Source organism: Camellia sinensis, chromosome 2, assembly GCF_055761805.1.
Source record: "Camellia sinensis isolate YWXY chromosome 2, ASM5576180v1, whole genome shotgun sequence".
Classification (NCBI taxonomy): Eukaryota; Viridiplantae; Streptophyta; class Magnoliopsida; order Ericales; family Theaceae; genus Camellia; species Camellia sinensis.
Window position 1 is genome coordinate 73085820 of NC_138962.1, and position 69798 is coordinate 73155617.

Sequence of the window (69798 nt, forward strand, 5' to 3'; positions counted from 1 at the left end):
AGTATGTACTTTGGAAACAAAGCTCCGATCTCTCACCAATTTCTCCTCTGCAACCTTGGCAGCATGACAAATGTTAATGTAAAAATCAATGGTGGCTGCTGCCTGAGATAAATAACTTGAGACAGCCATGCCGGATTGCTCAACAACCTTGCAATACTAGAGGAAGCCATTTTTTATTATAGGCCTTTGTAAGGTTTCAAAAGGAATCCTCGGAAAAGATGCCAGCAGCTCCAGACAGCTGTTCAAGTCTATCGAAGGCAAAGAAGTCTTACCACTAGAGGAAGAGCTCTAAAAAAATTTTAGCAGAGAATCAACTAGAACTAATGGCTCAGTCTCATTGCTAGTCATTGTAGAAGTGGAAGGTATGTCAAAAAGACTAGCTAGTCTAGCCTAAAAAATATCCACCTCATCCATTGACATGGAAGGTGCAGAAAAAGCTCTGGTAGAAAGAAGAAATGACTGCATAGGAATAGGAGAAGAAGGTGTAATATCCTTAGCAGTCTCTATAGTTTTTGCTACCAGCTGGTCAAGAGAAGAAGAACTGGAGCTAGACAGAGATAATGGATAATAGATTGGAGAGCTGCCAGTACCCTCTCTATAGGAATCAGCTACTATCAAAGATGAAGTAACAACTGGAATTTCCTTAGGAGGTGGAGGAGAAGCAATGCTCGAAAGAGAATCAAATTGAGTAAAATCGAAAGACAGGTGAGGGAGGTATAGAGTTAAGCCAAAGGAAAGAGATGCAGGAATACTTGACCTCAAGAAGGGTATGAAGAACATAGGACCAAGAGGTGGAAGAATTGCTTGAATTGGCTTTATAATTTGAGGACTTTCAACTTCAAGAGAGATTGAGGGAGTCCTTGAAAAGGAATGAGGCAGAGTAGTCGTTCCTGCAAAAGAAGAAATACAAAGTAATGTCAAGTCTCAATACCAAGAATTTGACAAGAGAATAAAGGCAGGAAAGAAGTTACTTGTTTCAAAAGTGGTAGCAATGATGAGAGAGCTACGAAGGGAATAATGCTCAACAATGTGCTGCCTTCTCGCAGTTTCCCTTTGGATTGTATCAACAGCAGCAGTTTCATCTCTTAATAGTTGTTGCTGCCGCCTTTTTTCAGCTCTCTGGAAAACAATTATTTCCTTAGAATGTTCCTGTGCCACTGTTCTGGCAGCTGCCTTATGAACAGGGTCTTCGACCAAATCAGAAGGAGAGACAGTTATCTTCTTTATCTTTTTTCTTTGCAATGGCATTTCTTGCTCTTTCTCAATCTCTCTCTCTTCAATCTGAGACTCAGATTCCTCAGAAGTAAGTATTAGTTTTCTTTTCTTTTTCTACTGATGTTTGTCTTTGAGAATGGACAGAGCTTTAGCTCTCTTGGGAGATTCTTCTTGTGGAGATCCTACAGCAGGAAGTATGAATGTAAAGAAAACAAGTAAAAAAGTCTAAAAAAAAAGAAACCTCAAGATACATATCCTTTTTCGAAGCAGCTCTGATAACTCTGGAAGGAGGGGGTGAGACTGCAGGAACAGTCTTGGCAGCTATAAAAAAAGAGGGGATGTTCCCGGCTTCTTTTGGTTTAGCCTTAGAAGGCACTCCTAGCCCTATCATCAAATCATGAGGATGTATTGCTAGACACACTTCCATATTGGCTATCCACTAGTTTTGAAATCTTTTCAAAGCCAAGCTAGAGAGAAGGAAGGGGACAAATTTGAACTCACTCAAATCTTTCAACAGTTTAAATGTTGCCTTTTCTAGTTTTGATTTGGGTACTCTCAGGTCTCTGGCTGTAAGATGAACATTCGAGAGGCTGTAGAGTGGAATGGGAATCCCTTGAGTAAACCCAAATTGCCTGGCAAACTGAGAAGGGCAGTATACCTTGGATATGCACTTATAAGCCCGAGGGTTTAAAGTGCCAATAAAAAGTTTCCTTTTCAACAAAATAGAAGCCCACATGTCTTTGTGTGATGAAATGGAACACTACATATCAGCCAAGAATGTCTTCAGCCAAATTGGTCCTTTATTGGCATCAAAGGGAGAAAAAAAGGTAGCAGTTGGGGAAACATGGAGCTGGTGGAAAAAAGTAAGAAGTAGGCAAAAGAAGTGGGATAAAGGGCAATTCTAGTATACTTTTCCCCATAAGTGCTAGGATCCTGAACTAGAAATTTTAAGCATTTGGGATGCAAATCAGTAAAGTAAGCAAAGGGCCAGAGTTGAAGCACCCAGAGGGGACCTCCTTGGTTGATATCAAAAAGTTTCTCACAAAATTGGGAGCAGACTCTATAAACATGGCCTAAGAGATAAGGGGCCAAGGCTATGCGTTTCTTCAAAACAAGGGCCTTTGCAAGTGGAACAAATTCAGGCATAATTCGTTGAGATGATGTGCAAAAAATAAATTTACACAGCTAATATAAAATAAAGGAGAAGAGTTCTCGATCGCCTACAGGACCCACCTTCTTGTTTTCAGCCTTTACAAAATCACTAAAAGAAGAATTCAAAGGTGGAAGAGAAAATTTAACCGAAAGGTTTGGGTAACTGGGTGTGAAAGGGGTTCCAAGGGGCGAAAGCCCTAAGAGATGGCAGATATCAAGAACGGTGGGAGCCATCATACCACAACGAAACTGGAAAAAGTTAAAAGCCATGTTCCAGAAACAAAGAGCGGCAGGAATTCGAAAAGGGCCTTCAGGAATAATAAACCTGGACAGACGAAGGACATCGAGGATGCAGAGTTCTTGTAAGTCCCATTCTCTTGTAGGCACAACCCTGTCGTACCACTCCTCACATTCAGCCCTCAATGTTGGCTAGCAACAGTGAGGTCGGTTCATTCTCCAATTTTCTCAGTCGAGCCCCCCTTCATAGAGAAGAAAGTGGTCCTCCAAACGAGGGTATAAAGCTGGAAGTTGAGCGGGAGCTTCTCGAAAGATGGGACCTAGGACATATTCTTGTTTGTCGCTATGGCGAGGAACAAAGAGGCGTCCGTCTATGGTACTTGACCCATCAGCTTTAAATTTGGTGATCTCTTCCTCAATACATCTTTTCAAAACCATGGTTGGGTTTATACATTCGCCAATCGGTACTTTCAATGAAGAAGAATCCATTGGTGACGAGCAGCAAGGAGGAGAGGATTAGTAGAAGGGAAAGGTTTGTGTATTCAACAAACAAGTGAATTCAGAGCACGAAATAAAAAGGGTTTTAAAACCTTTGTGTTTGGAAAATATATTGTGGAATTTGTAAAGAAGTACTAAAAGTACAGATACGAAGAGTTTTCCTCAATATTGATAACTTTGGAGGGAAACACATCTCAAATACTGATGTCAGTTTCGAAATAAAATATTTGGTTTTGAAACCAAATTTTGTCGCAAAAGTCAAATAACAAACGGCTTCGAAACTAGGAAGTTGGCTTCGAAGCACATTCCATGCCTAAGGATGCAAGAATGCTCAAGTATTTATTTACTACAAAAGGATTGAGAACCTGTGTTAGGGTTTCCTAGTGAGAATAAATCCTTCGAAGCAGAACTTGAAATCCCTCAAGGTTAGGAATGGTTTGTTCTAAGTTCCAAACCAATAATTGGTTTGATAATATCCAGAATAGATTGCTCTTTTAGAATAAAACAATGTAGTCCTTAAAGGAGGCCTCCATATTTTTGAAAGTATGGACTGTTGTTCGAAGCAAAAATGGTCAATTTAAAAATGATTGATCATGCTAACCATATGGTGAATATGATTAAAACAAGCTTTAAGGAGCAAGATTGTTAAATTCGAGGCTCTAATTCTAAAAAGGGACCTCCATATATTGGAAGAAGTCAAATTGGTTTCCAAATATTTCTTTGAGTGTCAAGTTTCGAAGATAAAATTAATGAATTCGAAGCCATAATTTTGATTGGTTCCAGATAAGTGGAGTAAAATTAGACCAGACCAAATAAAAGAAATCTTTCCGCTTTATTAAGATAAGTATGATTACATCAGAAGCCTTGCCTAGGCACATATTCAAGTTCATAAAAGTAAGGAATAAAATAAATAACAAGATCATGGAACTTGTTCTAGCTATGGTCAATAAGCTTCTGTTCTTTCTTTATTCTATCTTCTATCTTCTCCAGGCTAGGCTGCTGAAGTTGATATGCTCTTACTTGGTAAAAAAGTTTTTCAGCTTTTATTTCAAACTCTGTCTCTTTCAACCCTTGTTCTGTCTCGTCCATATCCAGGTTATCCCAATATGCAGAATCTTTATTCTTGAAATCATCGTATTCATCAATGAGGTTCTCTGCTTCATACTGGGTATGAACTCGATTGGCTGAGATTTGGTCCAAGGATTCAGTAGTGGCAATAGAATTGTGATGCCAATGAAGGAATAGTGGGAGTTGGTCCAAGAACATTTGAAGTTCTGCTTGGGCGATGGGGTTGAGAATATGACCCCGGGTCATAATGTCACAAGCCCATCGAAAGTTCTTGAAAGGAACAACGTTCTCAAGAACATTGAAAGGCAAACGGGAAAAGGCCGCAAGCAGAAGTTGGGCTTGCTTTCGCTGATCTTTAGTAGGAGGAGATAGAGGGTGATAGGAAGGGAGAAACTAGTCCTCAGAGAGAGTATGCCTCAATTCCTCCATCCAATGAGGGTCTTGTGGAAGAGGAGGTGCAGGAGTTTCTATCTCGAAAATAGGGGAAATCAGGGCTATTGACGATGTCAAGCCAGTTAGAAAAGCAAAGTTTAGCCTTCTGAGCTAAGAATGAAGGGTTACACCCTTGTGCCTCTTCCGGGCGAGAAGTGGCATGTACTATTTTCGTAGGCGTGGAAGATGTGTACCACGCTACGAGTAAGTTGTCTTCCAAACAACGTCGACGGTCGATGGGCACGTAGGGATAAACCACCGAACTCCAAGCATCGGAAGGGAATTCTAGAGGGTCAATGAACTCGACAAAATGATGGTTGACTCGCTCTCTTAATTCCGAACAGCTTCTCCAACCAGAAGCCCCAGAAGAGGAAGAAGTTGCAGCTTCATCCCACCCAGAAGGCTTTGGGTTAGAAGAAGAATTTCCAATGTCCATATTTGCAAATTTCTGAATCAAAGGATTGTGGACAGTATGTTCGTAATCCAGAGGTTGATAATTTGCAAAAGCTTCCATGACTTGAATATAGGAAGGTGGGTAAAAGTGGCTAATCAATGCATGAAGATTCTTTCGAGGACGAACGGTATTATCAAACAACGCTTCATATGCTTGATCGAGATAAGAAAAGGTCTGTTTAGCCATGAGAATTGAATTGGTCTTTTCTAATACTGAGATAGTGAGCATGTTTAAGGGATCGAAGAGGAGTTAATGCAAATGTTCATCAATGAATGACGGTTCTGTTTCTAAAAATGCAAAGCCCATGCACGTTCTAAGGCATGGGAAAATACCTTAATCCACTAATATCACCAAGTATTGGTTATATTAGTGCGGGGGGTAATGTTGGCTATATATTTTGTATGGGCCGATCACAGTTTGACGCGTGGCGAAGTAAGGGCAATACGGGAAGACAATTAAAATCTTCGATCGTGATCGTACACATGGCAGTTAGTATTGGTTTTTATAAGATCTGTGTAGCATTGGATCAGCAAAGAAATGCAAAGTGACGTGGCCTTAACGGTTATTCATATATTTAAATTCAAAATTATGAGAGAAGCCTAATTGCATATGACATAGTGGAGCTAATTGCAAGGAAGCATGATCAGTGATCATGGAGGGATTGTTCGACGGTTAGAAGTCCATTTCGACGGTTGTCATTAAGAAGTATAAAGAGCAGAGAAGGCCTCAGAAAGCACCCCCAGACTCAGATAAAAAAAAAACCAGTTTTATCTATTTTATTTCCTTTCTAGTTTTTACATTTCTTGTTCTTTATATTTCTGTACTTTAAAATTCCTGCACTGCACTTCGGTCATAAGAGTAGTTTCAAGTAGATTGTTGTTATAAACCTCCACGAGGCTAATCTGGATCTTTGTAAGTCTTTCATTTTACCTAATGAAATGTTATAATTGTTCTTCGTTTAATTATTGTTTACTTAATTCTCCTAAACAAAGCCACCAGTAAAAGTCCTTTCCATTGAGGCTGAAAGAATTAAAACATAATCGTCTAATAATTGGTTGGCAATTAACATTCCGTAAGGACTGATTGATCCTTGCTGACACGCTCATAATTACAAAAATAACCTTCGAAAGCCAAAAAGCCAACAGATAGTATTATATTGGAGATTTAAAATAAATTATGTATTTTTAAGTATTGATGTGATGGTATTAATTAGTTAAGATTAAATCAATAAAATTAACTAAAAATTCTCATTATATAATAGTTACTTTATTGTTTTTGTAAAATAGAGACTTAGGTTTTTTTTCACCCCCAATCCCATGATATTTAACAATTCTACATATGGAAATGCTAATTGCACTATGAAGAGTATTATCTATTTTTGCCAACTAAACATTATTTAAGTATTGTTTACTACATTAATAATTTGGGAGAAGCTTATCTCCGGTCTGCTTATGAATTGGAGGGTACTGTTGGCCCATGATGGGTTCTGATTTGAGCTCATTTTGATGATTTAAATCTGAGTAGGGCTTGTCGAGTTCAACATTCTTGCAAAAAATACATTGTTCAGATCAAACGGCTATCAATATCCGATCAACATAATGTTTTGCAAGAATGATGAACTTGACGAGCATTATATATTACACGATTTGAATTATTAAAATAGACCTAAATCAGGGCCTATCATGGGTTAACAATACCTTCTAGTTTGTAAGCTGATGGAGAGAAGTTTTTCCTTAAACAAACATGGCTTAACCCTTCACTAATTTTTCCATCCAATTTGGTTTTAAATTTGAATAAAAAGTTTAACTTATGAATTATTTCAATTTTTATTAAAATCTTTTAAAAAATTCCATTCTTATTCTACATTTTTATTTTCATCCAATTTGATATATATATTTTTTATCTCCAATAATTTATATTTTTAAATTTTTATTAAATTAAAATTTGATGAAGAAAATGTTTCTTCCCTGATTTGATAAAAATTAAAGGATTGAAGATGATTTTTGAGTATTTTTTTTATTAAATTTAAATTTAATTAAAAAAAAATAAGGTTAAGGATTAGAAATGTTCTTATAGATTTTAGTTAAAAAGATATAAAACAACAATGTGAAAATTGCATTTTAGTTGCATAGTAGAAAAATAATCTCATTTTCATGATAATGCAAGTCTTTTTTTGTATTTACTACGGTACCGTTTGATAACACTTACGTTTTCAGTTTATATTTACAAAAATTTAAAAAACTCAAATAAAAACTTGTTTGGTAAATTTTTGATTTATAAATCAATGGTCTCAGTTTATAAATTTGACAAAAAAATGTAAACTAAAAAAATGTGTCTACGTTTTGAGTTTTTTTTTTTTTTACCACCCAACACTAGCTACCACCCGCCACCATTTTCCACCATCGTCTTCTGCCACCACCACCACCCACCAGCCACCACCACCCACCCCTCGCCACCACCACCACCACCCACCCGCCACTACCATCCACCGCCCTCCACCACTACCCGCCACCTACCCACCACCACCACTCACCACCCCCACTCACCACCCACCTGCCACCACCATCCACCCCCAACCACCCTGCCACCCACCCACCAGCCACCCACCTGCCACCACTACCAGCCACCCGCCACCAATACGCACCACCCGCCGCCCACTCGCTACCACCCGCCACCATCTACCACCGTCACCCACCCATCCACTACTACCACCCGCCACCACCCACTACCACCTGCCATCCGCCACCCACCTGCCACCACCACCCACCACCCGCCGCCACCACCACTACCACCCACTCGCTACCACTTACCACCCGCCACCGTCACCCACCGTCACCCACCCACCCACCACCGTCACCCACCCCCCACCACTACCACCACCCATTCGTTACCACCCACCACCCGCCACCGTCACCCACTCACCTACCACTACCCGCCACCACCACCTACCACTACCCGCCATCCGCCATCCACCCGCCACCACCACTACCACCCACTCGCTACCACCCACCACCAATCACCGTCACCCATCCACCCACTCACCACTGTCGCCCATCCCCCACCACCACCACCACCCACTCGCTACCACCCACCGCCTGCCACCGTCACCCACCTATCTACCACCACCACCCGCCACCTACCCGTCATCACCCACCACTACTACCCACTTACTACCACCTGTCACCGTCACCCAGCCCCCGCCACCACTACCACCACCACCCGTCATCCGTTACCCACCCACCTGCCACCACCACCATCACCACCCACTCGCTACCACCCGCTACCGTTACCTACCCACCCACCTACCACCACCACCCACTCGCTACCATTTTCCACCACCGTCTTTCGCCACCACCACCCGCTATCATTTTCCACCACTGTCTTTCGCCGCCGCCACCACTCGTCTCTACCCACCACCCGTCACTACTTGTCATTTCTAACTCTTTTTTATATTTTTAAATTTTTTTAAACATTTTGTCTAAACCAAACACGTTTGTAGTTTATGTTTTTTAAAAATAAATAAAAATCAGTTTATAAAATTTTTGTAAATATAAACTGAAAACGTAAACGTTGGCAAACAGGCCCTACAAATCTCCTGTGTGTGTTCAAGCTTAAAAAAAAAAAGGGGCTCTATAATTTCAATATAATTATATTGACTTTCATTTTAGTAAGACTAAAATTACTAAAATTAATTCAAATTGTGTAAATATTATATAAAATATACATTCAATATAAAATATATCACAATATATATATATATATATATATATTTATGCATATGACTAACAAATTTTTAATTAAAAAAATAAATATTATATAAATTAATTTTTTTTAAAAAAAAACTCAATCACCTTGTTTGTTTTCACTTTTTAAAAAATATTTTTCAGAAAATTTTACTTTCTTATTTTCTGTATTTTTTTATTTTTACTGAATTTTTTAATATTTTAAGCAATTTTTTTACTTTTTAGACACACCTAACATAAATATACCTAAAAAGTTAAAAAAATATAAAAAAAATCTTTTAAAAATTCACTAAATACCAAAAATATAAAAAAATACAAAAATTCAATATAATTTTTGTATTTTTATGTATTTATTAATTTTTTAAAATATTTTTTCACAAATTTTTTACTTTTTAAACACATCTAAAATCCATCTAAAAAAGTAAAAAATATGTTTAAAATTTAAAAAATATTCATTAAAAACAAAAAAAAATACGAAAATTAAAAAAATTAATTTTTAAAAAATTTAATTTAGAAAACTCAAACCAAATACAGTCAATATAATTACGTTATTATTTTTTTTATTTTTTATTTTTTATTTTTTATTTTTTTAGGGTTGGTTCTTTCTTGGATTCTTCTCGTAACTTTCCTGTCTGTTTTCCTCTCCTTTTCCTGGAAAATGGTTGCTTTTTGCTTTGATTGCCATTGATTACTACCCCTCTCTCTCTCTCTCTCTTAACATCATTCTTCACTACACATAGTCCATCCATCCCTTGGTCTTTTTTTTTTTTCCCTCTCTGATTACCATCACTCTCTTCAGTTGTCTTTGATCTGTGAAGATGCCAACTCGTGAGAAACCAATCGACATCGTCCTAATTCTCCTCAAACACTTAACCCAAAGCAACCCAGATCCCACTCCCCAAAGCAACCCAGATCTTCTTGATACCTTGAACAAAATCAAAGACTTGCTTGAAGAAATCAAAGATGACTTGATCCCTCAATTCAATCACTGCAATGAAGCTCTTATTAAAAAACTCACTCAATTAGAGTCCTACATCGGTGACGAAGACAAGATTGAAGAGAACATCAGTGGAATCGAACAAAACCTTCGAGAAATTCGGAATTTAAAAGCCCAGATTCGACTACCAGAATTTGGAAAAAAGCCACAACAGGAAGATCAATCGGTAGATGAAGCCAAGAAAGATTCGAGGGATTGGTTGCAATTAAGGGTTGAGGAGAACATTCTAAATTCGCCTGCCATGGCTCATCTTCAGCGGAGCTATGATGTTTTGGATATTAAGCTGAAGCTCTGTTTGCTCTGTTTGGCAATTTTTCCTCAGGAAAAAGTTAAGAAAAAGTCATTGATCTATTGGTGGATTGGGGAAGGTTTGATAAGCAAATCTAGAGTTAAGTCCGCGGAGGAGGTAGGGGAAGGAGTGTTTCTGAAGCTCATTGAGAAGGGATTGATACAACCATACTCCAAAAACCAGAAAAAACCTATTGTGGATGGTTGTACAACGCATCCTTGGGTTCGTCGAATGTTGATTGCAGCCGCTAAAAAAGCCAACTTCTTTGATTTTGATGATGCCGGTAAGATTAATGTGGATAATAATAATGCCTTGAACTCGCAGCGTGTTTGCTTAGTTGTGGGTAGTGGAAGTCTTAGAGAGGAGGAATTGTTCACAATATTCAATGTAAATGTGGATTACTTGAGTTTGAAGGCTAAATTGTTTTCAAAATTTAGGAAGCTTGTGGTTGTTCAATTGGGTAGGTGGCAGAACTCAACTGAACATCATATTGAGGTGGATGGTGAAGAGTTCTTGAAGGAATTAGGGGCACAAAAGCACTTGAGGTATCTTAGTCTTCATGGGATTTCGAGAATTACAGCATTACCTCCTTCAATTGTTAAGTGCATCAATCTTGAAATTCTTGACCTTAGGGCTTGTCACAATTTAGAAAGATTGCCTTCTGATATCGGGGCATTGAGGAAGCTCACACACTTGGATGTATCCCAATGTTACTTACTCGAAAGCATGCCAAAGGGGATCGAAAAGATTGCTTCGCTCCAAGTGCTTAAGGGTTTTGTTATAGGACATTCGAGGAAAAATCCTTGCAAGTTGGGTGATCTTGGTCAGTTGAAGAAACTGAGAAAGCTGAGTATACACATAGGGAGTAATGCAGTTACTGAGGAAGGAGAGCTCAATAAGTTGAAGGAAATTACGAGTCTTCGAATCCTAACAATTTCATGGGGGCAAGTAGGCATGAAGACGACACCGAATGGACAAGCTCCACAGTTGACTAAAACTGCTTCCTTCACAATGAGGTCTTTCTCATTTCCACCAAAGTTAGTGAAACTGGATCTTAGGTGCCTCCCTCAAGAAAAAGCCCCGGAGTGGTTAAAACCTAGCAACATGGAGGAGTTAAAGAGGCTGTACATTAGGGGAGGAAAACTCGTTTGCTTGGATCCAGAGGAGAATAAGAAGTGGAAAGTGGAGATTTTACGGTTGAAATATCTGAAGAACCTGAAACTAGAGGGAAAAATTTTGCAGAAAGATTTTCCTGATCTAGTTTACTTTGAGAATATTGGTCCCTATCTTGATGACGACACCCAATATGAAATGAATGTTGAGTGGAATAATGCTGAGGGATGGGAAGAACTCAGAAGGAAGCTCGAATCAACTTCTACGATTAGAAGAGAAAATCAAGACAAAGATGAAAGAGCTGGGACTCTATCTGCCTATGAATAAAGACTGGAAAGTTAACAAAGTAGACCTTGGCAAGGATGGCTTCAGCATCTGATTGTTATACACCAATTCCTTTGGAGGTTTGGCTGTGCTTTCGTAGTTTCTTTCTGTGTTCTTCATTTTGTGTTGCTAGGCTCAATCTGTGTTAATGCAAATGCATATTATATGTGTGGATACATTTTCTTATTTTTCTTACAGTTGGAAAGCTACGATCACATCCACTGTTCTTTCTTCCAAACTTCAGTTCTTGTATGGTAAAATTTTCTATCAAAGTAATCCACACCATACTGCAAGCTATTGTTTGATGGTTGGCAAGAACAAGCGATTGCTGTTGTACTTTGTATAACTAAAAGCTACTGTTTAGTCTATAAAAGTATGTTGTTCCTACCATATAGATCATATCTTGTACACCATTTTAATTGCTGCAGTGAATGCATGATGTTTTACTGTCCAACATCTCCATTTTTCTCTCCTGCCAATTGAAACTCTCATCTTTCTCATCGTACTTTTCTTCATATGGTTGGACACGGAATAAATTCTTTGAAATAGATCTTAATTGGCATGTCAAATACTTCCTGCATTCGGGCATCACCAAATTAGTAGGCAATTTTTAAGACTGGAGGTAATGCCTCCTGAACTGCATCCTTTGAGAGCAAATGGTATCCGTATATAATAAGAGCAGATTGCAGCCATTATTCATTTTTTTGATTCCAACTTTGCACATTTTAAAAGGGGTATGTACCAACCAAACCCCTCTAGCCCCACCCCTCATTTGCAACCAACGACATTTCCTCTCCCTCCCCAAACCCCCCCATCCCCACTCCTCCACTGTGGTCACCTGTACATCAACCACTTCAAATGTTTTAAAAAATCCAAATACATGAAAAGAGGGATTGAGTGTATAAGACATATATAGAGTGGGACCAAGAGGAGAAGGGAGGACACTTACCGTTAATGATGGAGAAGAAGTTGGTAGCCGCCACTCCAAATATGTGGAGGTGGAGGAGATTCGTGGTTGCTCTCTTAGAGATGAGAGAGAGGAAGGACGGGAAGCACGATACTAATGCTAGTGGTTGTGGGAGCTACTAGTTGTCCAAATCTTTTGGGTGTAGGTTAAGGAGAAATTAGAACCATGATGTTGCTTCAACAAAAAAAGTTAATTTTTTTAGTAATTTTAAAATTTTTCAACAATATTTTTACAATAGAGAATGATTATCATCGCTAATAATAATTTTTTCAATATTTGTTTTTGAGACAATAGGCATACCATCACAAGTTTGTAGTCTATTAAAACAAATTTTTGGAAATTAATTTAATGCAAAATATAATAACAGAAATAAAATCATAATGCAGAAATACTTACAGAGATTTATGTTACTTCGACAAATTTTGATTGAGGCCAGTGTTTAAAAACTATGTCTTTAAGGCAGAAATTCATTTGTGCCTCTGGTACTTGCGCCATTTTAGTACGACGGACATTTTGTCTCCAGAACACAATGATCAACACAACACATAATTGCACAATTTTTGTATTGTATAGCGAACAGGAATATAATGTGCACTCCCACAATTTTGACACCCCAGACTGTATACGGGTTATTTTGAGAAGATAGTTATAATCAGTTTTTCAAAAAACTGCTTATAAGTAGGTTTTTTGTAAGAGAGGAAGTGACTTATAATCTAAGAAGTGGATTATAATCCACTTTCCAAAATAGGCCATAGAGTAATAGAGGAGGAAGATTACTCAGAGTTGAATTGAATGATAAAACTAAATTGGGGGACTGCCATTAATAATGGTGGTGGACTCAGAAATCTTGGTAAGAAGGGACCAAAATCAATATAATAAAAAATTAACAACGAAATTTCTTTTATCACATTCTTACAAAATTTGTGTACGTAGATTATACTAAAAAATTGATTTTCATAAGCATAAAAATTAAAAATTATCATTAAAATTACAAATAAATTTTTTAGTAGACATTTACAAAACAAAAAATATAATACAAGATTATAATATTCTTTTACACATTGTACAAAATACAAAATCATAAAATAAGAATGTACAAATACTTTTCATATTGATCATAGTTGCATTGGATTGTAAATAACACCAATTAAAATCATTCGAATGCCATTTTTCATTGTAACCAAAGTCATTATAATAAGTTGTAACGAATACCAATTTGAGACATAACCAAAATCATAACAGGACATAAATAATTCTGATTTAATAATTTTCCAATCTCACCACCATCATAACTAAACACTAACATTAATTTAGATTATAACTTACATACACCATGATCCTAATTAAATGCTTCAAATAAATGGAGAGGGGAGGAAATATTGAGATTTGGAGGGGCCAATTCTTTAATAGTAGGATTGCAACAACACAGATGTAGTATATTAGTTAAGATTTTGGGAATGGATGCAGGGGCAGTGGCCCCCCTAGCCACCCCCTGCGTCCGCCACTGTTTAACAAGCATGGTGGTTGCTGTTTGGAACCTCAGAAAAGTGACGAAAAATGGATGTGGTCGGAGAGTACAGAGGCAATTGCCAAAATGTCAAAGAGTTGCATTCTTTCTATTTGAATTTTGAATTTGAAATTTGAATCTGCAATTTTATTTTAGTTTTTTTGGTGAAAAATTTATACAATTTTGGCACAAAAAGATAAATATTAGGGTGGCCGAACCCAACCCATCTCACACTCGCGCCTAACGTGTATGATTTTTTGGGTTTAATCCACCACGGCACATAACTCCTCTTCTTACAAAATTTGAGTGCCCTTTGGACCCAAACTGAAATGTCCAACTTGAAGCTTACAAACACTCCTAACATTCTCTTATGTTTCTTATGTGGGACATGAGTAAACAACATAATGTAAAGAATCTAACCAACATATTTCATGATCCATGAACGCTTATTTTGGCATCAATTTTCTATTCATTGCTAAATGTGTTTTGGCCAACTAAATATATATTTTTATTCATCACATAACAAGGAACACGTCACTCCCACATGCCCACTAAAAATAATGTGTGGGTCTTATAGTTCAAAGTAGCTGAAAATAAATTTATTATCAACAGAAAAATTTCTAAGTTGGGTAGAAGATGTTTCCATATTTTAAAAGTGAAAAAAGTTTTTAGAACTTCACATGACGGACTAGAGACTTACAAACATCGCAACCACTTGTTGGACAATCTAGTGAATATTAGTGTGTGAAACTGTAATATAAACTAGAAACAGAAATTGTTATTAGAACAAAGATTGAAACTGAAATACAAAACTAAAATCGGAAATTAAAAATAAAATTAAACTCACAAATAGGATGTTAAAATTATGAATAACTAATACAAGAGGTGATCAAGGTTTATGTTTGATGCAATGATCTTAAGACAAAATTTGCCCCTCTCTATATTGCTTACAAGTTTGAATAAACGTTTGTCTCTTAAAATACAATGATAAAAAACAACGCATATATAACACTCCAGTCTATGCGTATTTGTAGATTAGGGAAATGCTAGAGAACTCTAAATCTAGAGCCCTAATTTGAGCTCTAATAATGTGTCAAAGCAAAAAAAAAAAAAACAAAACAAGGCACAAACATCACATCAGGGTGGGTCCCACATTCCCATTAAAGCTATTAGAGCTCTTATATTAGAGCTCTAAAGCATTTTTGTTGTAGATTAATATATGCCCATAGGTGAATGTGTAGAAGGCTTTTGAACCATGAACTAATGCATGATTCCATGGGAAGAGGTGTTCCAATTGGACATGACTAAATTTTATCCAAAAAGCAATATATCACATGAATTTAGATCCTCACCTTTCAAAATTTGAGTCTCCTTTGGAGACCAAAAGTTTAAGATTAGATTTTCTCTGTATGGTAATACTAGTAAGTCAATTTATTTAATTTATTATTTTAAAAAAAGTTAATTAATGGTGTTTGATTGCTATTTTAAATTGTAATTTTTTTTGTAAAGCTTATTTGGCTAAAAAAGCTAGTTTTTTTCAGCTATAATTTGTAGCTAACTTTTGAAGACATTCTAGATATTTGCACAAGAAAAAAAGTTATGCAACAACTTATGCTAATAATATATGGATAAATTACTCGGAAGTCCTATTTGAAATAGGGGAGCTCTATTTAGTCCCACAACCTTTTGAATACTCTCAAAAGTCTATTATGTATTTTATTTTTTTCGTTCTTCTCTACGCATTTGTTCTTCTCTGCCTCTCTCTTCTTGATTTTCGGCGATCGGTGACCACACCTTATTTCTTCTCTTTCTCTTTTTGATATTAGTAACTGGCGACCGACAACCACCGTTGATTGGGGTTCACCGGCAACTATCGACCACCAACCACCGACTCTTTACTTCACCTCCACCGGCGGTGAAGGAGATGAGTTTCCGGCAAACAAGATGAGTAGATCTACTCAAATCTGATGTAAATCTATTTAGATTTACATCAAATCTGAGATTTACATCAGAATTGAGTAGATATACATTAGATCCGACTAGATCTAAATCAAAAATAGTTATCGGAATACAATCTTCTCTCTATATTTGTTTCTCTCCTTCAATCTCTCAATTTTTCTTCCTTTTCTAAACAAGTTGTTTTCTAGTTTTAGTTATAGACAGTGAAAATTGTAAAATGTTATAGTTTCAATTTTTTTGGTGCTAAAAGGAATCATGCTTTGAAATTGTAAAATTTTATAGTTTTATAACATTCTTTAGAACTGTAAAATTTTGCAATTTCATAACATATTTTCAAGTTTGATTAATAAGGATAAATGCTTAATAGAATCATACTTTGAAACTGTAACATTTTACGGTTTCAAAGCTTTCTTTTCAGTTTGATCAATGTTTGAGATTATTTTGCTTAAATTCTACAAAAATTGAAAAATAATATATATATTTTTTCCATTGTTTCTGTTTGTTGTTGTTATGTTTTTTTTTCCTTTCAGTTTATCAATATTTAGTACATTTTGCTATTTTTTTTCACTATTTGTCCATTTATATCCCATTTTTTTTCCACCAATATTCTAAACATTCCGGTGAATCTCAAATGATATTTTTGATATCCAGGGAACGTTATAGACATTCCGATGACTTCCAGTGACATTCAGAACACTGTGGTGATACTCCGGTGAACTTCCGATGATACTCTGACTACTTCTCGGTGATATTGAACATTTCAGCGAGTCTCCAGTGACCGTTTGATAGAAGTTCGATGGTGGTGGGATATAGCAGCGTTTTTAAATTTATAAAAAAAAAAATATTTTTTTTGCAACAATTAAAAATATATAGGATTAATTGGTATAAGTATTTTGTTTTGGGATTAGATATGTTTTGAATTTTGCATATAAAACTTACTGGTCAGTACCCCATAATCTAAAAGAATATATAAAAGTTAACATGTGAGTGTTATCAAACAGCCCAATACATTGCCTAATCAAACAGCCCAATATCATCATTGCCCAAGAAATTATCCATACTCTTAGATCTAAGAAAGGAACTAAAGGTGAGATGATTTTTAAAATTGACTTGGAGAAAGCCTACGGTAATGTGTCTTGGACTTTCCTTCGGGATACATTATTGGAGCTAAATCTAAATTGAGTTGGGTAGAGTTGATTATGAATTGTGTTACAACTGTGAATTCCACCATTCTTTGGAAATGGGGAATAGGTCCGGGATTTTCATCCTAGAAAAGGCCTTCGCCAGGGAGATCCCTTGTCCTCCTATCTCTTTGTGTTATGTATGGAGAGGCTCTCTAACTTGATTCTTGACAGAGTTAATTGTGGCCAGTGGAAGGGTATCAAAGCTTCTTTAAGAGACCCTGAAATCTCTCACTTATTTTTCGTTGATGATCTATTATTATTTGTGAAAGCAGATACTAAAAATTGTGAGACCATTATGAAGGTTCTTAACTATTTTAGTAATCACTCTGGTTTGAAAGTGAACTTGGCTAAGTCTAAGTTATTTGTCTCCCCAAATGTGTGTAATTCTAGGGCCAGGAACTTGAGTGCTTTATGTGGTATCCCTATCACCCAAGATTTGGGAAAGTATCTTGGGATACCTATGCTTCATAAGAAAGTTAACAGAGCTCATTTTTCTTCTATTTTTGATAAGCTTCAAGGGAAGCTATCGAGTTGGAAAGCTAATATGCTGTCTTTGGCAGGTAGAGCCACCCTTATAAAATCTATGACTACTGCTCTACCTGCATATACCGTGCAAACTATGAAGCTATCTGTTAATGTGTGCAATGACTTGGACAGAGTTAACCGAAACTTTCTTTGGGGAGAGGTGGGTAATTCTAAAAAAATTCACTTGGTCAAGTGGAACACTGTGTGTAAAAGCATGAAAATGGGAGGTCTGGGTATTAGAAAGGTTAAGCATAACAACACTGCTTTACATTCTAAGTTGGGTTGAAAGTTACTCAAAGGTGAGAACTGTCTGTAGACTGAAGTGATTAAGGCTAAATACCTCCAAGAGGGGTCTCTTCTTGACTATTCCAACAAGAGAAGAGCTTCTCACACTTGGAAAGGTATCCTTAGTACAAGAGAGACTCTTGTGAAAGGTAGTAAGTGGTGTGTTGGGGATGGAACTCAAATTTCCATCTGGTTTGATTGGTGGTGTGGAGAGAGTAATTTAGCATCACTCTTTCCACATTCACCTCTCATTAATTCTGAAACTGTCAATCTTCTTTTAGATGAGGAAGGTGGTTGGGATATCTTTAAGTTGAATTCTAAGCTTCCTAGAGAGGCTGTTGACCTTGCTCTAAAAGTTCATTTACCACATTTTGTTACGTATCCAAATACACCTCATTGGCATGGTTCTGGTTCTGGTGACTTTTCAACAGCTTCAGCTTATGAGATAGTGGCCATTCATGAGGCCGAAAATTGTAACTGGCTTTGGTTGTGGAAGTTGAAACTACCCCAAAAAATCAAGGGCTTTGTGTGGCTTGTCTTACATGGCAAGTTACTCTCGAACAGCCTAAGATGTGGTTGTCAATGGGAAGATATTGATCATATTTTCAGGGACTGCCCTAAAGCAGTCATTATCTGGAGTAGTATGGGTTGTTTAGAGTGGTTGTCTAGGGATCGACATATTCCGTTGACAACTTGGTTGGAATCAAATCTCAAAAACAAACTTTCTTCTATTTTAGATCCTACTCTTTTTGCTGTTATTCTTTGAAAAATTTGGAAAGACCGCAACAAAAAAGTTTTTGATAATGTTGAACTCCATTAGTATCAAAGTATTTTACTTTCATGTAAATATTCTTTTGCGATCAAGGAAGCATTTAGATCTTTTGCTTTACATCCTAGTCATTATGATGTGGTTATTAATTGGTGCCCTCCTTTTGTAGGTAAACTGAAGATGAACACTGATGGTAGTACAAAAGGAGACCCAGGGAAAGGAGGCTTTGGTGGTCTTATTCGTGATGAAAGAGGCATCTGGCTAATTAGCTACTATGGAAAGCTTGATGTTTGTAGAAGTTTAGAGGCGGAGTTTTGGGCTATTTACCGAGGCTTAACTATAGCCTTTGAGAAGGGATATAAAGATCTCACTATTGAAACAGATTCATTATTTGCAATTAAGTTATTGAAAGAAGGCTCCGTGGTCTCTTCTTCGATTAGAAGCTTGGTGGAGGACTCCAAATTCCTTATACAAAGGTATGGTTATACCATTCAACATGTTTTGCGTGAAGGAAATAATAGTGCGGATGGTCTGGCAAAGTTGGGTGCTACTCAAGCTGAGCCTCTTGTAGTTATGGATGAGGCCCCTGTAGAAATTAGAGGGTTAGTGATAGCTGATATGATTGGAAGGGGCTACCTTAGGCCCTAATTTGTGCTTCCCTTCTGCTGGTGTTTCTTTTTGCTTTTCTTTCTTTTGTTTTCTGTATGTTCTTTCCGTTTTCGATGTACCAAAAAAAAAAAAAAACAGCCCAATACATGTGTTACAAAAGTTCCCTATTCACTTTATGTGGGACAAGGTTTGTTACCATATTTCTATCATTCTCAAATGGTATATTTTAGAGTCAATTTCTCATTCAGCCATTAACCATTTTGGTTAAGTAAGTACATATAGTTAATCACCACACAAAGGTGAACCCATCACCACTTGAACTTATATTAAAAGGTGCGTGGGTCCTACTTAATTTTTAGCTCAAATTATCACAAAAATTAATGATTGAAACCACTATTGTTGCCATACGATCACATCCGAAAATCACTGTCACTCCATTACTACCACTCTACCATTGTAGCCATTATCATTATCATTGTCATTGTCACCAACACAACCACAACCATACGAGGAGCATTTATTTGCACACCATAATTTATTTCACTATTCATCATTTCTCAGTTCACATCTCCACACTATTTTCATATTTTATTATTTTCCCAATTCACACCACTTTATACCTGAAATACCCTAACCTTAACCCTAACCTCACCTTTCCTACCCAACCACCACAAGTTTCGCCGACCTACATCTGCCTTCACTCATCCTTCCATGGCCCATCTCGGTTGCCATTGTTCTTGTCTAGACTCCTTTAGCCCTTACAAAAATCTACCATCTCCATAACCCCTTTCTTGTCATCACCGAAGCCCTAGCAACCACACCCCCAATCCTCGCGACTACCGTCCCAACCCTCACAATTGATCGCTGGATTGAGGGAAAGGGAGGGGGAGAGAGAGAGAGAGAGAGAGAGAGAGCAGGCAAAGAAGAATAGAAGAAGATGGAGGTCGCGATGCCGTGAAGGAAGATAGGGGAGTCGTTGGAGAGTTGTCACAGAGAGGAGATGGTGCCGGGAGGTGGGGGCAGCAAGAGGCAGCATGAGTAAGTTTCGGAGGTGTGGGTGTCGAAATATCACTTTACTCCTTATAATTTCAATTTAAATATTTAAACCCTACATTTTCAATTTTGTTACAATGTGGTCCCTTTATCACTCATTCTTATGATTTAAAAAAGACCACATCCAAAACTAAAGAGGCTAAAATAAAATTCAAATCAAACTATAGGAACCATCGGTATAGTGAATAAATTACACCATTAGTCTCTAAAGTTTTCTTTGAATTTCAATTTGGTTCTACTAGTTTTGCATGCAATTTTTTTTTTCGGTTCAAAATTTAATAATATATGATAAAGATATCACATTATAACAAAATTGAAAATGTGCAGTTCAAATTTTTTTAAATTGAAATACGAGAACTAAAGTGAATTTCCGTTAAAACTAAAGTGGTGTAATTTACCCTACAATATCCTTAGAGTCAATTAAAGTATTTATGCCTTTATTTGGAAATTTTATAAAATACTATACCTTTAAAAGCCTTCCCTTTTTTTTCTTCTTTCCAAATTTCCTTTTTTTTTTTGTTTTTTTGTTTTAAGAGAACGACTTCTCTCTAGCAGACTAATTTGAGCTTCAATTGTGCATTACGCCGATATTTTTTGTAAATTAATAATTTAAATTTTGTCCATCCATTAAATATTGGGTTTTTTTTTTTTTTTTTGTTTGTTTGTTTGTTCGAATCTACTATTGAGTTTAGGTGAATAAAATCTACACCATTGATTTTTAAAAAAAAAATGTTAACCTGCCATACATTTGAAATCCGAACTAGACGCGCAATTCAATTGCTCAAACTGGAAGAGAAGCCGAACTCTTTTTATTTATATATATATATATATATATATATATATATATATCCCTAGCCGCATTGTAGCTTGTGAGCAAAGCTTACGTCTCGTTTGAGAATATATTTTTTTTAGTAATTTTTTAATTTTTTAGTTAAAATAAGATATAAAAAAAATTAATATATTTGGAATGAGTTTTTGATCTTTTATGAAAAGATATGCAAAAAATAAAGAGAAAATAAATTTTTTAATTTTTTGATATAGATTGTTGACTTTTTAACTTTTTTAATATTTTTTTTTTAACTAAAATCACCACTTATCAAATGAGGCCTTAATAGGAACATTGTACAGCCTATCTTTTACCATTAGATCAAAACAACTCATTCACAGCCATTGATCCTAGGGTACTAGCTAGTCTCTGTCCTATAAATACCTTAGTACAACCTTTGGAACTAAAAGAGGCCTGTTTGAGATTAGGAAGAGAGACAACAAGGAAGTTTTAAAGGATCAAGAGCTTTGTGTAACTATGGACTGAAGCCAAGCATACCTAATCAATATTCAAGCTTTTGATCAATCAATCCAGAAGTTTGTGACTTGAGAGAAGAAGATCTAAAGGAATTGGTCAAGAAAGGTTGAGGGTTTTTGCTTGAGGTAACTTTTGTTTTGCTTAATTTAAATTCATATATATTTTCTTCATATTCTCTTTTAAAAAGTAAACAATAAAAATAATTTTAAAAACAAATTGTTTACTTTTTGTTGAAAACAAATGTAACCAAATAATATGATTATAACTATTAGATCCATTATGATTTTTTTATGACTTATAAAAATTGAATAGATCGTACTATCAAAAGGGGGAATTACTTGACAATGGGGTACAGAAGAAAAATTACAAAAACATAAGGATGCAAATGAATCTGTAGTGGGGTACAAGTGAAAAGTTACCCCTTCCTATTTATGTATTTTCTTTTTTTTTCTTTTTTTTTCTGTCCAACTGTTAAGTAATTCCCCTTATCAAAATGGGCTTATGATAGACCCCACAAATTCAACTAGACAATCCAGTGTGAAGTAAAACTCTCCTCCCTATATTAGATAGATTAGATTAATGTGAGAAACACATCGGCCATGTTTGGTTTATATTTGTGAAACAATTTTGAAAAATAATTTTTTGGAAAGAGTCTATAAAATTTAAAAATTTATTTGATTGTATGTTTTGAAAATAATTTTGAAATTTTGGAGTTTGGGATGATTTATTTATTTATTTATTTTTGTAGTTAAATAGATAGGTGTAAGAGAAAAAGTGATTAGTTTATATGTAAGATGTGAGAAAGGAGAGAGGATATAGAAAAAGTGATTGATGTGTATTAGAGATAAAAGTGATTTTGAAATTTTTTTTCAAAAATTTTCAATCAAACAAAATTTTGAAATTTTTTAGACAAACCAAACAAATCCATCATTTTTTAAAGTTTAGCACACAATAAATGTTTTCTTTGAAAGAATAAAGTAGAGGTTTAGCTTTGTAAAATAATTGATTGTATATAAACAATTATAATTTAAGGGTAAATTACACTTATCTATTTGTTTGTTTGTTTGTTTTTTTTTTTTTTTTGTCATTCCATGGGAGAGTGCTAGGAGTGTAAAAATGGTCCGTGGGTTGCCCGAAGCCCACCCACGGTTCGGGGTGTGCTTGGCTCGGTTAGGCCCAGGCCTGAGCCCAGCCCGAGACCTTGGGCTTGGGCCTGGGTCGTCATTTTGAAGCCTGGTCCAGTTCGTAGGCGTGGCTGCCTGGCCCACTCAAAGCCCGGGCCAGGCCGATCGGCCCGACCCAGCTCACTTAAGGCCCGAATATCCCCTGGGCCTGGGTTGAATTTTAGTGGGATCCCACGAGGCCCGACATGGGCTGAATCGGGCCAAATTTACACTCCTAGAGAGTATTTATAAATATGAGAAATATTATATCAAAAACAATCAAAATCCAGTATAGTCACCAAGTCCGACAACAACCACTAACTCACAAAGAACTCTATACAACCCCATATTAGAAGAGAATTAACTACCACAAAAAATATTAAACTTCTATAAGAGTTGAATCTGCATTCTCATACCATAAAAGGTGCTAATACAACTATTAAGCCTGAAGACCCGAATTAATTACACTTATCTCACTCAAGTAATGAAGAAATTATAATTATTTTCGTAGTTTTAATGAAATTATATTAGCCTCTTCTATAATATACAACTTTGATGATATTAATAGAGCTGGTAAAATTATTATATTATTCTTAGATATTTTGTATTTTTTTTCACCAAAATTATGTCATTTTGGTGTACTACCAAATGCACTATATATGATACGAACTCCTATATATGGTACAACCCTTTTGAACGTGTGTATCATACACTACCCTTTGTTGTGATAGGTATTGGTAAAGTTATGATTTGCAACCACAATTCAATGTGTTATGGTTTCAATGTGAAAAGTTATAATTTGTTGTGATTAGTATTAGTAAAGTAATGATATCTAGCCATAATTCAAAATGTTAAGATTTCAATGAGAAAAATTATGATTTATATGGATAAAAGTTATGATTTGTTATAATAAATCACAATCCAAAATGTTATAATTATAATATTATGTTAATTTGTTGTATAAATTACATATGTTATGAGTGATTATAATATATGTACCATTGCTAGTGATTTTTGTTATGACACGGTGGTATATGTTATGACAATGTTATAACTCTTTATGTTTAATTGGATGGATTGAATATTGGGGATTATAATCTATCAGACTTGAATTCTGAGATGAGATTGTGAATCTTTCGGACTATTTGGTTGGATTGGAGATGTATCCCGTATTTATTTTCTTATGGGATTAGATGTGTAGAAATGACTATTTTTAGTCTATCCAATGTTTGGATAGACGGATTGGATAATGATAAATGTGCAAACGACTATTTTATCATTTTTCAATTGTTTACTAAGTAATATCAATATTAAACATATCTTTAATATTTTAATAATTTTTAGCTAAATTAAATAAAATCTATTTTATTTTATTTTTTACACAATTAAATAAATTTATTTTTTTAAAATAAAATAAATAAAATATCAATAAAAATATATGTTATTTTTTTAATTAAAATTTTAAATAAATTTATTTTAAATAATAATAATAATTAAATAATGAAATTAAATAAAATATAAACAAAATTTTAAAATAAAACATCAATAAAATATCTATAAAAAATTATTTTAAAAAAATTAAATAAATAAAATGTTAAATAAAATCATTTTATTTTTAAATTGAGTTATTTAAATTTTATTGAATTTTATTAAATATAATACATAATTAAATAATAGATGGTCAAAACGGTCATTTCACCACCTAATTCCCTGGGATTGTTATCCCACAAAAATTGTCCCACACCCCCCCGGGATAATGTAATCCCACATATGGGGGATGAGGAGTCCGGCGAACTAAAAAAAAAAACAAACGCTGGATAAAGGGCTTCCAATGGATTACAATCCAAATAGTGTTTAGTCCCTTCCTAATCCCTTGAATCAAACGCACCCTTTGGATGTGTTTGTTTGGACGGACTGAATAAGGGGGGATTGCAATCTACTAGACTATTAGTCTTGATATACATTGTCCTTGGGCTATTGGTTTGACTGAATTTATATCCTATGTTTGTTTAGTCATGAGATTAGGCGTCTGGATTGGACTATTCTGGTATATATTGTCCAAAATTTTTGCTCTCCTTTCGATCAAATTATTTGAATTAAAATCATATAGAAGGAATATTAAATATTTGATTTCATCTTCCAAAATTAAAATTAATAATATTTTAAAATATATTATTATATTTTTCAGTAAAAAAAATATTAAGACAAATATTTAAGATAATTTAATATTTTTAATTTATAATTTTATTACTTGTATTTTTAATTAAATATAATTTTAATATATTTATAACGTCACGGTTCGATTCCGGTTCAACCCGACGGTTGAACCAGTAATCCGTCCACCCAATTCTTTTTCTGATTCACTCACCAATCCGATTTTTAAAACATTGGGTTAGATGCCATGTTCACCCCTCCCCTCCCCTCCCCAAGAAAACAAAAAAAAAAAAGAAAAAAGAAAAGAAAAAAGGTTAGATGTGGTGACTGGTAATTAGGGGTGTGCGCGGTGCGGTTTGAGAGAAAAATGAAAACCGTATGGCGGGTGGCGGATTGATAAAAGTGTCACTAGAATTTGCCATTTTCCTTATCAAAAACCGGCGGTTCGGTTGGCAAATAATGGTGGATTTGCCTTAGCGGTTCGGGCGGATTGGCGGTTTATAAAAAATATAATTCAAATTACAAAACTTAAATCAAAGAGTAAAAAAAAGGCGAGAGATACCGTAATGTTAAGCATCTTGCGAAGCTTTCTTCTGATGTAGCAAGTGTAGCAACAACATGATAATATCAACGACTATGTCATTAGTTCATTACAAGCATCTGTGGAAGCTACAATGATCAAATACAATACATAAAATTAATATTATTCAGGGTTTACAATATATTGAAAATGTTTACTGTTGAAAAGTATTTAGATTGAAAAGTGAGCTGATGCAAGTTTGCAACATGGCCAGAAAAAAAAAAAAAAAGATTGAAAAGTGAATTGGAATCCAACTTTATTTTGGATTACTGACATCTTGAATTCCCTTCGAGCAATAATGTAATACTATATTCTAAGGTATAGAATAACAAGCAAACTTAAGTAAAAAAGAATTTTTAGAATATTATAAAACATGATTTAATAGCGGTGCGGGTCGGTGCGGTTTGGAAGAAAAATAGAAACCGGCGGATTGATAAAAGTGTCACTAGAATTTGCCATTTTTCTTACCAAAAACCGGCGGTTCGATTGGAAAATAATAACGAATTTGCCTTGGCGGTGCGGCTCGGTGCGGTTTTGGCGGTTTCGGCGGTATTATGCACACCCCTACTGGTAATGATAATGAATGGGGGTGGTGGTCAATAGGATTGGAAAAGAATTGAAAAAATTTTGGCTTTTATTTTAAAGAAGTGAAATTATTTTTTTTTTTTGTATTTGAACCAATAAGTTTTAAAAATGAAATTCTAAACAAGTTTTAGTTTATAAAACTTTGGGTGAATTACACTAATAATTTCTATAGTTTGGGACTTGTGTTACTTTTCAATTGTGATATATTTGACCATAAATTTTAAATCTTGTTCCAAATAAGGACAATTAAAGATATCATTAGATTTTTCAAGAGTAAAATCGTCAACTTGATAAAATATAAACTAATTTGACAAAAATAAATGTCAAATAAATATTTTTGAATTTTTAAAAATTATTTCTATCTATTAAAAATAAAATTATGTAAAATTAATAAATTTTTTAGATATTTATTTATTTATTTTACCAAATTATTTTTTATTATGTGTTTGGATGATGATCATGTAAAATTAATTTTAAAAAATTAATTATGTAATTTTCATTAATTTTTATCAATTTTATATAATTTTATCATTGGTGGATAAAAATAATTTTAAAAAAATTAAAAATATTTTTTTGATATTTAAATTTTGTCAAATTAGTTTATATTTTATTAAATTAACGATTTTATCCTTGAAATTAGACAATGATATCTTCAATTGTCCTTATTTGAAATAATGGAAAAATCAGAGATTAGAGTGACACGAGTTTCAAACTATGGAGATTATTTGTATAATTTGCCCTAAAATTTTTATAAGTAAAAAAAACTATGTAAACATAAACTTTAAAAGTATTATCGTTATTATTATTATTATTATCATTAGAAAAATGTTTGAATTTTTTTTTTAAAAAAAATCTTAATTTAACTCAAAATCATATGATAGGATAGGTTTTTATACAACAATGATAGAGGGTTCTAATTTCTGTGGCTCAAATGGCTCGAATTTGTCAAAACGACGTCGTTTTGAATACAAAACAACATCAAAATTACCAAAACGACGTCATTTTGACAAATTTGAACCATTTGAGCCACAGAAATTAGGGCTCTCAAACATTTTCCGTTTTTATATTTTAATATTTGTAAAATATAAAAATTATATTATAAAAAAAAATTGAATCGTCCATAAGAGATTATTATGAGACGGAAGGGTTGTGAAAAAAACACTTTTCACTTTTCGGCTGAACTCAAAAGTCTGTGAAGATGTCTCTCTAAACCCTATGGATCTGCCGTGGATTCCTGTAAACAAACACATACTACAACATATCATCATCATGTATGTATCTCCCGCCATTGTTTTGTAGCTCAATCAATAACCTAAAAACCTCCAATTTGTTGCAGAATCAACAATGGCGGACCTGACCCAGCACTTCCACAAAGGATCGGAGGTCGAGATCAGCAGCAACGACGACGGTTTCCGCGGCGCCTGGTACGCCGGAACAGTAATTCGACCCGCATCAACCAAAACCAAGACCACCAACACCACCACCAACAACAAGAAGCTATTGGTCGAGTACAAAACCCTAATGGCGGACGAGGGGGGAAAGAAGCCGCTGAGGGAAGCGCTGGATGTGGTGCAGCTGAGGCCGCCTCCGCCGCGAGAGAGCCGCCGGAGCTTCAAGTTCAGCGAGGAGGTGGATGCGTATCATAATGATGGGTGGTGGGAGGGAGTGATTACTGAAGTGCTTGAGAATGAGAGGTACTCTGTTTTCTTCAGGGGAACGAGAGAGCAGCTTGATTTTGGGAGCGAGGAGCTTCGGCTTCATAGAGAATGGGTCAAGGGTAAATGGGTTCCGCCGTTGGAAGGAGAAGAGGTATGGTGAATGGTTTTTTGAATTAATTGCTTGTTTGTTTGTTTGGTTTTGCATTTTGTTGGATTATGTAGGATACTATCTATCTTCTTAATTAAATTTAAATTTGCTGAAAATTTTGGTGAAAATGTGATTCGATTCATTCATCGAAGTTGTATCAAATCAAGTTTTTAGCAAAGGTTTCATCAAATGAGAAATGAATCAAATCTTTTATCAGATTTGCAACAACTAATTTTTTTTTTTTTGGTCACTTAAATTTGATGAAATTGTTAAAAGATAAAGCATTGGAGATCAATATTTTTGACCTGAATTGGTTAGAAAGGGATTTTTGGCATAGGTTACATTTTTTTTTTAAATTTGATGAAAAGTTTGATTAGTGAGTTAAATCAAATCAAGCTTTCGATCTAAATTGTTGAACAAATTTGATAGGAAAAAAAATGATGAAGTTTGGTAGTGTATATATATATATATGTATTTAAAATGAATTCCTAATAAATACACAACTAATTATCTAGCTTGCGAATGAACACATCAAAATTCAAATTTAAGGATAACCAAATGGGTCCTAAGCTTATGATTGCATTTTGTCCCTACGATATTATTCTCTCCAAATTTCTAATTTTGTATTAATTTTTTCGTTAGTTTTATCTACTATAATTCCTTCCCTAATTTCACCCACTAGAATAATATCATCTGTGAACTATGAAGTGAAGTCCCACTTTGCCTGAGTACTAAAGTAATGTTAAGCATATAAGCATGAGGACACCCTCACCTCAATAGCTAGCTTTTGGGGTTGAGTTCTACCCAATTCCGTGTAACACAAGCAACATACCCTATGCCCTATGTGGGTATGAGAAGTTAGAGTTGGTTAGTTGTAGACCTCTAGGAAGATGACAGGCACTTAAATGGCTCGAGGTCATCGGAGGTGAAGATTAAGGCAGGCTTAGAGATAGAGAGGGTGGCAGTGAGAGAGCTTGAGCACTTAGGATTTGTGTTGTGATAAATGTATTGTTGTGTGATGATGTTGGCTGCTGCATATATGATATGTTATATAGACTCTCTTAATATTGGAGCCAAGGGTGTGCATGGTGCGGTTCAGTGCGGTTTGAGGATAAAATTGAAACCAAACGATGGTTGGTGGATTGGTAAATTTGATATCCGTAACCAAACCGTGGTTTGGGCAGTTAACCTATTAGTTGATTGAAAAATAATCTTAAACAATTGTCAAGTTTTTGTATAATATATAACACTAATTTGTATAACATTTTTCATATGTAATACTAATTGATTTTATATAATATTTTTCATATATATAATACTAATTTGTACTAAATTCCACATCTCAGATCCCTCACATTGATTTTTACTTTGATATTTCATTGAAAGTAAAAAAAAAAAAAAATGTATTAACTGTGGTGAGGCTGGGTGTTGAAAACGGATTATAAAATTTCAAATTGCGGATCAAACCAACCTGCGGTTAGTGAGCGGATCGGTGTTGGGTTGGGCAGCATTTGCACTACCCTAATTGGACCCAAGCAACCTGTTGGTTAGGTGGCGAGCTCTTCTCAACTCAACAAGAAGTTAAATATTAGCCTACTGTTGTTTGTGATTTAGGCTGGTGAGTATGATATCTTTGGGCTACAAATCATGCATGCAAAGTGTCACGGACAGAGAAATCCTAATGTTGCCCTCACCAGAAAGCGTTGGAAACCAAAGGAGATTGCTAGAACTCTCTAGAGAATGGCTAGAAGAAGGGAGGTCCTAATGGAAGAATCTAGAATTCTCTAGAGCAGTCAAGAGGATAGTGGAACAAGAGAGCCCTGGGAGTTTGTAGAGCATCCTGGAAGCTTCTGGAACTCCCTGGAGCATTGTGGAAACTTGTACATAGTTAGAGATAGTTGTAGACTCTTCTAGACATGTACATACTAGAATAGTCCTAGAATACTCTAGCTAGGGGAAGTGTCTAGAACACTCTCCATTAGTATGGTTCTAGAATAATCCTTGTAAGGCTATATAAAGGGGAGGCCCTCATTTGGCCAAACAACCCAAGCATTGTAAAGCTCTCAAGTGTAATACAACATAAGCATTCTCCAAGTGTTCTCTCTAAGTCTCTCTTGTGTGTGCATTCCCTTAGCTCCCTTCCACTAAAGGCTTACTTAGGTGCAAGCAACGCGTGCTACAAGCATCTAAGGCCGCACGGTTGGCTTGGAAAGACTGAGGGTTGGTTCAGCAAATCCAAGGCCGTGACAGTTGGTATCAGAGCGGGTTGCGAAGGCGTCGTGACTTGAGGAAGGAAGGGCACTATGTCGGGAGTAACTCACATGGAGGAGCACCGCGGAAGGGAGATTGCTGCTAATTTGGGCAAATGGGCAAAGTGGGCTAAGGATATGAAGCCCAGACATAACTGCTTCCTTTGCGATGAGCTACATTGGGCAAGGGATTGTCCTAAGAGGAGGAGTCTCATTGCAAAGCTGGAGGAGCAAGAAAGGGAAGAGCAGTCTTGCACGGGATCTCTGCAGCTGCTTGAAGTAAAGCCTACTGCATCAACCCAAGGGGATAAGGGTTCGATGTACGTAGAGGACAAGGTCGATGGGGAGGCCCTCATTTGGCCAAACCATCCCAAGAGTTGTAAGCTTTCTCCAAGTGCAATACAAAGCTAACATTCTCCAAGTGTTCTCTCTAAGTCTCTCTTGTGTGTGTGCAATCCCTTGGCTCCCTTCCACTAAAGGCTTACTTAGGTGCGAGCAAGGCGTGCTACAAGCATCTAAGGCCGCACGGTTGGCTTGGAAAGACTGAGGGTTGGTTCAGAAATTCCAAGGCCGTGACAAAAGGCATGAGTGTAAGGTCAACATTGCCTTTCTCTAAACCTGGTCAAGGTGGAGCTCTCTTGGCAGGAAAACAACCAAGAAAAACCTTGGTGATCTCATGGTCTTAGCCTCCAATTCACAATCCTCCAATGATCTTGAGCGCGGGGTGCCTAGGCCCTGCTCCCAGCCTAAGCATCCAAGGGGTTGAGCAAAATGGACGAGCATAAGGGTGAGTCAAGGGCTAGGAAGCATGGAGATGATACGACAAAACTTAAAAAAATAGGATACAGGTACAGCTATGATATGTTTGTGAAAAATATATTTTTTAAAATTATTAGTAATGAGTTACATATAAGCTAAAAATGTTGAGAAATCACAAAGTAATTTATAATGTAAAATACTAACATTTAAGAATTATGTATTAATTTAAACTAGTAGCTTGTTTATCTTTTAAATTTTCAATAGGTCATGCAAATATTTCGTTCATGTTTATATTACAATAATAGAAAAATCCACAACTTGTCTATGTACTTTTCCGTTCGACACTAGTAAAAAATATTGTAATCAAGTCTACTTGCTTATTTGTTTATTGATATTTAATTTTACTATTGTTATATTTTTTTATTAATCCTTACTTTCTATGTAGTTATTGGAGACATGCATGAAACAATTAGGATATATCAATTTGACAAATTCTATTATTTAATTCACTATGTTCTTCTCATCAGAGAACTAAACAAAGTATTAGAAAAATATTATTATATTTGTCCTTGAACCTATATTATATTATAATATTATACAAGAAATGTTACAATTCTAATTTCGTAAAACAAGTAATACATGACTTAGAGTATCTGATACTTCAAAATTAAGTATCTGATACTCCAAAATTAATAAAAAAATTAATTAAGAAGTATCTGATACTTCTAATAAGTATCCAATTTACGTATCTGCGAGTATCCAACGAGTATTGATATCCGATATGGATACGATATGGATGTCACCCTATTTGAAGTGTCTGTGCTTCATAGGTCAAAGGCTTAGCCTTATGTTGCCAAGTGAGCATAGGCAACCCAAGGGCCCAAGCTGGCAAATAGGTGAGCCAAGTGAGCATATGTGATAATGCGAGCCAATCCATCCTTGGTGGTGTGAATTCCCCTGCTTAGGCTAGGCATATTATCCCAATTGATTATGGTGCCTTGGAGGTCTACCACGTGGGGGAGTGATGGCAATGGTGTGGCCCCCGAAGGGCTCACCTGTGTTGGGCTTGGTACTAGTACCCACACCTATAAGGCATGATCTTGAATGTGTTTATTTAATTCATCCAAGATCAAGGCAAATAGTTAAGGATTCAAAGTTGCAATCCTACCATGTTGAATGTGTTTTTTCCATTGCATGGTTAATGCTCATTGGCGGGTGAATCAGATAGGGCGGAGTTGTCCTCTGAAGAGGAGGTAAAGGCGGGGATTGCTGGTTTTTACTAGAAGCTTTTTAGGAGGGTGGGGGAAGGGTGGTGGCCGGGGTTAGATGGGTCGGAATTTGAGTGATCTTTGAGGTGGATGGTGCGGTTTTGGAATGGCTGTTTTCTGAAGAAGAGTTGGGGGGTTGGCTTTAAAGGGGATGAATGGCGACAAGGTGCCGACTCTAGATGGTTTTTCTTTGGCATTCTTTTAGCATTGTTGGGATGTTGTGAATGTTGATGTGATGGATGCGATGGAGCAGTTTTATCAGACAAGTCAGTTTGAGAAGATTATTAATGCAACCTTTATTACTTTATTCGTTAGTTTTGGCCTAGTAGTCTATTGGGGTGTGTATATAGGCTTTTGGCTAAGGTGTTTGCTAATAGGCTTCGACGGTGTTGGGGACTGTGGTGTCAGAGTCTCAGAATGCTTTTGTGGTTGCCAGATTTTGGATGTGGTTCTGGTGGTAAATAAGTGTGTTGATTCCTGTATTCGGCGAGGTCGGCTAGGTATGATTTGTAAGTTGGATATCGAGAAGGCTTTTGACAATGTTAATTGGGATTTTTTTACTAACTGTTATGGATTGGATGGGTTTTTGGGTGATATTGAGGCAATGGATTCATTTCTGTATTTCGACTGCACAGATGTCAGTGCTAGTGAATGGGATCCCATTGGATTTTTTCCAGACTTCTCGATGGTTGCGGCAGGGTGATTTGTTGTCTTCTTTGCTCTTTATTTGGTTATGGAGGCACTGAGCAAGTTGTTGTCTCGGGCTGTGCAGGGCAGTCTGTTGGAAGGTTTTTAGGTGAGGCTTGAGGGGGTGGATCCTTTTATTGTTTCTCATCTTTATGTTGATAATGCCTTGATTTTTTGTGGGGCAGAGCCAGAGCAGTTGGGTCATTGGCAGTGTGTGTTGTTATGTTTTAAGGCAATTTCAGGTTGAAAGATTAACTTGTCGAAGTCAGAATTGATTCTGGTAGGGAGGGTGGATCGGCTTTTGACTTTACCGATTATTATGGGGTGCAAAGTGTCTGCTTAGCCAATGTCTTATCTAGGTTTTTCAGTAGGGGCCTCTTTCAAGGCAAAAGAGTTGTGAGATGGTGTGTTGGAGAGGGTTTAGCGTCGGCTTGCGGGCTGGAAGAGGCAGTATTTGTCAAAGGGGGGTGATTAACTTTGGTTAAAAGTGTGTTGGGTAATATTTCTGTAAGTTTTCTGAATAAAACTGTATATTAGTCTTGAATTAATTTGAACAAAGAATACATACATCATTTATATAGAGTACCACTAATTCCTAACCCTATATGAATACATTACTCAGATATATAGAAGTCTAATAGACATAGGACACTTATTCCTAATCCGAGGAGAACACATATTCTCACACCCCCGCTTAAACTCAAGGTGTTTTAGCAGAAAACACTGAGAGTTTGTCAAGAAAAAACCGAAACCGAGCAGTGGTGTGAGTCTTAGTGAAGAAGTCAGCAAGTTGCAGAGCCGAAGAGACAAAAGGAAGCGAGATAAAGCCAGACTGCAGATGCTGACGGACGAAGTGACAATCAATCTCAATATGTTTTGTCCGTTCATGGAAGACAGTGTTATGAGCAATTTGAATAGCACTTCGGTTGTCACAATAGAGAGAGGTTGGGGAAGATTGAGGGACGCCCAACTCAGATAAGAGCTGACGAAGCCAGACAATTTCAGCAGTAGCATGAGCTATAGCACGATACTCAGTTTCGGCAGTAGAACGGGCAACAACAGTCTGTTTCTTGCTTTTCCAAGAAATTAGGGAATCGCCAAGAAACATACGGAAACCAAAAGTAGATTTACGATCATTAACATCACCAGCCCAATTAGCATCAGCATAAGCCACCAAGTCTAAGGAAGAAGTAGAAGAGAACAGCAAGCCCTGAAAGATAGTACTGCGAAGATAACGAAGAATCCGAAGCAAAGCAGCCCAATGTGTAGAGCGAGGGGCAGAAACAAACTGACTAATCACATGGACAGTATAGGCAAGACCAGGGCGAGTAACTGTCAGATAGACTAAGCAACCCACAAGCTCGCGATACAACGTAGGATCATCTAGAGGAACCCCATCAGTAGTGTTGAGCTTTACATTAAGTTCAATGGGGGTATCAGACATCTTAGTGTCAGTAAGTCTGGCACGATGGATAACCTCGTTAGCATACTTAGCCTGGGACAGAAAGTAACCCTTGGGAGAAGAAGCCACCTCAATGCCAAGAAAATACCGCAATGGTCCCAAATCCTTCATTTCGAAGGTGCGAAAGAGATGCTGCTTGACCTCAGAGATAGCAGAAGAGTCAGAGCCAGTGATGATCATATCATCTACATATAGTAAGAGAGCAACAAAACCAGCCGAGGTATGTCTTAGAAATAAAGCAGAGTCGGAAGCAGAAGGATGAAACCCAAGCACGGTAACAGCAGTCTGAAAGCGATTATACCAAGCACGAGGAGACTGCTTCAGACCATATAGAGCACGCCGAAGACGACAGACTTGGCCAGAGGAATGGTGAAGACCAGGGGGAGGACGCATGTAAACCTTTTCAGTGAGAGTGCCATTAAGAAAAGCATTCTTAACATCCATCTGATAAAGGGGCCAAGAATGAACAGCAGCGACAGAAATCAAAGTGCGGACAGTAGTCATCTTGGCAACATGAGCAAATGTCTCCTCATAATCAATACCATACTCCTGGGAGAAACCTTTGGCCACCAGACGAGCTTTGTAGCGCTCAAGAGAACCATCAGAATGAGTCTTGACTTTGTAGACCCATTTGCAACCAACTAGATTCTTACCAACCGGTAAAGGAACCAACTCCCAAGTACTCGTTTTCTGTAGAGCAAACAACTCATCCTCCATAGCTTGAATACAATGAGGATCCTGACAGGCCTCCTTGTAAGACTGAGGTTCTGCAAAAGAGTGAATAGCAGACAAAAAGGTACGATAGGAAGCAGAAAAACAAGAATTAGACCAACCCAACCTTTTTGGAGGATGATGCGCTCGAGGAGGATATCGGTGTGCAGCAGGATTAGAGTCGTCAGAAGCAGGAGGATCAGCAGCAGGGGTAGAGGCAACTAGTAGAGGAGGAGCCTTGCGACGAGAATAAACTAACAACGGAGGAGAAGAAGAAACAGAAGGAGGCGAAGGAGGAGAAGTAGTCAGAGGTGAAGCAGAAGGAGAAGATGGAATAAGCTCAGGAGGAACTGTGGAGATGTACTCATCAGATGGGACCTCAGAAGGAAATGGATCAATATGAACCAAATCCTCTTTGGAAACTGGGGCGGTGAGAAGAGGAAGCTGAAGGTAAGATAGACGTTCGAGAAAGGCAACATGGTGGGAGACATAAAGGCGACGAGAAACAGGGTCATAACAGCGATAACCTTTCTGAGTGAGACTATATCCCAAAAAAACACATAGGACAGATCGGGCACTAAGTTTAGTCCTATCTTTACGGGGTAAAAGGACAAAACACGCAGACCCAAATACACGAAGGAGGGAGTAATTAGGAGGTTGAGAAAAGAGAGCCTCATAAGGAGACCGACCCAAAAGAAGGGGGGTAGGCATACGATTGAGAAGAAAAGCAACAGTAAGAACTGCCTCACCCCAAAACGGAGTTGGAACGGAGGCAGAGAGAAGAAGAGATCTAGCTGTCTCAAGAAGATGACGGTGTTTACGCTCAGCTCGGCCATTTTGGGCAGGTGTATCAGTACAAGAAGTTTGGTGAATGGTACCCAAGTTGGCCAAATATTTACAGAATTTAGTTTTAAAGTATTCCCCACCCAAGTCAGACCGCAACAATTTAATGGTAGATCCAAACTGTGTAGTGACCATAGACTGGAAAGTACGATATATTTGGTAGAAGTCAGACTTATGAGTCATAAGATAAACTCACGTGTAACGGGTGCAATCATCTACAAAAGACATAATATACTGAACCCCCTTTAGTAAGAATCGGAGAGGGTCTCCAGACATCAGTATGCACAAGAGAGAAAGGAGAAACAGAAATAGACGTACTTTTATTAAAAGGTAAAGCTGACATTATAGCAAGTTTACACCCCCGACATTCATCAATTTGACTAGGAGAAACTTTACCCAACAATCTTGACTGAGCTAAAGACCGTAAGCGGTCAACAGACAAATGACCAAGACGAGAATGCCATAAGTAAAACTGACTCGACTGAGAATCTAATTGAAACGAGGAAAGTGCAGTTGGAGAGGTGGATAAGGGGAGATGCAAGCTTTCAACCACATAGAGATCTCCAATTCTACGTCCGGTCCCAATCTGCTTCTTGGACACCTGATCCTGCACACAACAGACAGAAGAGGAAAAGATAACATCAAAACCAGACGCATCAAGTTGACTGATAGATAACAAACTGACAGATAACTGAGGAACATAAAAGACAGAAGGAATAGTAACAGCAGACATGGCAGAGGGTAAGACAGACCCAACAGATAAAACAAACATACTAGATCCATTAGCAGTATTAATAGTAATAGGAACGGGTGGGGGAATACAATTTTGAAGTAAGGAAAGGTGAGGAGTCATATGATGTGAGGCACCAGAATCAAAAATCCAAACAGAAGAAGGGATACCTGAAGAGGACCCAAGCAAACTTGAATAAAGAGAGGTAAGAGCGGAGGCAGATGGGGATGATTGAGAGGTGGACAAGATATGCTGAAGTTGTGCAACCTGAGCACTCAGGGAAGCCAAGTCAGGATCGGGAGCCGGAGTAGATGCAGTGTAAGCAGCAGGAGGTCGGAAAGTACTTGAAGTAGTACCGCGGAACTGTGTCTGAGAAGACGGAGCAGGCTGACGTCCCTTTTTAGGACAATTGTTCTTCCAATGACCCCTCTGATGGCAGAAAGCACACTCATCTAGCCCTAATGGTCCTCTCTTGGGTTTCGCAGTGGCCTGAAGTTGATGAAAAGGAGGGGTCGATAACAAGGGCGGCTTGGCAGGAGCCAAGAACACAGAAGGAGGCAAAGTCTGACTGGCCGTCTTAAGACGGGTTTCCTCGGAGAGGAGTTCACGAACAATAGCATCCACAGAGGGAAGAGGAGATCGGTGAAGGATGCCACCTCGAATAGCCTCATACTGAGGGGAGAGAGTTGTTAAGAACTGGACTAAACGACCCTGTTCCCGAAACTCAATATAAGCGTCTAGTATCTTGAGACTAGGTGGTTCCATAAGAGCCAACTGATCCCAGAGACCTGTCATCTCAATATAAAAGTCTTGAATAGTTTGATCCCGCTGACGAGCACCCTGAATAGTTGTTTCCAACTCATACCGCTTGGCAAAATTGGATTGCTGATAAACACCGAGTAAATAATCCCACACTTCCTTGGCAGTACTGTACTTGGAAAACATCATTCCAATGCGGTCATCCACAGAGTTATGAAACCAGGTAAGAACTTGGGCATTATCACAATCAAGTGTCACAGGAAGACAGATACCCTTCTACCTTTGGGTCCGATGGACGAGGAGCAGAACCAGAAACATAGCCCCATTTTTTTTGACCGAGAAGAAAATTCTTCATAACACTGGCCCAATAGGCATAATTGCCACCATTGAGTTTACATTTAATGGCTTGAATTTTAGGGTCCATTATTGTAATAAACTAAAGATTAATGGGTCAAACAGGAATAAGGGTTTTAATACTATTGATAACAAATCACCGAGACAGAGATAGAGAGATGAGAACCAGAGTCGCGAGAGAGAGTCGCAATGATGAACCGAGATGAAGCTACAGAGAGAGAGAGAGAACCAAAATCAGAAAATCGCGAGAGGGAGTTGCGATGATGAACCGAGATGAAGCTGACGAGGACTGAGAGAGATACGATGATGCAAGGGCGATAATTGATCGCAATTTACAGCCGATGGGTTGCGACTGAACAGAGAGGCTACGGCTGTTAGGGTTTCGACTCTTCAAGAAGGCACGAAAGAGGCAAAAACAGACAACCAGCAGGTTGTGACGATGGGTCTTGACCTGAACCCAGATGGATCGCGACGGACAGATGAATCACGATGGATGGGTTGATTTCGAACCAAACGAAAACGAACAGAGATGGTTGCTAGGGTTTCGAATCCTTCAGATTAGGGTTTCGAACCAAGCTCTGATACCATGTAAGTTTTCTGAATAAAACTGTATATTAGTCTTGAATTAATTTGAACAAAGAATACATACATCATTTATATAGAGTACCACTAATTCCTAACCCTACATGAATACATTACTGAGATATATAGAAGTCTAATAGACATAGGACACTTATTCCTAATCCGAGAACACATATTCTCACAATTTCGACCTATTTTATGTCGGTGCATGTCATTCTTGTATCGGTGGATGGTTGGAGAAGTTGCAATGTGACTTTCTATGGGATGTAGGTGAGGGAGGTTTGGGATCGGATTTGTCAATCGAAGGAGGTGGGGGATTTGGGGGTGTGGAGGCTGTCTTTTTAATTTAACTTTGTTGGGGAAGTGGTTGTGGCATTTTGCATAGGAAGGGGATCGGTTGTGGCATTGGTGGGTGGCGATTAAAAATGGGTTAGGTCGAGGGGAGTGGAGTATAGGGAATGTGGGTTGAATGCATGGTTGTGGTTTGTGGGAAGGTATCTAGCTTGGTAGGGGGAGTTTTGGGCTCAGGTTCGGTTTTAGGTGGGTGTGGAAGATAAGGTGCGTTTTTGGAAGGGTTAGTGGTGTGCTGAGGTTACTTTGCAGTTTCGGTTCCTGCTGATTTTTCGTCTTGCTGTGGATTTAGAGGTGGTGGTGGTGGCGTCTTATTTGAAGGGGACTAATGGTGTAGTAGTTTGGGATGTTGTGTTGGGTCAGCAGATTCAAGATTGGGAGGTTGGGTAGCTGGAGGATTTATTGAGCGTTCTTTATGGGGTGAAGGTTGGGGTGGAGGGGGAGTATGCTTTGGTGTGTGGGGGTTTGGGTTTAAAAGCGGGTTTTTTTTGGTATCATCTTATTATCGGGTTTGTGTGGGGATGGGGATGAGGAGTTACCTTGGTGAGGCGTTTAGGTGCCAGGTGCTCCATCAAATGTGGCTTTTTTTGCATGGAGGACAGCTTTTGAGAGGATTCTTACTATTGATAATTTAGTTCGGCGTCATCATATTCTGGTGAATTTGTGTTGCATGTGCTATGTTGACGTGGAGTCAGTAGATCATTTGATTATATTGCCCAGTGGCGGCTAGTTTGTGGCCGTATATTTTCTCGACCTTTGGAGTGGTATGGGTCCAAGGGGGTAGGGATGGCAACTTGAAACCGACCCGACGGGGATCCCCGACCCCGATTTGAGCAGTTTTTTCCCAAAAAATGCCCCCTATGGGGAGAAGACGATTTTTGAAAATCAATTCCTGATCTGTTTCGGGCCGGGGACGGTGATCAGTGTTCAAGCCCCGGCCCCAGCCCCGTCCTCGTCCTCATCCCCGAATTTTCCCAAAGTAAAATTACTTTTATACCCCTTATATATATATATATATAATAAACCAAACCCTACCTCACACACAAATACAAACAACCCGTGTATTATATTTATATATCTCTCACTCTCTAACTCAGTTATATCTATCTCTCTTTGATCTCAACTCTCTCTCTCTCTCTCACTCTCTTGTTCTTCTCTCTCTATCAACTCTCTCACTCTCGCAGTCACCGACGGCGACATCACCCCCGACCCCGACCCCGACCCCCTCTCTCTCTCTCCACTTCATCTCTCTCTATTCCTCATGGCCACTGCCACCACCACCGCCGCAGAAGGTCTGTCTCTCTGTCACCACCACCACCGAACCCACCGCCACAGCCAGCCACTATCGATCTTGCGCCTGGTCACTGGCGTCGCTCAGATCTGTGCCAGACGATGGAGGTGTACTCAGATCTGTTATCTCTCTATCTCCCTCTGTGTGTGTGATCTAATCTATGTGTAGGGATGGCAATATCTGTGTGTGTGTGATCTGATCTCTGTGGTGTACTCACACTGTGATTAAATTTTATTTATTTATTTATTTATTTTTTAAATTTAAATCTGTATTTGTTGATGATGATGAAACATAGTGATATATATTGATTTGTTGTTCTTGTGTTGAAGCTCGGGGATTTTTCGGGGTCGGGGAAACCTGATCCTCATTAGGGGACGGGGACCGGGGGGTGATGGGTTCTCCCGCCGGGGATCAGGGGTGGGGACGGGTATTTTTTAGCCTTCGGGGATCGGGGACGGGGAGTGTAGTCCCCGGCCCGGCCCGGTCCGGTCCAGTCTAGCCCCGCCTCGCCTCGCCTCGCCTCGTTGCCATTTCTACAAAAGGGGTCCGGGTTGGGAAGAGAAGAGGTGTCAGAAGGCTTGGATGTTGGCTCCTTTGTGTTTGATGTGGCTGATCTGGTTAGAGTGGAATCATCAAACTTTTCAAGGGGGCTGCTTGTTCGTTGTCTTCATTACAGAATAGGTTTTTTACAGTTTGTGTAGTTGGGTTTTGGAGGGGATGGATCCAGATTTGTCATTTTGTAGAAGATTTGATTGGTTAGGTGGCTACCCTCTCGTGGGGGTTTGGTTTTGTATTCTTTGGCATCTTCTTGGTGTTTTGGCAATAAATTTTATTTATCAAAAAAAAAAAAAAATACGATACCAACAATCTATTAGTGAATGGGCACCAACACTATCCTTTAAGGTGCCCCAAAGGAAAATTTTATTTACCCATATCCATGCTAAACCAACCCAATTCCTTTGCAAAACATTACTCCTCTATCACATGAATGATCAATAATAGTACTTATCAGCCATCCTACCTTGATGACATAGGTGATTGATTTGATGGCTCACATTGTGTCTATAAGAGACCCCCACATCCTAGTATACCCAAATTTCTTTGGGGTATCCCAAAAGCAGTAACATTTTCATGAAGCTATTTTTTGCGGATGATGTTGCCACCTGCTGGGAAATCTTGAACTTTGTTAATAGATAAGTGTTATTCAAGGCGTGCACCTAGGCCCAAGGCTCATCAAGGCGTGGTCAGTGCGCTTCGGAACATCTCAAGCTAGGTGATATAAAACAAGCCCCATCAAGGAGCATAAAGCATGCGCTTTAGGCTTAGGTTCAAGGAGTACAACTTGTGCACTTCTGAAATATTTGTTTATTACAATTACAACCCTTGAACTCACTAATCTTTTTTTTTTTTTTAGCATGCGGCTAGAGGGGATTAAACCCTTAAACATAAATTGCAACCAAACTCTTTTTGAGCCCTAATTATACAAAGGTGTTGGCTAGATAGAGCTTTCTCTTCAACTAGACTAAGAGTTGCATTTTTCTTCTTCTTCTTCATATCCTCTATCTTCTTCTCCTTCTAGTGCTTTTGTTCAACACTTCAACTTCGTTGTTGTTTTCAATTGTTTATTATTTAAGAGTTAGATGTTTGTGTGTATGCAAACCTTGCATTATTTGTGTATGATAAAATATTAGTATTTGTTGGTATTTATGTTTTAAAATAGTTAATATTTCATTTTACTTATGTTCAATGGTAAAATCTTGGCCTAATAACCTTGACGTTATGGGTTCAAGTCTCGGGGCTACCACTTTGTGCATTATGCCAAAGGTTAGGTGTGTACCCAATCTTTCCCCTCCCAAACACACATTAATGTGTACTATTTGGGCGTTGTCTTTTTTATTTATTATTATTTTTTTTTACACATGAGCCTCGTTTCAATGAAGCTTGTGCCTCACCTTGTGCCTAGGCCTTAGGAAATTTTTGAGCTTTAGTGTGCCTATTGCCTTTAATAATACCGCTTGAAACATATCTTTTTTGTATTTCTCTCTGAAATATGTTGAAGAAATTCTTGCAGCTTTAGAAGATGCGAACCATAAAAACCATTATTCTGGGTTTCCTTAGATGTATGTTTTAATTTTCTGACATTGGTTGCATATGTAGAGAGAATAAACAGGCAATAAACAAGAGCAAAGGACTTATTTATTTAAAAGTATTATAGGATATTTTGAGTCTCTTGCTGAAGGATTATCAACTTTCTATTCCTTCATGTTCTTAACCACTAGTTCATTCTTCTTTTGTTTTAATATGCAACAAAGAAGATTGTATTAGATAACTTGTTGAGGGGGCACAAGGAAAATATCTTCAGATTTTCATATCTACTTGCTTGAATAACAAGCAACCATTATCCTCAAAATCAAATGAAACCTCAAAATGAGAACCTTAGAGACAAGACCCTCCCCAGGGCTAGATCCCATATCACAGATTTGCCCTAAATTCATCTTGGGCAAATTTCACTTCCCCCCTTATGGTTTGGCCCATGTGTGGATACCCCCTTGTCATTTAAAAATAATCACATGACCCCCATAGTTTTTGGACCAAAGTGCACTACTAACTTCCATGACCGCACCCATAAATTTACCTAAGGCCTCGTTTGGGAACAGGCTAATTTAGTAACTTTTTGGCTAAAAAGGTAGGTAAAAAAACTTGTATGTTTGAGATGACTTTTTGGCTAATTACGAAAAGATGTGCAAAAAGTAGAGAGAAAAGAGAATCTTTGACTTTTTGGTATGAGTTGTTGGCTTTTTGGCTAATTTAGTAACTTTTTGGCTAATTGACTAAAAAGGTAAGTCCCCAAACGGGGCCTAAATACCCATATCTTCTTCCTCTAAACCTATATATATACACATGTATATAAACATGTGCATACACTGTAAATTTATAAACTTACATCCCCAGCCACCATAGCTTTCCTGCCCCAGCTTGCTGTGTCCAACAACAAATAAATGGTTAAATAAGCTAGCAATGCACATTAACCATCAAAGAACAACAAATAGCAGGCACCCATCAAAGACACACGTTCACCATTCATTAAAATTTTGTTCTCGTTTCTTCAATTTAATTTCCAATCCAATAGTACCATGTGGTGTGCCTGTGTGATGTAGTTTTATATTTTGGGAGGGATTATAAATGTCATAGGCTGGTTGCGGCCATATGTGAAATATTGTTTGGCGCAGGGCTGGGTTTTTGGACTAAGGCTTGTTGTGAGATGGGAACGGGGCTGTCACTATGTGTGGACAAATAAACTCATGGTGGGTGACTGGGTGTGAGGCCTACAGGGTTGTCATGGTAGTTGAGGGTAGCTGGGTGTGAGGCCAGAGAGATGGTGGCCATTAGGGATGGCAATGGGGGGCAATGGGACGGATATTAATTCCCCATCCCCCATTCTCCTATTATAATTTTTCCCCATTCCCCATCCCCCATGGGGGCTACCCTCTCTATTCCCCAATGGGTGTAACGTCGCCCGGGGGTACCGGTGCACACTAAACAGTTCGGATCTTAGATTTATTTGATTTAGTCTCACGAGTGCAATGTGAAACATAGATGAGAGTCCATATCCAACAACTTTGTAGAAAATTCATTTTTATTGCAAAACCTTTGCCAGAAATAGATTACATCACCAGATCTCAGAGTCGTCACTTAATATTTTGAAAAAATTAGGAAACCCGTGACTCGTGCCAAGGCCACTGTTTGTCATAACCTAAGATGTCTTGGTTCGGAACCTGAAAGGTCATTAATTGAGCACCCCTGCTCACTTGATCAAAAGATCGGTCTCTACTAAACCATGATATGAGTTTTATTAACTTTATATATTCATGTTCAGACTATTTAATAAATCCTAAAGTTTATTATGTGAAGTAAACAAGTATCGACCATATCATTCATTTTGAAAAAACTTGTGTCCATGTATTTTTGAAAGAGTTTTGAAAATGTGCAACTCAAAAGAAATCGAGCTCACAAGCATGAATTATTCCAAATTAAATTACACAATCTCCATCCACTGGCATTCATAGAGATATATCACATAAACAAGTAGCCACATGGTAGAATGTTTGACATAATAAGAAAAACACATACAAACGGGATGCTATAGTATAAAAACTCACATTTACTGACATCCTGCGAGCAATTGCAAAACAAAGTTAGCAATATATGCGTGATCCTATATTCAAGATTCTAATGCAATACATACACAAAAATGCAACTAAAAATTCGGCTACTAATATGTGGCATGTGAGTCATCTCAAAAGCATGAGGTAGCACACATAATCACATAATAATTGATTAAATCCACAAATGCAAATGAGCTGAATTTTAATGCATGAAATATGGATGCAAAAACATGAATATGATTAAAAAGAAAATATGATGCTATTTATAGATATGGAATGCGAGTAAATGAAAGGGATAGAAAGAAGCGGGGGCGGAAATTATTACAATACTAAATAATTACAAAACCAAAAAAAGATGTGGGGGAGGAAGAGATTATTACAACACAAATAAATCTCACAAATTATGAGAATATACACACACAAAAAAAAAAAAATTAAAAAAATTAATTAATTAATTAACAGGAAACTACAATCATCCGTCGAAAATTGTCTTGTTTATTGCTTTGGAACTACTCTGTTTTGCTCATCTAGGAATTCTTGTCTTTCATGTATCACAACCAAAACAAAGTTAACAAAACTTTTCCAAGAGATACTATATCATATGTACAAATAAATTATCAAATGAAAAATCTAGCAAGTATGGGAACTAAAGTTAGAAAACACCAAACCAAAGAAATAGATGGAAACCTACATTCATCTCTTTGTGAATAAAAGTAAATTAATACCCAAATCCATGTTGTTATTTGGATAGAGTAGATTGCCACCATTTCAAAGGTGAAGTCTTACAAAGTTTGTGAAAACTCTATAGGACCTCTACGAAAATAGGGAAGAAAGGGGAAATACATATAACTCATCAAAAGTATTTAAAGACTCAACTTCTTACTCATTGAATATGGATGTGAAATTCATATTTATGTTCAAAATTGGTCGAGAAGAGAGTTTTTAACACTTTTTAATAAGGAAGCCTTTATAGCTTCAAAGGGGAAAAAAAAGACAAAAGAAAATATAAGAAAATAAAGAATATATATCATCTAAGGGTAGGTGGCTCAACTAACAATGTCTATAAGTTAAATTCTATATTTAAGCATAAGAAAATTTCGGAAAATATAATTAAGAAAATGAAAGAACAAGAAATAAAATACAAAAAATTAAAGAAAATACATCATCTAAGGATTGGTGGTTGAACTAACTATTTCTACAAATTAAATCACATATATAAGCATAAGAAAATTCTAAAAATATAATTTAAGAAGATGAGAAAACAAGAAGTAAAATACAAGAAATTAAAGAAACTACATTATCTAAGGATATGTGGTTCAACTAACCATTTCTACAAGTTAAACCACATATTTAAAGACAAGAAAAATAGAAAGGAAATAAATGATAAAATTACGAAAATTCACTTTTGGAGGAAATGATGGACTGTTTTGATTTCCAAACTCTCTTTCTAACTCCCTCAAGGTTCTAAAGTATGCTTTGAATTCTCAAACAAAAACGTTAAGTCTTAGCTTCAATGGAGTTTTGATAGTATCTCTTCCCTAAAATTGTTTTTTGTTTCAATGGAGGTTTTTTTTATTATTATTTATAAATACAACTTTCCTTTCTCAAGAAAATTCTCTCTTTTCTCCACCAAAAAAAAAAAAAAAAAAAAAAAAAACTAACTCTTCTCAAAACCTGACCAACTTCCTCTTCAAGAGAATGAAGAGATTTTATTGGAAAAATGAAGATTCTCTTCCAATGTTTTTGTCTTCCATTTTTTTCAAAGAAAAATGAAACATACTCTTCCAATGTTTTTTTCTTCTCTTTTCTTCTTTTAAAAATCCGAAGGAAAAATCAAAGATCCCTTCCAATGTTTTTTGTCTCCCATTTGTTTCTTGTGAAAACAAAAATCAAAGAGCCGCTTCCAATATTTTTTGTCTCCCATTTTCTTCTTTTGAAAACAAATCCAAGATAAATCAAAATATCTCCATCTTTGAAAAATCAAGATTCCTTCAAAAATGAAATAATGTTTTCATTTTTTTTTTAAAATAAAAAATAATGTTTCCACTTTTGAGAATCAAAGATCCTCTCAACAATGAAGTGGAAGCTGATATTTGATGGATTTTTGGATAAAAAAATATCTGAAAAATAGATAAGTAGACATAGTATATTTTCGAACAGGTGTAAAACAATTTGACCAAAACGGGTATCAGGTTGGAATAAAGCTCGACTCTGACTTTTCTGTTGAGAAATTCGTAATATAGCACATTCCAATTTTCATCATCGAATGTTCGGAAGAAAGCGCCCAAGTCTAAGGTCGTTCAAAATGGGGTGCCTACAATGGATTTGGGTTTTCCCCAACCAAACTTGACCCAGTTTTTTTTTTTTTTTTTTTTTTTTTTTTTTTTTTTTTTTTTTTCGAGGTTCATAGCCAAAGAGCTAAATATGCATTCACTTTTATTTATTTTTTTATTCAACAACAAAATCAAATACACATTAGTTAATTAATTAAAAAGCTTATTTGAGACAATCAAACATAAATGTGTATATTAAATTGACCCAAAAATAGCACAAGTTTTGTAAACCACAATGAACCCAAAGGACAAAAGTTTCAGAAAATTTATAACGTAACTAACAAAAGAGTAAAAAAGGAGGGGAGGGTAAGCAAACTAAACAAAGGAAACCAATTTAAGAACTCATGTGAAGAGTTCATTATATGTCTGATTTGTGCAGCATGAACAAGATAGCTTGAAAAAACATGTGGACTTTTTCATGAAAATTGAGAAACACCAGAGTACTATCTTGGACAAATCACCCCTCCACAGAGGACAAATCACCCCGTCTTGTACAAAAATGGTGGGCAATCCCTTCCCCCCATTATCTTGCACAGAGTCAGAGATATAGATTCATATATATATATATATATATAGAGAGAGAGAGAGAGAGAGTCAGTGTAAGAGAGAGAAGTCATAAAAACAACAATACATGAATCATATCCAAACCTTGTATTGTTTTGAAAAACTTCCAAAACAGATTTGCCAACAAGTTATAAAAAAATCCAGAAATCCCTTTTCAATCTGCTTGTTTATATTTCTGTTTTTGTTTTCTTTGAACATTGCTAGCTATCTACTTTCCTTTCCTCTCAGATGTCACTGAGACTTCAGAATATTGGAGAGAGAGAGAGAGAGAGGAGAGAGACTCAACAACCGTGGTAAGCACTGATGGAGATCGCCGCACTAGATTGTCTCCATCACAAATTGCCAATGCTAGAGTGAGAGACACTGAGAAAGACAGCCTAACTGCAAACAGGGTAGTCAAAAAACATATGGGGAAATGGGAGGGTATCCATCCCTGACCCAACCCCGTTGGAGATTTAAAGCATACCACCGACCCAGCCCAATGGATATAAAAAGTGGGAAAAATCCATGTAATCAGGTCAGATCTCCATGGGTAACCACTAGATAAGATATCGATTGCCATCCCTAGTGGCCATGGTTTTGGTGGTGGTGATGGAGGACTAGAAAGAGGGAGAGAAGCGAGAGAGAAACAATAGAGAAAAGAGGAAGAAGAATGACATTGTTTTGTAAATTTGAAAGGGTATGAAGGGTATGTTTGTCTTAAAAAATATCATACTCTACATCTTGGCACGTCACTGCCACAGTCTGTTAGTTTGGATGGAAAAGCTAACTGTATACTTTGGTTTACAAAATTGACTATAAGGGGATTATGTGGTCATTTTTTAATGATAAAGGAGTCATCCACATATGGGTTAAATCACAAGGGAGTAAAGTAAAATTTGCCCATTCATCTTCTTCAACAAAGAAAGATCCGATTGCTCGACTTTACCCAAAGCAAGTACCCCCAATAGAAAGCACCACCAAATGTCGAAGCCTGATCTCCTATCTCTTTTCACTATTAAAAGCCAGCTTCCCTTCTTCGTTGTTAACCTCTTTGTCTTTCTCATGATTATCATTGAACAATAATTTCCCTGTTTTATTTTAAATGATGCCAAGGGATGACAAGTTACTATTGACAAACCACCTTCTCTTCATACCTATCGGGAATAAATCTGTCCAAAGCCACTAACTCCATTCCAATCAAAGGATTGAGCTGATCAGAAGTCCCTTTGATCCTCGCGATACTCCAAATCATCTAAAGTCACACGTCTTTTACTTTGTATGCTTGCCACCCCACCATTATCTCCCATGCTAGTAATATCATCCAGGAACATGGAAGACTCCCCATGAACAGAAGTCCCTTTGATTATCGCCATCCTCCGAACATCACCAAGCCCATCCTTAGACACTCCAATAATATGCTTCCCTTCTTAGACTTCCCAAAGAAGTGCTCTCTCGATTTCTTTAGACACCTCCTTGTCTCCTTCATAAACTGGTAGTCCAAAACCCAACGAAGAGAGAAACCTCCGAACTCCTCCTCTTTTCCACCTCCACCACTTGAAGCCCCTCTTTCTCACCCACGAAGCCAATACTCTTCCATCCAAGTTGAATGAACCTCATCATCCTTAAGCCATATAACTAGAGAATTCCTCTATTGAAGTTGTCATTTGAAGATTGAAGCAGAAAAGACTAAATTGCAAAGAAAAAACACAAAGATTGAAGAATCTTCAGAAGATAGTTTCTCACAAGAAAGTGGAAGCAAACAACACTGTATAACAAAGCCCTAAATAGAGAGAGGGAAACGAAGCAGCCAAGAGGAACCCTAACCCCGACAATGGAATAGCCTAATGAAACCCTAAACCCACCCCCACAAAAAAAAGTAAAAAAAAAAGAAGAAAGAAAATTGAAGCAAAGCAAGAAGGAAAAACAAAAGTAAATGATCCTTACAGAAATTACGCAGAGAGAGAATGCAAAATCGATCATGTCATACAAATGATATTAATTAAGGGAACTAATAAGGGTTCGGGCTAAATAAGTAAACCAAATATGAGAATAAATGGCATATGAATGAGATATTTATTGAGATGACTGATGTTTTGTTTTTTTCTCATGTTATGTTGATATTTTTGTTATTGTAAATTTTTTAGATGTCTGTGTATTGTTGATGAGGAAAAAATTTCTTTAAGTTGATAATATTATATTATTGCAAGCTTAAGGGCAGGGGCGGAGCTATGCTTTGAATAGTGGTGTCAATTGACACTACTGAACTTTAAATTTTTGATCGAGTATATGTAAAAAATTATGAGTATTTACAAATTGAACCTAGTGGACCTAAACCAAACCAAACCAAATCAAACAAAACCAAGCCTTAAGTCCCATCAAATGGGGTCGGCCACATGAATCATTCTTCTCCACGCGACTCTGTCAAAGGTCATTTCGTTAGTCAAATTAAGTAGTTTCATATTTCTATTTACAACGCTAGACAACATTAATCTAGGTCTATCTGGTCTCCTAACACTACCATCTACTGTTACTACATCGCATCTTTTCACTATTGCCTCTGTTAGTCTCCGTTGAATATGACTAAATCATCTCAATCAATTATCTCTCAACTTATCTTCTATCAGTACTACTCTTACCCATTTTCGAATATACTCATTTTTAATTTTGTCTTGTCTAGTCTTGCCACACATCCATCTTAGCATCCTCATCTCAGCAACACTCATCTTATCTACATATTGTTTTTTGGTTGCCTAACACTCCGTTCCATATAACATTGCTGGTCTAATAGCCATTCTATAGAACTTACCTTTTAGGCCAAGTTTGAGAAGACTAAAAAAGTGCACTTTTTGTCTTTTTGGACTAAAAAATTGAGGTTGAAAATATGGATGTTTGGGTTAACTTTTTGACTTTTTATTGAAAAATGTGTAATAAAAAATTGTAAAAATTGATTTGTAGGGAAAAATTTGAATTGGGAGTTGTGCAGCCGTAATTGTTGACTTTTGGTGAATAGTGTTAACTTTTTAGCTTTTTGAGTAACTTTTTAACTTTTTGACTTTTTTGGATCTTCCCAAACTTGCCCTTAGTCTAGTGGGTATTCGTTTATCGCACAGCACTCCAGATGCACTTTTCTAGTTAAGCCATCCCTCCTTAATCTTATAGGCCACATCCGCATCAATCTCCCCCATCTGCATCAATCTCCTTCGCTATTGTGATAATCAACCCTAAATACCGAAAATATTCACTCTTAGGCAGTTATTGGTTCTCAATCTTCACTTCTCCTTTGCTTTCTTTGTTACTGTTACTAAATTTACACTCCATATATTCTGTCTTAGTCCTGCTTATCCGGAATCCTTTAGATTCGAGTGCTTTTCTCCAAATCTCCATCTCTGTGTTAACTCCTCTAGTCTCATCCATTAACACGATATCATCTGCAAAAAGCATATACCTAAGAAGCACGGACACTTCTAAAAAGGTAACGTATCCGTGTCGTGTCCGTGTCGGACACCGACACTCTTTGGACACTTTCCCGACACGTGTCCGACACTCTTTATAACGTGTCCTGTCTTTTAAAGACCCGGACACTCTATGGACACTTGGAGGACACACGTGTCTATCTCTTAAACACACATGTCTATCAATTAGACACATGTGAAACTAATTATAAGTTTGAACAAAACAACTTAAGATACAATAATAAAACAAAAATCATATAAATTTATAGGGATTAATGTCATATTGCATTTTTTATTATTTTTGAATGATATATTCATATATATAACATATAATAAATATATAAAATTATATATTTCATGCGTGTCCCCCGCGTGTCGTGTCCTACATTTTTTGAAAATTATCGTGTCGGCGTGTCCGTGTCGTATCCGTGTCGTGTCACGTGTCCGTGTCCATGCTTCTTAGGCATATACCATGACACGCCATCCTGAATATTTCTTGTTAATTCATCCATAACTAAATCAAAAAGATAAAGACTTAAGGTAGATCCTTGGTGTAACCCTACAGTGATAGGAAATTCATTTATTTCTCCAACCGGCATTCTAATAAATAAAATAATTTAATTTGTAATTTTTTACAAATCGACCCTAGTAGGTAAAAACAAAAACAAAATCAAACTTTATGCAGCGATTTCAGAAAATAAAAAGTCGTCGCAGACAATTGTAATAATGTAGATATTTACTTATTTTTGTTGAAGTAAGGGTGTTAATATCCCAATATTTTGTTTTTACATGTAATTTCACTAGTTTGGGCTACTTTTGTCAATGTGATTTGGGAATATATGAAATTTACAGAGTATTATGTGAATGTTAATGTTGACAGATTGTGTAGAACTAAAAATATGATATATTACATTGATGATGCTTTGTTAAATGACCCCGCTAAAGGAAATTCTTGGCTACGCCACTGCTTAAGAGGCCATTTGGGAACAAAGATCATGAAACTTGTCTATTTTCTTTCCTGTGCTTTTGGTGAATGAGAAAATTTTGGTACAAGAGATGGCATCCCAAAAAGAAACAGGAAAAGGAAAATGAATAAAAAGGGACAAAATATTTATCCAAAAAAAAAAAAAAACAAAAAGGGACAAAATTTACCCCGAGTCAGTGTCTTGTAAAATTAGTAACTGAACTAGTACCTCAATTCAATAGAATAGTGGCTTAAATTCGAGCAAACCTCAGGGACTAAGAGGATAAGTTGTATTAACTCATAAGATAGGTCTCAAATTAATTCAAGGAATTATGCTTGTGATTAAAAACTAAAATTAAAATTAAATTAAGTGTAATCAAAAGTAATTGTGTTTCAAAAGTTGAGGAGGACTTGGGGTTTTGATTCTACCATTTGCCTCACAATAAAGATTTATTGTGTTGATTATATGATTTGGTAATTGATGATCACAACTCACTATGACTACAAGTCTGTTGACATCTTCAAGAAGATTCGTGTACTAAAGTTCTTGGCAGGAATCAGTTAGCACGAATCGTTTATGCTAAAACTACAGTCATAGAAAGATTTGTCTTCCTTGGAATACTCCGTCTTACTACTCAAATCTGTCGACAAAGAAAACCATTGTATAAACCATGTATTCAAGATCAAAAAAGTCAAGCACAATCTTGGAATTTAACAATAAAACCGTTTATATTATTAATAAACCTCTTGTTCATAAAGTCATCGTACATAAAAACTAATCTCAAAATGAAAATACTTTAAATCCTATACTCAACTAGGGTATCATCTGAACCCTAAGAAGAAGAGTCTAGCTGCTCATTGCAGGAACAGAATCCACGTTTATTGATGAAACTCCATTGAAGACCTTGGGGAATCACCTCTCTTGCTTTTTAGTCTCTTTCTCAAAGAATGAACGACCCTATTTTTGTGTCCAAGAGCTGCGGTTTTATACCACCAAGCAAATTAAGGTTAGGGTTGAAACAGGTCAAAATCGTGCAATTCTGAACTACACGCTGACCGCCACTCGAGTGGAGCGTGGTGAGCAATCACTTTTGAGCTGTGTGAAATTCTTCATTCATGGTATCCCACTGTCTGTGTGGGGATGGGTGGAGGACTGAGCAGTGGGAAGCTGAGAGCTTCCTATCATTCCATTTTCTCTTTGATTCCTATGAAGTGCATACAGATCACTTCTTTGAGCTTCTTAACTTTCCATTTATGGTCAAGTTCCATGTGAACAGCCCCTGTGGTCTGCAATCATGCTAACTGAAACACATCAAGTAACAATGGTCATGGACTTAACAACTGTATATTAGTGGGCCTTAATATTTACATTTCGGCACCAATCAGTGTCTAAAAAGTTTTTGAATCAAGGCCCTAGTTATTTGAATTAAATGGTTCTTTGTAATTGTCTTAATTGCATTGTTTCGTTTTAAAAGACATGCTAATGTCACAGAAATTTGGACTGCAGATGTTGCCAATTGTAGATGAAGTGATGCCTAGCAAAGAAACGGTGGAGAATGAGTTTAGCAAAGGGATGCTAGTTGAAGTTAGCAGCGATGAAGATGGTTTCCAAGGTGCTTGGTTTGCTGCAACTATTGTTGAACGATTACAGGAGGGCAGATTTCTGATTGAGTACAAGAGCCTAAGAAATGATGATGATACAGATTTTTTGAGAGAAGAAGCTGGTACTCTGCATATAAGGCCCTATCCACCTGACACATTAGTGGTTGACCGTTTCAATATGCTTGAAGAAGTTGATGCTCTGTACAATGATGGGTGGTGGGTAGGTGTGATTTCGAAAGTTCTTGATGGCCAACGGTATGTAGTCTACTTTAGGAGCACCAATGAAGAAATTGAGTTCGAACACTCTGATTTAAGGCTACATCAAGACTGGATTGATGGCAAATGGGTTATGGCTTCACAGGTATGACATCTTGTTGCTTCTAACAAATTATCATAATGTGGATTTGATTTTGTGCTCCTATCTACGAGTCCTTTTATGGAAGTTGGAACTGAAATATTTGTTCTTTTGATCACATAGAGGAAACACATGTGCCCAAAGAAGCGCAGATACTTTTAAGAAGTTGGCATATCGTGCGCAGACACTTTTAAGAAGTTGGCATATCGTGGCATGAGTCGCATGACACTCATCAGACATTCTCCACACCTGTCAGACACAATGTCCAAACATGTCCTACCATTTTTTAAAATATTATAGACTTGGACATGCTTTAGACACTTGGTAAACACGTCTATTTCTTAGACCCACATGGAGCACGTCATAAGTTTGAATAAAAATATAAATTTATACCTATTCTCCTTCTTTGGATATTAAAAAAGTCACCATTACATTGCATTTTGTTATTATCTTTGATATGCATGACATATAATAATTGCTTATCCCTATATATGGCATATTTTGCTCATCATTCATATGTTTTGTTCAAGATTTTTTTTAAAAATTATGTAATATGTATTAGTATGTTGGTGTCGTGTTAGTGTCGCATGTTTGTCTCTGTGCTTCATAGACGCATGGATTGAAGGGCCTACAACTCCAAAGTCACACTAGGCTAACTCTTGGACAAGTGATGCAGACCTATAAAACTCACTTAGGTGGTGTACACATTTGATGTGAGATACAAATTTTCATTTTTTTTTTTTTTTTGGGTTTTTGTTTTACTTAGCTGAAACACACACACAGTAGAAACACAATACTCTTTTTATATATATACATATATATATATATATATATAAATTTTAACATGATACTTAATTCAGTTAAATTCTTATTCAGATAGGATTCTCAAGCTGAATTAAGGATGAACTGAAAAAGAAGGAATCTGCTGGTTGTCTTAATGCAATAAAATATGAGAATTTGTCATTTTTTTTGTTTTTTTTTTTGCAGAAAGTTTTGAACATATACAATTTTTTGAAAAAAGAAAAAAAATCGAAGTGTTGAAAATTGTCTCCTTATATTTTTGCTACAAGTTAATCATGTGGGCACAAACAGGTGAACTAGCATCGAGCAGTGTCTTATATGTTGCAATTTATTTATTTATTTACTCTTTTTACCTTCTTTTTGATGTGGAGTTTCAATTGCTGACCTCAACATGACAGTCATTGGTGAATTTACATTTTTCTCCCAAGTTATATTGTTGATATTTAGCTATCAGTTTTATTTTACTTCTTTTTTTCTTTTTCTTTTTTTCAGGCTTTGAAGTTGTAATTAGCAAGGAAAGTGCAAGAGAGAACTGTGCTATGAGAACTAGAATTATTACAATATGTATAATTGGTGTGTATTCTTCTGTCCCTATGTTGATATTTAACTGTGTTGTCCTTAAACATATGGTGGCAGTGTAATATCCTAACTTGAATTGGGAATTTGAATATCCCTGCATAAATTTATATCGAGTGGATTTTTTTTTTTTAAACCTTTATTTATTATTATTATTTTTTTTTTTTTTGAGAACATTAAAAGTCTTTTAATCCAACAAATAGGTTATCTTGCAATGAGTTACAGATTTTAAATTGAAATTTCTTTGTAGCTATGTCAAACTTGAGAAATTTCAAGATGTGCCACAATTGAACCTTTTATGGTAAGCAGAGAACATATCTATGTTCTTCGTATGCCTAAGCGTGGTTGCTTTGGTGGTAATCTTGAGACTGTTAGGCATGGTTGCTTTGGTGGTAATCTTGAGACTCAGGTATTACTTTCGTTAGACTTATTTTTGATAGGTTTTGTATTGAGGTTCTTAGGAAATTATTTTGAAGGTTGTGTTTAGATTATAAATTTGTATATGAATTTGTTGAGAGATAAGAAAGACATAGGGAATGTGAATGACTTTCTATCCACAATTTTTTACTTAAATTTGTGATTCAAATACATTCTGAGGATATTATGATCAAGGATAAATTATAAATATATTTCTTGAAATTTGTTTAAAATACTTTGTGGTTTAAAAAATTACATCACTCTTTCAAATTTCCAATCGTATAAAAAATGACTTCTTTTATTAAGTTTGCATAAAATATTAATTGTCTCTGTCATTTTGAAATTCTATCTTGCTTATTGAAGTAATTAATAATTTTAATAATGTCAAAAATATATTTTAATTAATAGTTTTGTTAACTTTATTGTTGTATAGAAAGATAGTTAGAAATTTTATTATTTCTGTTAACTTTGTTAAATGATAATTTTTTTAAATTAAAGGTATTTGTAATTTTTAAAATTACAAGAAATAATTTGTATTTTAATCAAAATATAATTTACCCTAAGATTAATTTAGAATATGGAAGTGACATGCTTGTAATCCACAAAGATGATTTAATTGTAGCCGTTTGGGTATACCTACAAAGTTTGTTCCAAAACAAGAATGAAAAAGTATAGGTAAATTATATTGACTTTCTTGAGATTTAAAGAAAAATATAATAAAATTTAAAATTTTAATATAATTATGTTAAATTTTTTATTAGTGATAGTAAAAGGGGGACAAATTTAATGCAAATTGTGTGTAAATACAAGGATAAACAAGAAAAATATATATTTCATTATAAAAATGATAGCATCTTGATTTATTCATATAACTAATAAATTTTCAATAAAAATATGGTTAAATGTTATGTGAATTAAAATTTTAAGAAATTATAAAAACTTATTATATTTTTTAAAATTTTAGGGGAGATTAATGGTAAAAGTAATAAGAAGGTTTTGTGTAAGAAGCATGAAGAAATTTCAAATGAATTAAAGGGAGGTGACATATAGAAAAAGGTAAACTACACTTTCTTGAGGTCTGAAAATATAACAATTCTGGTTTAGATTCGACCCATTTTGTATTCTGGACTCGGGTTTTATAGTTTCATTTTGTTGTTCATGTCTTACTTCCTTTTTACTTTCTTGAGTTTGACCATTGGATTGTATTGGTTGTGTTTGGAATAAGTTGGTTGTTTGGTTTTCAAACTTTTGTTACCTAGAATTTTACTCCTTCGCTTGAGCATCATTTTTTGTGCTTGAGCGGATTTTGTGAATTCTCAATATTTTTGCAGGTTTACAAAACTATTGAGAGAGTTTATTCTATGCTCGAGTGGTGTTTCTTACACTTGAGTGGTCTTGGCTCGAGCGACCTTTCTTGCGCTCGAGCGTTGGTCTGCTGTTTGCAAAACTACTGAAACTGTGTATTCTACGCTCTGGCGTCACTTCTTGCGGTCGAGCGGAACAACTTATTGTGTCTGGACGCTCGAGCGTCACTTCTTGCACTCGAGCGAACTGTGCATATATCAGTTTATAAAAGTCACTTTTTCATTTCTTTCTCTCTCTAAATATTTCAAAACCCTAAAGTTGAGACCTTTTCTTTCTAGGACCTACTCTTTCTCTACAAATACACCAAGATCCACCCATTTCTCCACCTTACTCCCTTTGTTAAAAAGGTAGAGTGCATCTAGAGCTTTGTTTTCATCCGAATAAAGTTGGATTTCAGCTTCCTTGAAGTTTCTCCACTCTCTCCTTGGTCTCCTAGCTTCGAGGTAGAGATTTTCTATACTCTTTTATGATTTTTAACTTAGTTATTTGTTTTTTATAAACAATATTGTGATTTTGGAGGATTTTGAACAAACCTAGGATTTTGGTTTAAAATTAAAAGAGGAGTTTTCAAATGGTTGTATGGAAAATGGTTGTGCGAGTGGAATTGAGGTTGAGTTAAGAATAAATTATTGATTTTGACCATTGGGTTGGATTTTGGAAGAAAAGAGGATTTTGCCCTAAATGTCTCAAATATTTATTTTGTATAAATAAACGAAATTGATGATGGAAATGTAAAATTGGATGGATATTAATATGGATGGTGGAGTTGAATATGTATTATCGCTCACATCTTGAATTTTGGAAAGTTTATCTATATTGGAGATTTTATATCTGCTTAGAAATATCTGTTTTGGGCTATCGGTGGAAGATAGCTATGATTGTTGCAGAAATTATATGAGAATTAGGTGAATTGAAACTAATTTCTCAACCACGTGCATTAAACATTTGTTGCTCATTTAATACATTATAAATGTATATGATTTTGAGAAAAATGAGTGAATGTTGGAAAGAGATGTGTATCACCAAATTAAGTTGGCTTATGTGTCCAGAGTGAAAGTCCCGAAAAACTTGCGTATACATGGGTGCCAATTCCCGCAGACAAAATATCTGTAAAATGGCAATAGTAGTGCTTGTATAGACTACGTTTACATGGGTGCCATTTTACGGTTTCTGGCGGACGAAATATCCGTAAAAGGTTGTACCGGTTTGAGAATTTTTCCCTTGTTTTCTATGGTAAAGAACATGATTTGAGAATTGTAATATAAATTGAGCATGGCATGATTTTGAGAAAGAAATGTAAACCGTTTTGGCATGGGTATTGCATATGCATTCATCCTTATATCTTTGTTAAAATTCATATATTGTGTTAGATCATTTCTACTGGGTTTTGGCTCACCCTATATGGGGAAAACTATTTTCAGGTGCTGGTGATATGCCTCCATCAAGGACATAACTTGGGAGGTCTGTGGAGCTAAAGGCTCGGTTTTGTTCTTTTGTATTCACTTTTGTACAAGCCTAGGACTTTATTTGTATTGAGCTTAAAACTCACTTTTGATGCACACAAGCCTTGACTTAGAAAGATGTAAGCCTTTAGGGCATGTGATTATCTGTTTAGTTTTTATTACATTATTACTGTTTTATAACACATGCTGTAGATTTAGAATGTACTATTTATGAATGTATATCGCATGTGTCACCTTTTTGTACAATCAAATCTCATGTAATAGAAGGGCAGTATACTCTTGATTCATATTGTTATTTACTTATCGTCTTGGATGGTTTATTGCATTTATTTCGAGGCGCTACAAAAAAAAAAAAAAAAAAAAAAAAAAAAAAAAAATTACTGAATTTTACAAGAGGGATTTATTGGGAAATCATTTGTCAAGTACTTGTATCTCAATTAGTTCATATCATGTTCTTGTACTCCAATATTATTTGGACATTTGATTCACAAAATTCTATTTCTCATGTTTAAGGCATTTTGTGAACAATTTTATTCTTATAAATATTTTTTGAACGCTTAATAATTTGGTGATATAAGCATTCATATTTTATAATGTGAATGTTCACATTGACATGTGAATATTCACATCACGGAACATTCACACTGGTAATGTGAATATTATTATTATGAGTATTTTAATAACTATGTCACCCATAGAACTTTTTCAAGCATAAGAAAATAATTTTGATTAGTAGAATATAAGTAGGTGAAGAGAGATTCATGAATAAATATCCCATTTTGCAAGTTTGATATAATTATATTATATTTTTTTAAGATTATAATTCACATAATATTTTATTCCTTTTTCATCAATTATTCTTTAGTCCTATTGATGAAAAAAAAAATTATATTGTTACATTTTTATACTAAAATAATATATATATTTTTCTAGGTATCTCTATATATCTACACATTATCTATAGTAAATGTAATTTGCATATTAAAAAAAGAGGGTGGGATCCTCTAAAGGGGAGATTCCCATTAATTTTGCAATATTGAGAGAGAAAAAAAAGATAGGGAATTAATTAATCAAATTTAGTGAGATCCTCTATAGAGGAGATTTACATTGTGCTAGATTCGGGGGGGGGGGGGGGGGGGGGGGGGGGGGACCAAAAGGATATACAAAGTTTTTGATTAATCCATAAAAACTTTGTTAGTTTGAATAATTTAATTTGGCTAGGGTTTGTGTATCTAAAAATGCGAAGACAAGATGTTGCTAGAACACATACTCTATGTTGGAAAATTTTATGGTTCACCCTAGAATAATGTGATCTTATATAGTTATTCATTAGGCTTTATTGTGAATTGAATTTATAAGGATTAATTATGGGGTTTTGTGATAATTGGTTCTGTGAGTCAAGAAAAAATATTGTGGTTTTGAGACATGTCACGTGGTGCTTCTACAGAAGTGTTGTTTTTGGCAAATGAGTGGATCTCATGATTTTGTGTTGGGTCATGGGAGAACAGTAAAGAGCTTGGTGTTTGGTGATTAGTGAGAGGCATGGTCAAGTGGTGTCCCTAAACCATTAAATAATTTTTCCTTAGTGAAAAAAGTGTTCATTACAAGGCATTGCAACATTTTATTTATGGGTTATTTATATATTGTGGACTAAATTATATGTGGTTATGAAATTTTGTAATGTTTAATTATGAGTTGGAGCGACTTTGACTATAAGACTTTTTTTATATTGCAATGAATTAATTATGAGGCTGTTTATGGTGTTTTAATTATGAACTAATTTGATTTTTTTGTTGGGCAAACGATAAGATATTAGTGGGTTAGCAAGTTAAATTTTAACCAAAGAGGTTGTAGTCATTGTATTGATTCAAAATATGAATATCCGGTCTTCTCATTGTCACAACAGACATATATATAGATTACTGGACCAACTGTCTCATCTCAAAATAAGAATATAGAAGTTAATAATAAGATTTAAACACTAGTTTTAGTTATTATGAGTAAAGTTCATTCTAAATGTAGATCACATCATACTAGAGTGGAATTTGTACCATATATATATATATATATATATTAGCAGTCTGCACATGCGATGCGTGTGCAACTTAAAAAAAACAACATTATAAAAATAATGACAAAGAAATATGTCTATATAATGTGTTACTCAAATGGTAAGAGTTTTTATTATTAAAACCATGATCATGGGTTAGAGTCTTGTCCTCTTTGTATAATTTTTACAACAATTCCAAATGTAGGGGTATTTTGAGAAAATAAAAAATTATGAGACAAAAATTGTTAAGATAATTCTATTTACACACCATAGAAAATTTCAATACACACCATTCATATTGTTCGAATATAACTTTTGAACAAAAGTCAAATGTTCAGATATAAATTTATGAACAAAAAGAAATTGTTTGCACATAAACAGTTGAATTTGACTAATTTATTTTTGTTCATTGATTTATGTCTGAACATTCACTTTTTGTTCGAAAGTTTATATCTGAACAAAATAAATTATATGTACTGAAATTTCTTATGGTGTGCAAATAGAATTTCTCAAAGTGCCAACACCACCATAAGCCTTCCTTTTATATAATAGAATATTTATTTATGTAAATGAATTCTTGGTCCCTTTAAAAAGCATATATATATACTCACATGAGTATGCTTGAAATTTATAATTATAAATCTACAGTTACCAATAGTCGATGAATGTCTTTGAATTAGGTAGCTATAAAAGAAAGAAGAGTAGTTTAGAAATAATAAATAAATAAATAACTGGAAAAAGGTTGTAGTTTAAGAATTAAAAAAATTCTGACACTCATGACAATTCAAATATTTGCATTATATAATAGAGTATATATGAGCTATTTTCTTTTGTTTCTTTAAAAAACAAAAAAAATTAAACTAATCTAGTAACTATAACTTACAAGCAATTAGGGGGACTGCGATTTCTGTGGGAAAAAACAGAAGAGGTCATTTTCAACTTTATCGGCACGTAAAAGCCATTTCTTACTTTGAAGTGTTATAAATGTCAAAAAAATGAGGAGGTTGATCGATGGTTTAATTTATTCAAATCTACACTTCAAAGTTAGAAATGGTCACATCTCCCTCTATCTAACCCCATTTAGATTTTCTTTTTCATTGTTATGTTTATGAAAGCAGGATCGATAGTTAGTAAAGAGTAAAGGAAGGGATAAATTACCTATTTAAACCATCACCAATCATTGAATTGACACACCATTTTCTATTACATTTTGTCCTTGTTTGAAAATTGATTATTTTAGTTAGTTATTTGACTTTTGGAGAATTTACTAATAAGTCTCATACACAAAATTCAAAACTTATCTAATCCCAAAACAAAACATTTGTACCAATTAGTTATATATATTTTTAATTGTTATCAAAAAATCTTTATTTATTTATTTAATTTACAGACTTTGCTACATCCCAATATCGTCGGACTTTCGTCATACGGTAACTAGAGACTCGTTGGAATGTTCAACATCGTCGAGAAGTCGTTGGAGTATTGTCAGAAGTTTACCGGAGTGTTCTGAACGTCAATGGAAGTTGCTGGAATATCCAGAACGTTCGTTGGATGTTAAGAATATCGTTGGAGACTCATCGGAATGTCTAGAATATTGCCGGAAAAAAAAGAGAGAATAAATGTAGAAATTAGAGCGAAACAATATAAAAAAATGTGCTAAATATTGATAAGCTAAAAGGAAAAAAAATGTAACGACAAAAAATAGCAACAATGGAAAAAAATAATATGTTATTTTTAAATTTTTTGTAGAGTTTAAACAAATAATCTCCAATATTGATCAAACTAAAAAATAAGTTTTTACAGTTTCAAAGCAAAAACCTATTAAGCATTTATTCTTATTAATCAAATTGAAAAACATGTTATGAAACTGTAAAATTTTGTAATTTTAAATCATGATTCATTTCAGCACCAAAAAAATTGAAACTGCAAAATTTTACTGTTTTCACCGCCTGCAACTAAAACTCGAAAACAACTTGTTTAGAACTTGAAAATTTTCTCCATTAAAATAGGAAAAGAGAAATTTATAGCAGAGAAAGTGTAGAAAAATTAAGAGATCGAAGGAGAGAGGCAGATATAGAGAAAGAATTGTACTCCAACAACTATTTTTTGTTTAGATATAACTAGATCTGATATAGATCTACATCAGATCTGAATAGATCTACTCATCTTTTTCGTCGGAAACATATCTTCTTCACGTCGGTGAGGATGAAATAAGGAGTCGGTGGTTGCCGGTGAACCCCAATCGATGGTAGTCGTTGGTCGCCAGTGATTATATATCAAAAAGAGAAAGAGAAGAAGTAAGACATGGGTACCCATCGACGATTGCTAGAAATCAGAAAGAGAAAGAGAAAGAGACAGAGGAAAACAAAGGCAGAGAAGAAGAAAAACGTTATAGGATTTTTGAGTATAAACAAAAGGTTGTGGGACTAAATATGCCACACATTTTTTAAAAAGGACTTCTTGGTAATTTGCCCTTAACTTTTTGGCTATTTTAGCCTAATTAAAAAGTTGTGTTTGGAAAGTTGATTGATTTTTTTTTTGTAGTTAATTTGATGATATTGAGAAAAAAAATAAAATGATTATAAATTGGATATGACATTTTATCCTATTAATTATTTTACCCTTCTTTATCTTTCAATGAGTTATTTTAACCCAACTCTCTTCCCAAATAAGACCTTTATATTATCTTTTCATAACGATAGTGGGACTCAAAGAGTGTGGCCCATTGTCAATAGATGTTAAAAAATACAGCAAAAAAAATGATATCTCTAATATTATTCTTAATAATTATGTTTTAGATTTAAACCATTTATTTACATTATCCTTACAAAATTATCGTTAGGAGTGTTAAAAAAAGATTGATGAAACTGCATACTGATTCTAACTAGTCCAAATCACATAGTCTAATCTAGTTAATTTTTTAGGTATGTTCACAACTATAAATGTGAATAATTTGTGTCTTACATTTATCCATTTCGTGTTCAGTTCTCTCTATGCACATAGTACAACTATTTTTTTAAGGAACGATTTGGTTTCAGATCTAAAAAATTAAGAATAATCTTTACAAAATTGTTAGAATATTTTTGTAAATTAATTTTTATTAGACTGGATAATCTACATATAGTCATGAATTTTCTAACCTACAACTATAGAATGAAATTATAACCTAACCATTTTTTGCAGTTTGGTTCTGATTCTGATTATGTTCCAAAAGTTTCACGGTTCAATTTGATTTTTCATTTACCACATAATTGTATCTAGTCAATCTGTATGCACTTTTAATTAATGGATTAAGTTTCTCTCAAATTCAAATTCGAACTTGATTGTTAGACTAAAAATAAAACTCGTGGTAGATCCATGAACCCAAACATGACAGTCAGAACTTGACCGTTGAATCATTGAAACGATATTGGTGGTGAACCTTATTGGCATGTTTGATTGGAAGGATTAGAGTATGGAATTGGGATTATTAATCCGCGGGCCCAATTATTCTATGTTTGTTTTGACATTTTGTTTAGGATTATCAATTCAATGGATAATTAATCCAACAAATTTGTAGGATTATTAGTAATAGGGTAGGGGTAGGATTGTGAATACTACACTAATTTGATTGGATTATTAATACCTCACTATTAATATTGTGGAATCAAACATGGCCTATGAGTCCAACCATAACAGTTAAGTTAAGATTTAAAGTTGAAAACTCATATAATAGAACTTATCAATCCATAAGCACTCCTAATTATACTCTTAATTGTAATAAAGATATCCTTATAGAAGTTAATTAAATCGGTTTATCCAAAAAAAATTTCTATACAAATAAATATTAAAAAATAAATAATTTAAATTACTGAAATAATCTCAAAATAACCCACTAAATCTAAACACTTTCTCAGAGATAACCAATTCGAAAATATCCAAATTTTAGTCATGGGTACTAGGAAAATGATTGGTGGCCCTAAAAAAGTTGCCCCTAATATCCTTAATTTCTAATTTTAGAAACTGTTTTCTTTTTTTCTTTCTTTTTTCCTTTTTTTTTTTTTTTTTACCTAAAATGAAATTTCGGGGCATTCGAGCCCCGAAATTACGGGCCCTCAATCAGCACCGTGGGTACTAAATGGTTAACGTTCCCTCCCAACTACATATTAATAGGGGGAACATGGTTATTGTCGCCTCTTCCAACTACCTCTTTATTTTGCCTTAAATAACCCCAACGGTTTTATTAATTTTAGTATCGGACCCCCTCAAATCTACCCTTTTGGTTCCTTCAAAATTACAAAATTGCATCCCACAGTCGGTTCAAAAAAGTTCATTTCTTTCTTATTATATTTTGAAAAATGCGTTGGACCCCAGCGGGGTACTGGAGATTCTCTCTGATTGGAGGAAAAAAATTATTATTACTTTTTTTTTTTTCAGCTGATGGAGAGCTAACACTTCATTGGAGTTGTCAGTAGGGGTCGGCTCACTGGGATCGGTAGCACTACTCTTATATTTTTTGGTGGGAGGACAAAAAGGCCCTTGAGTTATTATTTAATGCTGGGTATATTAACGCTGACATTGTGGTCCCTCAATCAACAAGAGCAATTAATATTTTTTGTTTATGTATTTCAAGTATTTTAAGAGTACTTATCAATGTATTAAATCATCTCAACTATCTCAACTATCTCTACTATTATAGATGATAAAAATATTAAAAATTTTAAAAATTCATCTGGAATGACTTAAATAAGTATACTTTTTGTGTTTTTATGAAAAGATATGCAGAAAAGTAGATAAGTGATGTGAGATTATTTTAGAGTTGCTAAACTAATGTCTTACCTGAGTGTGGCATGGGACCCATATAATACGAGTCTCACATTTATATAAGACATTTGATAAAAATTTTCATAGAACTTTTAAAATCTCTAATATTACCCTATAAATAATAGCAAAAAAGAGTTTAGGATATTGCTGCACAATATGCACAACAGTAACAGCGGTGAATTAAAATTACACCGTTTGTGTCATTGGTATAATGAATAAACATGCTTTTTGTATTTGGTGTCGGCTGGGTTATAATCTTCTGGTCTACATGAAATTTTTAGTGCTTTCGTTTTTTCTTTTAAATATTTGTATTAGATGATGAAATACTAAGTGAAGAATAAATATTTGAAAAACTTTAAAAATTTTAAGATATTGATTTGCAACTAGAATTTAATTTAAGCAATGGTTAACAATTTCCAATCAAACAATCATAGATCTAATTCAATTAAATGAGAATTGAATTATATCTATAAACAAAACAATAACAAATTGATAGAACAATATAATGTCAAAAAAAATCAGAATTGGAGCACCTCTAATTGTGATTAAAAAATAAATATTATGGGTAAGATCAACCAAAAAATTAAAAAATTGAATTTTTTTTATATTAATGATGAAATACCTAAAAAAATGACAATTACAAAAGAAACTTAAGATTTGACTCTAGTAACAAAATCAATCTTGAATTTTTAATTTTATTAATTTAAATCTTGATTTTTTTATTTATTTTCAATTGAAATCATCTGTCTATTTTCGTTAACTAAAATCTTCAAAAAAAACGGCGTTTTAATCATTAAATTCGATTCCCTCAACAAAAAAAAAAAAAAAACATTTTTAATGACTAAAATACTTATTTTTCAGTTGATTTTACTTAACGAAAATAGTCAAATGATTTAGATTGAAAATAAATATAAAAAAAAATTAGAGTTTAAATTGATAAAATTAAAAATTTATGAGTTATTTTGTTAAAAGAGTCAAACCTTGAGATTTGTTTGTAATTTTCCTCCCCAAAAATTATTAGATAATGAAAAACTTTTAGGTTTTTAACTTTTTTTTAAATTTTTTATTTTTACTTTTTTGCTTCATCTAGTTGAGTAAAACCTGAAAGTTTGAAACTTTTTAAATTTTTTTAAATAAAAGAGTAATGATTCATCCCCTTTTCCACCCACCCACCCCTTTGACCCCCTCTCTCTCTCATTGGTTACCTTTTCTTTTCCTTTTTTTTTTTTTCCTGCTCCTCCAATCACCCCCTGCCACATGACAAGGGGGTGAGGGGTGACCCCCAAAAAGGGGTCCCAAGCATTATTCTTAAAACAATTAAAAAGGACTTGACTTGTCTACCTGAAGATTACAACCATTAGTGAACACCAAACATAAAAAAACATGTGGCATACGTTGCGGCAATGATACAAACGGTGTAGTTTTGATTCACCATAGTTACTGCTGCGCACACTATGCAACAGAATCTCTAAATCCTAGGAGAAGCTATAAATGTGTCTTTCTAGATATTAAAATACTCCCTCCGTCCCAAAATAATGGTCCCTTTTGGGGAATTCAACTTTTTTTGGTAGTACAATTATTGCATTTGAAAAAAGTTGATTTTCCAAAATTATCCTTTTGATAGTACATTTTTTGAGAATATCAATGCATAATTGTACTTTTTATGTTGTTTATTAATTTAAAAGAAGGGTAAAATAGGAAATTTATATTATTTTTGTACCTGATTTTTGAAGAGGGACTAATATTTTGGGACAATGAAAAATGGAATAAGGGACTAATATTTTGGGACGGAGGGAGTATAATTTTCTCCAATTCTATCTATTTCAACATTATATACTTTTTCAAATTTAATTTATTTATTTTTTAAATATTTTTTTTATCATAAAACTAAATACATTTATTTTTAAATGAAATTTCATGTTTTTAAAAAAAAAAATTAAATCTCCTCTATTTTCAATCATAATTAAATTATATGGTGTAAAGAAAATGAATCTAAAAATAAAAAAATAAAGAAAAGTGAATTTAAAAATATAAAAGGAAACTGAATCTAAAATTTTTAAGAAAATAAAGGAAAATGAATCTTAAAAAAATAGAGGTATATAATTTTTTTTTATATTTGTTTTAAAAATAAAGGCCATTTAAAAATAAAAATAAAAAACCCCTCAAAATTTCATTTTAAAATAAATGCATTTAGTTTTATGATAAAAAATATTTAAAAAATAAATAAACTCTATTTCAAAATTTTATAATGTTGAAATAGAGAAAATCGGAGAAAAGGGTACTTTAATCTCTAAAATGACACATTTATGATTTTCCTATCTTCTATAATAGCGGAGGTGGTTGAGATAATTTAATACATCCTTAAAAAATGTCTTAAATGCACTTATTAATAAAATCTTATTATAAATAAGAAAAATGTTAATAAGTGCTCCATGAATATTGTTAACGTTAGGAAATATTTAAAGAAATTATATAAAATTATTAAAAAGTGTGTTGATTTTAATAAAAGTACATTGAAGTTAATAAAAAATGTGTTGTGTTCTACAAATATTGTCTTTTACTTATGCCCGAGGGGTTGTTTATTTTCAGAGTTAGATAAGGTAAGATTGTTAATGAAGAGACTTAAAAAAATTATACATGTGTGATACATTTTGGGTTCGTTTGAAATGTGGGTTAGCTTATGATTTTTTGATTTTTTTTTTCTTTTTGTGGCTAAAATAGCCAAATCAAACTTTTTGACATGCCAAACGAAGACTTTAGTAAAGGGATTAGCTATATGAAATATCATAAACATCTTTTGTTGTTTTTGATATATTTTAATATATATATATATATATATGTATATATATATATATATGTATGTATAATGACGTAATAGCCACACACACAAAAAAAAAAAAATAGAAATCACACACGCAAGCATTTAGCATAGACAAAATAGTCTTCTTCTTTTTATCTTTTTCTTTTTTAATTTTTTTAAACTTTTTTTTTTATCTAAACTAATCTCCTCACTAATTGTGAAACTCAATTCTTAGAGACCTTTGTCCCATGCTAATCCCAAGAGACTATCAACCCCAAGCTCTACTTTGCAAATAAATATGATTTGTTGTGATCTCTATTCACTATGGTCACGTTTGTTTAGTGGAGGTTAGATAAGATTATTAGTGAGAGGATTGTTAGTAAAGAGATTATTAATATGTGAATTATTAGTGAGGAGATTAAGTAAAAGTGTGTTTGTTTTGATGATAGTGTGAGAAATGATTAGTAATGAGATTGTTAAATTATTTTTATATAAAATAAATAAATAAATTATTTCTATATTAAAAAAAAACTAAAACAAATAGGTGCACTTGGTAAAAAAATAAAAAAATAAATTTTTATATAAAACAAACTCAATTTGTTCATTATTTTCCTAATCCTACCTAAAATTCACTCAAGCTAATCCTCTTACAAAGGGAGATTACTAAGCCCCATACACTACTAATCTTATAATATTTTGTTGCATCCAAATAAGAGTTTAGTGGGTCTCACGGATTGGTAATCCAATCCACCCTCCCAAACCCCCATTCAGACATGGCCTATGAATCCAATCCCCTACTCCATAATCCAAAACAAACAAGGCCTAGGTTAAATATTAAATAAATCAATAGTGCAATCATACTTCTGTTAGTAATGCCTATAAAAGAAATCAAACCGTTTGGTTTGTATATTAAAATGAATGATTTAAATATTTAAGCTCGTTTAACAATTGAGTTGTGTAGACTCAAGTTTGGTTCAAATGAGGTCATAACACAAAATTATAGAAATTAATATTTATTTTTAATAACATATCAAATATATCTTCAGTATTTTATTTTATTTTCTATTTATGTTTGATGTTTATACAAATTTACATATTAGATTGATAAAATTTATTAATAATACAATCATACCTTTATATTTTACTCATAATTTATTTATTTTAAGTTATCTTAATGTATTTATTAATTGAGTAAATTACAAATATATTCCGTGAGACTTGCTTAAAATATAAATTATTCCCTATAGTTCTGAAAATTATATCTTGTCACTTCAAGTTTCTAATCGCTTAACTAATGGCCCTTTTATTAATAAATCATAAAGTCAATTATTAATTTTTAATGTCATCAAAAATATGTTTCAATTAACAATTCAAGTAATTTTCTTATTGTATAAGAGATTTGTTAGGATTTTTTTTTTATTAATTCTGTTACATAAAAAATTTTGATAATGGAGTATATATAATTTCTAGAACTATATAAAGTAATTTGTATTTCAAGTAAATTTCAAAGGTGTATTTATAATTTACCCTTATTAATTTAAATTTGATTTTTTCTTTTCAAACTTGAGCTCTTTGTACATTTTTTTCATAAAAAATTAAAAAATTATTAAAATAATATATTTCCAAACGAGGACTATCAAATTAACTCAAATCAAACTCGAATCAAATTATTGACAAGCTGAAGTCAAGCTTGGTTTGAAAAGAAAATTTCTAGTACCGCAACACACACTAGCATGTATCGACCAACAAAGTCATGTAATAACATTGCCTTTTATTTATCCAACTTACCATAATGGGTCAAGCAATGAAATTTTTTTATGTAAAGTGTATGTCACGTAACCGAGCTAGTTTGATATATCTTTCTACTGAAAAAAAAAAGAAAAAAAAAAAAAAAAGAAAAAGAAGAAGAAGAAGAAGGGTGAGAGAGAGAAAAAAAAAAAGAACAACAGAAGGGACTAAAATATGCAGCCTAACACTCAACAACACATCAGGTTGAGTGCAGAATGACTTTTCGAATCTCATTTCTTCTATACAACAATTAATAAATAGAAAAATAAATCACGCCATAACATGATATGCCTATTATAA

The 69798-nt window shown here is 34.9% G+C and overlaps 2 protein-coding genes across 7 annotated transcripts; both read left to right on the forward strand.

The window, feature by feature from the left end:
• The first annotated feature begins 9617 nt into the window (after nt 1-9617).
• On the forward strand, nt 9618-11525 carry LOC114300095 (disease resistance RPP13-like protein 4). Its single transcript, XM_028244945.2, has one exon. The coding sequence runs from the start codon at nt 9618-9620 to the stop codon at nt 11523-11525; it is 1908 nt and encodes a 635-aa protein (XP_028100746.2).
• Nucleotides 11526-21611: 10086 nt separating this feature from the next.
• On the forward strand, nt 21612-54948 carry LOC114300162 (agenet domain-containing protein). Of its 6 annotated transcripts, none has more exons than XM_082906379.1 (4): nt 21612-21808; nt 27502-27974; nt 52986-53441; nt 53559-54948. In XM_082906379.1, the coding sequence occupies exons 2-4, from the start codon at nt 27510-27512 to the stop codon at nt 53595-53597; spliced, it is 960 nt and encodes a 319-aa protein (XP_082762505.1). In that variant the 5' UTR covers nt 21612-21808; nt 27502-27509; the 3' UTR covers nt 53598-54948. The 6 variants fall into 6 exon arrangements, with proteins under 6 accessions (XP_082762505.1, XP_082762520.1, XP_082762514.1 ...); XM_082906394.1 differs by having other exon boundaries at nt 54729-54948; XM_082906388.1 differs by lacking the exon at nt 21612-21808 and adding an exon at nt 27256-27436 and having other exon boundaries at nt 54729-54948.
• Nucleotides 54949-69798: the final 14850 nt, after the last annotated feature.

Excerpts from the sequence above, each read along its gene's own strand:
- LOC114300095 (XM_028244945.2), top strand. The coding sequence starts at position 9,618 with ATGCCAACTCGTGAGAAACCAATCGACATCGTCCTAATTCTCCTCAAA.
- LOC114300162 (XM_082906379.1), top strand. The coding sequence starts at position 27,510 with ATGGCGGACCTGACCCAGCACTTCCACAAAGGATCGGAGGTCGAGATC. Across the intron at positions 27,975-52,985 it reads CGCCGTTGGAAGGAGAAGAG|ATGTTGCCAATTGTAGATGA; the intron begins GTATGGTGAATG and ends TTTGGACTGCAG. Across the intron at positions 53,442-53,558 it reads AATGGGTTATGGCTTCACAG|AGGAAACACATGTGCCCAAA; the intron begins GTATGACATCTT and ends TTGATCACATAG.